Source organism: Salvelinus namaycush, chromosome 5, assembly GCF_016432855.1.
Source record: "Salvelinus namaycush isolate Seneca chromosome 5, SaNama_1.0, whole genome shotgun sequence".
Taxonomy (NCBI): Eukaryota; Metazoa; Chordata; class Actinopteri; order Salmoniformes; family Salmonidae; genus Salvelinus; species Salvelinus namaycush.
In genome coordinates, this window is record NC_052311.1 from 47,417,612 (window position 1) to 47,478,125 (window position 60,514).

The 60,514-nt window shown below is 42.0% G+C and overlaps 4 protein-coding genes and 1 pseudogene across 9 annotated transcripts; 1 reads left to right on the forward strand and 4 right to left on the reverse strand.

The window, feature by feature from the left end:
• The first annotated feature begins 917 nt into the window (after window positions 1-917).
• Window positions 918-15,425, forward strand: LOC120048359 (Friend leukemia integration 1 transcription factor-like). Of its 4 annotated transcripts, none has more exons than XM_038994269.1 (10): window positions 918-1,099; window positions 8,041-8,246; window positions 8,815-8,984; window positions 10,377-10,580; window positions 10,696-10,770; window positions 13,068-13,139; window positions 13,407-13,469; window positions 13,603-13,650; window positions 13,986-14,069; window positions 14,475-15,425. In XM_038994269.1, the coding sequence occupies exons 1-10, from the start codon at window positions 1,082-1,084 to the stop codon at window positions 14,996-14,998; spliced, it is 1,464 nt and encodes a 487-aa protein (XP_038850197.1). In that variant the 5' UTR covers window positions 918-1,081; the 3' UTR covers window positions 14,999-15,425. The 4 variants fall into 4 exon arrangements, with proteins under 4 accessions (XP_038850197.1, XP_038850198.1, XP_038850200.1 ...); XM_038994272.1 differs by lacking the exon at window positions 918-1,099 and adding an exon at window positions 1,316-1,454; XM_038994271.1 differs by lacking the exon at window positions 918-1,099 and adding an exon at window positions 1,465-1,656.
• A 3,494-nt stretch (window positions 15,426-18,919) lies between these two features.
• On the reverse strand, window positions 18,920-20,445 carry LOC120047577 (sperm acrosome membrane-associated protein 4-like). Its single transcript, XM_038993113.1, has 3 exons — window positions 20,080-20,445; window positions 19,626-19,745; window positions 18,920-19,504 (listed from the first exon to the last, which is right to left on the reverse strand). Exons 1-3 carry the CDS (start codon window positions 20,129-20,131, stop codon window positions 19,299-19,301), a joined length of 378 nt encoding a protein of 125 aa, XP_038849041.1. The 5' UTR covers window positions 20,132-20,445; the 3' UTR covers window positions 18,920-19,298.
• A 964-nt stretch (window positions 20,446-21,409) lies between these two features.
• On the reverse strand, window positions 21,410-22,059 carry LOC120047578 (coiled-coil domain-containing protein 105-like). The gene is made up of 2 exons (XM_038993114.1): window positions 21,826-22,059; window positions 21,410-21,625 (listed from the first exon to the last, which is right to left on the reverse strand). The coding sequence occupies exons 1-2, from the start codon at window positions 21,958-21,960 to the stop codon at window positions 21,458-21,460; spliced, it is 303 nt and encodes a 100-aa protein (XP_038849042.1). The 5' UTR covers window positions 21,961-22,059; the 3' UTR covers window positions 21,410-21,457.
• Window positions 22,060-29,943: 7,884 nt separating this feature from the next.
• On the reverse strand, window positions 29,944-47,057 carry LOC120048360. 3 transcript variants are annotated; one of them, XM_038994273.1, is made up of 11 exons: window positions 46,929-47,057; window positions 45,649-45,875; window positions 44,569-45,569; window positions 44,047-44,199; window positions 42,525-42,602; window positions 39,182-39,298; window positions 38,229-38,378; window positions 37,867-38,034; window positions 31,551-31,742; window positions 31,110-31,301; window positions 29,944-31,022 (listed from the first exon to the last, which is right to left on the reverse strand). In XM_038994273.1, exons 2-11 carry the CDS (start codon window positions 45,818-45,820, stop codon window positions 30,918-30,920), a joined length of 2,328 nt encoding a protein of 775 aa, XP_038850201.1. In that variant the 5' UTR covers window positions 45,821-45,875; window positions 46,929-47,057; the 3' UTR covers window positions 29,944-30,917. The 3 variants fall into 3 exon arrangements, with proteins under 3 accessions (XP_038850201.1, XP_038850202.1, XP_038850203.1); XM_038994274.1 differs by lacking the exon at window positions 46,929-47,057 and adding an exon at window positions 45,984-46,155; XM_038994275.1 differs by lacking the exon at window positions 39,182-39,298.
• A 683-nt stretch (window positions 47,058-47,740) lies between these two features.
• Window positions 47,741-60,133, reverse strand: LOC120048361 (annotated as a pseudogene).
• Window positions 60,134-60,514: the final 381 nt, after the last annotated feature.

Consider the following 60,514-nt stretch of genomic DNA (forward strand, 5'->3'; position numbering starts at 1 on the left):
ATGTTTTCTATGAAAATACAGAACTCACATTTTCTATCGTCTAACTTTGCACGCTATTAAATCATAAAACAATGTATTGTGAATTTGTTTAAAGTCACCTTTTACATTCAACCTCAAGGAAGTGCATTGGGCCTATCATAGTATAGCCATATCTATAGTCTCCATCTATATATAGATCAACTTGCAGACTTAAAAAGTAAAGGCCTTAAAATATGCACTTTCCTACATCGACGATAGATGGTTATTTGTCAGAGAACATTTAGTGATCTGTTTGCTAAGGGGAACATGGTCTTACTGTGTAACCTACTTTGGAAGGCGGTTCTTTTTATCACAGTGTGCAAGTTTGCGGTCAGAGATTTTTTTGACATAAGTTGCAATTTCCGGAGTCATATTTAGAAAAACTACAGGAAGGCTCTACAATGTTCATTACCACTATGGTTATTAAGATGTGGCTATTCAAGTTTAGAATGTTGCAAGCAACAGGCTTTTGAATGACAAACGAATGTATGTATCTCGACAATGTCCAAGAACAAATTAGAAATGGGCCTACATTCAGTTGTAAATGACATGTTGCTTGAAACACACATGATGCAATGTGTTTGTGCATGTCAAAATGCATGATGGCAATAAATATTTATCAAAGCATTGCTGGACGATAACAACACTCGGAGCAAAGCCTACAGAAGCCCAACAGCTCTGCACCTTAATTGCTCTATGTCCAATCATCAGCCTGATCAACTTTTAAGCACAGTCAGATTAGGAAGATTGTCATCGTTGGTTTGTAGGCTAATCAGCAGTTTTCTGTGTGCAATGTTGTAAGAAATTAAAAAGGACTTCGTTTCACCAGTAGGGACCCAGCCCTAATGCGTTGTTAGAGTGACTTCACTTCCCAATTTAGAGTGAGAGAGAGAAAAAAAGCTGCCATCCGGTTATGGACTAAGCAAGAATTGTTGCTGCAATGGTTTGCGCCAAAGGGTAAATGCGCTTGTGTATGGGTTGATGCGATTCAGTCAGGCTATCCAGACTAGTTATAACGTGTTTAAATGACTAAATGAGAATCAACGACTGAGTGACTGCTACAATGGACTGTACGATAAAGGTAGGCGATTGAACTGGTTTTAATGTCGCTTGTGAAAACGATACGCAGCCACCCACTGAGTCGGTTAGCACGTCTGTTTGCTGAGTGAGAGAGGCAAAGCGGTGATGCGAGGTCCCCACTCTTTCCTTCTTGTACAAAATTTCCTCTTCCTTCCCGTTCGTGGTTGTATGTCGGCTCTTTAATAACACAAGTAACCACTACATCTTTACACACCGATAAAAACGAAATGGTGTCCAGCACTGCACGCGTAAAAAGGGGAGCGCAAAACTCGCGATTTGAATTGTTTCATTTAATCAAGTTTTATGCACACGTTCCTGGTTTAAAAGCACATATGCTAGTCTAAAGAAAGTTAAAGGTAATTTAAAGAAGTGATGCACCTGTCACAATTTATGATAAAGACGACGCCTTTGAGGCACATTACACAGCATATAAGCAATCTTGATCAGTACAAGTTTATTGGAGCGCGCTCGCGGCAGGTGTCTTTGCGCCATGGAACGTATTTGGAGTATAAGGCCACTTTCCATAGAGTTGGAGGATCGAAATCCATGAGATGACTGGTATTTCATATTTTACATTTCTTTCAACATTAATCATCATTACCACAACATATGAATAACTGTTAGGATTATTTTATCCAATTAACAAAAGGACTTCAGTAAATTATTATTCTTTAATCGAATTATTAAAATGGAGTAATGTAAAGACGATCTAAAGCTTACCGAAATTGATGAGAATAACTAGGCTATTAGATGTAGCCTAACTGTTATTGGAATAGATAAAATATTGACTTATCGAATTGTTCTGAAACTCATTTTTCTCATGAAGGTGGGGCACAAACGCTGACCAAGACAACAGAACAGCATCAATTACAAATATAACGTATTGAGGTTTCCTTGTTATAGCAATGCTGATTATTATTTTCACATAATAGGGTGAATTTAACCAAACGGTTAACGAATAGTTCGACAAAAATATGTAGAACCGGATTAAATAGCGTGTCCTATAAAACAACAAGGACCTTCAATTTTGAGAAGAAAATGCACTAAAACAACGAATGGATTTTCTGCCAAGGTTATACATCTCACGATCAATTCAGTCTATTTGCAGAACGAAACATATCAATTTAGAGGCTAATAACGAAACGAAATAAACGATTTAACAGGTTTTGAAATTGGTTGAGGAACCATGTTGATTATATTTTGAAGTAGCTAAGGCATTGGAATAAACCACTTACATTAAAATGTTATTAAACTTGATTTAATTGATTAAAATGTATATGTTTTGAACCAACAACTTTAGCCTACTTTCACGCATTGCAGGTGTCCATCCTGTTTCTCGTCCACTGACGTCAAATCACTTCCAGAAACGTATAACGAAATGATCATTACTTTTCTTCATACCCTACAGCTATTACAACATATAGGCCTAACGTACTTGGGCTATTATATGGATAACCTGAGCGGGGGAAAAAATAGGCTACTTCTGGTTACTGAAAATGTATGTTATTACAGTGACATAGAGAGCGTAATTTAGAAGCGCGCGCGCACACACTTTGAAAACTTAAATATGAAGGCCCATCTACTGAAACATGGATATTTACTAAAACATCCAGATAAAGTCAGTTGTTTTTGTCAAAGTTATTTAAAGAATATAGTGGCCTAAACTGCAAACAGGAGCGCTTGTCAGGTGTCGTTATCTGAACTCTGCAGGCTTCCTGTCTTAAACCTCAGACTTTCCGCACACATTTCCGCTCCCTCCACACGAAAAAAGGCAACAGAGCCTTTGCAAAACAGAATCAAGTCACTGGATGTGTCGAGGTACTGCATTGTTTTAGATGTGAATAAATGAACTCTGAATATAGCCAAGACGACCGTGTATCCTTTATTATTGGCAGCTACAGTACATGTTTTATGTTTCTACTGTCTAAAAGCAATGTAAAAAAAAAAAAGCCATGATGTCGCCATATCAAAAGTTGTGAAAACCACATGTTTTTGCATGGTGAAGGAGCAGCTGCTGCAGGCCTTTGCAAAATCAGCTCGATTCAACCTCTACTTCTGCTTTCTTGGCCTCTACACCATATTGAGGACAGAGTTGGTCACATGTTACATGGATCACCGTAGTGAATTAGTGATCAACTGCATGCAATAAGGAAAACAAACAGTTTCTTGATATATGGCTCTGGTTTCAATAGGCAGATTTTTATTCATTTCAATTGTGATAAACAATAGCATTATTAACTTTTTTTTAGATGTACACTTTTTATCCATTGACTTTTTAATAATAGACGATTGAATATTTAGCGGAGTCAATCTTCTTGTTTGCAATGAGCGTTCCCCTTCGTAGACAAACTCTGCAATTTGAGGCCTCTGTAGAAAGGCACCATCAGCACAGACCAAAGCTAAAATAAATTCACAACATACAGTTGAAGGCGGAAGTTTACATGCACCTTAGCCAAATACATTTAAACTCAGTTTTTCACAATTCCTGACATTTAATCCAAGTAAAAAAACATTGTTTTAGGTCAGTTAGGATCACCACTTTATTTTAAGAATGGGAAATGTCAGAATAATAGTAGAGAGAATGATTTATTTCAGCTTTTATTTCTTTCATCACATTCCCAGTGGGTCAGACGTTTAAATGCTTCCAAATACTAATTGAGTGTATTGACTTTAAATTGTTTAACTTTGGTCAAACGTTTCGGATAGCCTTCCACAAGCTTCCCACAATAAGTTAGATGAATTTTGTCCCTTTCCTCCTGACAGAGCTGGTGTAAAGGAGTCAGGTTTGTAGGCCTCCTTGCTCGCACGCACTTTTTCAGTTCTGCCCACAAATCTTCTATGGGATTGAGGTCAGAGCTTTGTAATGGCCACTTCAATACCTTGACTTTGTTGTCCTTAAGCCATTTTGCCACAACTTTGGAAGTATGCTTGGAGTCATTGTCCATTTGGAAGACCCATTTGCGACCAAGCTTTAACTTCCTGAATGATGTCTTGAGATGTTGCTTCAATATATCCACATCATTTTCTTTCCTCATGATGCCATCTATTTTGTGAAGTGCACCAGATCCTCCTGCAGCAAAGCACCCCCACAACATGATGCTGCCACCCCCGTGCTTCACGGTTGGGATGGTGTTCTTCGGCTTGCAAACCTCGCCCTTTTCCCTCCAAACATAACGATGGTCATTATGGCCAAACAGTTCTAATTTTGTTTCATCGTACCAGAGGACATTTCTCCAAAAAGTACGATATTTGTCCCCATGTGCAGTTGCAAACCGTAGTCTGTCTTTTTAAAGACGGTTTTGGAGCAGTGGCTTCTTCCTTGCTGAGCAGCCTTTCAGGTTAAGTCGATATAGGACACGTTTTACTGTGGATATAGATACTTTTGTACCTGTTTCCTCCAGTATCTTCACAAGGTCCTTTGCTGTTGTTCTGGGATTGATTTGCACTTTTCGCACCAAAGTGCATTCATCTCTAGGAGACAGAACGCATCTCCTTCCCGAGCGGTATGACGGCTGCGTGGTCCCATGGTGTTTATACTTGTGTACTATTGTTTGTACAGATGAACATGGTACCTTCAGGCATTTGGAAATTGCACCCAAGGATGAACCAGACTTGTGGAGATTTACACATTTTTTTCTGGGGTCTTGGCTGATTTCTTTTGATTTTCCCATGATGTCAAGCAAAGAGGCACTGAGTTTGAAGGTAGGCCTTGAAATACATCCACAGGTACACCTCCAATTGACTCAAATGATGTCAATTAGCCTATCAGAAGCTTCTAAATCCATGACATTTTTCTGGAATTTTCCATGCTGTTTAAAGGCACAGTCAACTTAGTACATGTAAACGTATGACCCACTGGAATTGTGATACAGTGAATTATAAGTGAAATAATCTGTCTGTAAACAATTGTTGGAAAAATTACTTGTGTCATGCGAAAGTAGATGTCCTAACCGACTTGCCAAAACTATAGTTTGTTAACAAGAAATGTGTGGAGTGGTTGAAAAATGAGTTTTAATGACTCCAACCTAAGTGTATTTAAACTTCCAACTTCAACTGTATAGCCAACAGGCTTGAACATAGTGCACATTCCTTCACTATTAATTTAATTCATCATAACTTTAAAATATTAAACTCTCACCATTGTTGGAAAAATTACTTGTGTCATGTGTAACCGATGTGAAATGGCTATCTAGTTAGCGGTGGTGCGCGCTAGTAGACTTTCAATCGGTGACGTCACTTGCTCTGAGACCTTGAAGTAGTGGTTCCCCTTGCCCTGCAAGGGCCGCGGCTTTTGTGGAGCGATGGGTAACGATGCGTCGTGGGTGTCAGTTATTGATGTGTGCAGAGGGTCCCTTATTCGCGCCCGGGTCGGGGCGAGGGGATGGACTAAAGTTAAACTGTTACACATGCACAAAGTAGAAGCCCTAACCGACTTGCCAAAATTATAGTTTGTTAACAAGAAATTTGTGGAGTGGTTGAAAAACGAGTTAATGACTCCAACCTAAGTGTATGTAAACTTCCGACTTCAACTGTAAATCAACTTCAGCAACGATATGGAACAAAAGTTAATCCAACCATGATAGTTAGGCATATAGACTGCAAAGCATTTGGTTTGGACGAGTAATCAGTCTCCCTTGTGAATCAAGGATATATCTAGGAACTAAGAGAGAGCAGGTGGGAAGCAGGTGTTGGACAAGTAAATGTTTGTTTGCTTTTGCACTGTGTTTGAGTTCCAGTAGAGGTTATTAAGCTAGAGCTCTGTTGTGAATGCGAGGATGTTTCACAACAGTTGGTAGTACATGGTTGTGGTACAAGTTGGTGAACTGTGTGAGCACCACCCTTTGCGGCTGATTCATAAGATGATTATCTGATGTGCTGCTAACCATCAACCATTAAGCAGCTGAACCTGAGACAACAGACTTCTAACTTACAGTCCTACATGTTCTTCCTGTGTATGGTTTAGTTGGCTTTTCTATTTTGTTGAACCTTTTTCTAGTATTAGCCTTAGGTGGGCCTAGTACATTCAGCACAAACCTTTCAATAGATAAAAATGGCCTAAGTGTGATAATGCACAAATATGCTGAAAATAAAGATTTGAATTTTGACAGCAGAACTGACAGGAAATTGATCATGTGCGTTTGTACTGTGTATGCTTGAACTTTGACAGCAGAACTGACAGGACTTTAAAATGTGCGTTTGTACTGTGTATGCTATGGGTGTGTGCAGACAAAATTGTTTTCAAAACTATTTTGTGTTCCTCAGCAACAGGGCCTAGCTTCTACGAAACTCATTGAACAGGAAGTCAGTTGTGGCATTGGCGGTCAGGCCACATTCGGTATATTTGTGTCAGTTTGCAAGTTATAGAGGGAGAGGGAGGGGGGGGCGAGAGAGAAAGAGCAGGTGTATGAGCTTGTGGCTGTGAATGCACAAACACACCATTGAAACAATGAATGAACTTAATGAAAGATAAGAAGTTCAACAATTGATCAATTCACTCCAATGCATAACATTACAATATGAGAATGGCGCTCATGACCCTTTCCATGAATCGTTGCTGCTCAGCCTCAACCTCTTCCCAGCTCAGCCCTTAGTTTCACTTCTGCTGTCAGGGCCTCTGCACAACATGAGAGGAGGAGGGAGACAGACAGGGAGAAGAAAGAGAGTCGAAGAGAGAGCGAGAGGAAAGAGACAGAAAGAGAGGAGAGAGAGTGGGTAACGGTCAGGGAGGAAAGTGTGGTTGACCTGTGATGTGTTGTTCTTCTACCACTGAAAACAAACTTATCACGTGTGCTAACATTTCAGTATATGTACTGAAATAATATTATGTCTGTTTGATATATTAATGTCATTTATTTCAGCTACAATGTTGCTATAGCTAACAGTCCTGTCACTGTTAGTCTGAAGAAGGAAATGCCACTAAATGTGTACCATGCATAAAACACTTTACAATGCTCAGGTAACACAATGGAAGAGCGGGACTTTGAACTTCAATCAAGGCTGTGTATTCTTGCTGTCCGACGTACCCAATCCTCCCCTACCTTCATCAACCCTAGGTTGTTTTCCAGCTTTAAATGAGACACATCTTTACACTGTGGCCCCCCCTCTGTTTCCTTTCCCTTGGCCTGTGCCAAAAGGTTTCTCTGCACATGGGGGCCAGATTTCCTGTGGGCCACCGAAAAAGCCCGGCACTGACGTACGAGCCGCAAAGACAATAGTGAAGTCCTCTAAACACACACGCACTTACTCCCACTTAGACCTACACATATATACTTACCCACACAAAGACTCAAAAACAAGGCCTATCCTTACCCACTGTATAGACACAACACGCCCTCGCAGACACACACACAAACACACACACACAGAGACACACACAGACACACACACTCACACAGAAGAGTGCCATCTTGAGGAATGGTTTGGAGTTTGGGGGCCTTTGTCAGCGTTAAACAGGAAGCAGCACAAAGAAAGCGTCTCAAATCTTGATCTGACTCCACCATGCTCCCTCCCATCACCCCAATCCCAACGAATTAAAACTGTGACAAAGATCACAGAAGCTCTCATTTCTCCAAACGTCGATGCCAGTGTACAGCAAGTAACTGCAATCAACATTATGGTACAGCTAAATTGATCAAATAAAGACAGTGATTTATAAGCTTCATGCCCCAATCTCCTATTTTCCATGTAATGTTCCTCAAGTCACCAATCACAAATTCTAAAGACATGTGGACTATGACAAAGTTAGAAACAGGAATGAATAAATCCTTCATCAATAGAACAAGACTCATTAGGGTGTGGAATCTCATCATGCGTGTTCCATTCAACGTAGTGTGGAAAAACCTCACAGAGGTGTGGGCAGTTTCCTGGCTACCATCATTACATGACTAGTTGTGGCTCATACTTACCGTAACCGCTGACTCCACTGTTTGTCCGTGCCGGCAGGAAGCACTGTCCGTGGTGAGCGAGGACCAGTCCATTTTCGAGTCGCCCTTCCCTGCCGCCACGACCATGCACATGAAGGGCGAGATGACGTCACCGGGAAGCTTCAGCCAGGCCTCCGAAGAGAGCCAAGAACCCACCGAGCCGGAGTGGGCCGGGCCGGGACCACAGAACCCTGGGAAGAGAGGAGATCACATCAACGGAACCAGGTGAAGGAGGGCGCATCAGTATTAGCAGTCTTTGAGAGAAGTTATACCACTTAACCCTAACCCTAACCCTAACCCTAACCCTAACCCTAACCCTAACCCTAACCACATTCCCAATTATTTAGTGTTATATTTACCACAATCCCACTTATTTAGTGTTATATTTACCACATTCTCACTTATTTAGTGTTATATTTACCACATTCCCACTTATTTAGTGTTATATTTACCACATAGTGTTGTATTTACCACATTCCCAATTATTTAGTGTTATATTTACCACATTCTCACTTATTTAGTGTTATATTTACCACATTCCCACTTATTTAGTGTTATATTTACCACATTCTCACTTATTTAGTGTTGTATTTACCACATTCCCACTTATTTAGTGTTATATTTACCACATTCTCACTCATTTAGTGTTGTATTTTTCACATTCACACTTATTTAGTGTTATATTTTTTACATTCAAGAGAGTTGACCATCACCATAATAAATACTGCAACAGGATCACACAAAATCATACGAGAATATTACTCATCTCCCTACTCTCTCCCTCTCTCGACAGTCGTGAGTCCCCTGTGGACTGCAGTGTGACCAAACGCTCCCGACACATGAGCAGCAACGATGATGGTCAGCTGGCCTACCAGGCCTCATACCCCGAGCCCCGCTCCAGCCCCCAGACCGCCACCCCGCCCAACAGCGCCACAGAGGAGAAGAGAGTCATAGTGCCCGCAGGTGAGGTGCCAACACACTCAGCGGCGGGGTGACCAGATCCTATGGCACACAAGGATCTGCAAAGAAAATAGCCTGGGATGGTGTTCCCATCATATTGCCATCACCTGTTAAATGATCTTCCATCATTTGTGAGTTAGCCATTAAGAGCAGATTTTAGGAACTGGGAAGGGAGCACATTTTTGGAATGGAATCCAGCCAATGAGTCATTGTTGGGAGATTCCACCTAAGATGACATTCCAAACATTAGACATCATTAGGTGTATTACATCTTTACAATTAATAGACAAGACTACAAGGTTTGATTCTTAGCCTGAGTCACACAGGCCAAGTTATTCTAGTGGCCATGATAATACACGGATATTACATCACAGCTGTGTTAAACAAGGACAATGAAGACCCTAGGGCTGGGCCCCCCCCCCCCCCCCCAATTTCTGAGCACAAAAACATTTATAACAGTATTTTTTATTTTTGGACATAAAAAATTGTAAAAACACCAGCAAATCAGCTACAAGTTATTTACATTTTGGAAATCTGTTAAAAAGTATTCCCACACATAATATAAAGATAAGTGATCATATAAAAATGTAAGCAAGGTTTTTTAATCAAATATATCTGTTTGGGCATCTTGCGGTCAAATGATTTGTAATTATGTTCCAGCCCCCTGACCATCCTCTCAAGAAAAAAAAAGTTGATGATCTAGTTGATGATCCCTGCCCTAGGGCAGTGGTTCCCATACTCTGGGTCAGGACCCACTTCTGGGACACCGGATAAAAACACTTTCAGTGTAAACTTAAACGACTAAAACCAAATAGAAAGTATGTAGAAAATATAAAGGACCTACTTATTTTTCAATAGCAGCCTATAATCTTTGAAAATTAACAATCAACTGAATAAAAGCTAGACAATCAGCCCCCATTGATTTTGTAATGTTTGAGCATAAGAACACAGCAAAAGCCATGTAAAAATGTAATGTAGGAGATTAGCTTTGAAACTGCAACATTTTCTCTCCGCTGCTAAGATAATATGTTTTACTTATTATTTGGTTTGTGTCTGTTTTTTTTCACTGCTCACCCCTTTTGGTGGGTCGCGACTCAAAAGACACCTCAATTGGTGGGTCACAAAGCAAAACAGTTTGGGAACCCCTGCCCTAGGGTACAGACAGAGGCTAGGCATCTCCATACTACTGTCTGATATTTTGGGGTATTCATGACGTCCATACGTAATCTTTGGGTTCTTACTGTACATTTAAAAATACATTTAGTTTCATTTGAGGAGAAGAAAACAAAAGAGTAACTTCTCAACTTTATGAGATGCTGCATCTGTGTGAGTTACAACAACCTCCTGTTACCCCGACTTACCAATCTCTCTTCCTTCTCTTCCTCCTGGTCCCAGACCCTGAGGTGTGGACCCAGGACCATGTGCGCCAGTGGCTGGACTGGGCCATCAAGGAGTACAGCCTGGAGGAGGTGGACATCATGCACTTCCACACACTGGAGGGCAAGGCCCTCTGCAAGATGACCAAGGAGGATATGATGCGCCTCACGTCCGCCTACAACACAGACATCCTGCTCGGCCACCTCAATTACCTCCGGCAGAGTAAGGGTTACGGCCTGGGACTCATAGAAAGTTTTAATTTTACTATTTTTATACTACATGAGGACATAACTGATCTATGTATCCATTTTGTAACCTTCTTTGAATCTCTTTTTAGGCAGCCCTACTTTCTCCTACCCCACAACTCCAACCAACAACACACAGCAACAACCCAGACTACAGGTTAAATCAGGTAAGACAATTAACTTCACAACTCATTACCAAGAACATAGTGACTTAGTGCAAAATCCTTAAACTGCATGCATAAAGAACCTGGAGCTAGCAAGCATTGAGATAAACTGCCTTAAAATGAGAAGGGGAGTAAAATGGAGGGGTTTGTGGCAGGAATCATCTATTCAAACCTCTCTCAGAGGCAGATCAAATACTTCACTCATTTAATGGATTCAAAATGAAGTGTTGAGTTGCCATTTCAGATTACATAGTTTAGAGTGCTTTAACGTTTCTTGGCGGAGCGTTTCCCTGAGTTGATGACTCTATTACGAGTCCACGACTCAACAGTCAGTTTCAGACAGGAAACAGCTGCACCGGCAGAGGAAAATGGGGGAGTATGGGCCCCACTTTGGGACACAATTGACAATCTAATGGCAGCAGAGGTGGCCCGGACAAAAGGACACTCACCCCAAGGAATACTGGACCATCTTCAGCTCTCCTTTGTCTGTTTTCTTCTGGCTGCTTCAAATCACTCTTTTTGAGTCTCCATTTATGGGCTTCCTTCCATAGCATGTAAAAAAAATATGGACGAAGCCATCGATGACAATACCCCATTGTTTCCTATGGGAATGCTCAGTGGCGCATTTGATGATCAGGAAGTATCATTTCAGTGTCACCATCTTGCTACATGGAGGAGTTTTTGGAAACATTACATGTGCAGTTCGAGCTACTCTGGGAAGTGACCATGCATCCCACTGCTGGCTTGCTTCTGAAGCTAAGCAGGGTTGGTCCTGGTCAGTCCCTGGATGGGAGACCAGATGCTGCTGGAAGTGGTGTTGGAGGGCCAGTAGGAGGCACTCTTTCCTCTGGTCTTAAAAAATATACCAATTCTCCAGGGCAGTGATTGGGGACATTTCCCAGTGTAGGGTGCTGTCTTTTGGATGAGACATTAAAATGGGTGTCCTGACTCTCTGTGGTCACTAAAGATCCCATGGCACTTATTGTAAGAGTAGGGGTGTTAACCCCGGTGTTCTGGCTAAATTCCCAATCTGGCCTTCATACCATCATCCCCAGCTTACAATTGGCTCATTCATCCCCCTCCTCTCCCATGTAACTATTCCCCAGGTTGTTGCTGAAAATGAGAATGTGTTCTCAGTCAATTTACCTGGTAAAATAAAAAATAAATGTTGCAGGCTAGCTCTGTGTTGACCCCTCTCATGTAGTATGTCAAGTTGAAGGCCCTCTGGGGTACTGCAGGCTAACATTAGCAACTAAATGATCCTTATAACTTTGTCTGTCGAAGTAATCGGACATGCATCTGGTGAAATAGAAGCAATTATTGAGACCATGATTGTGTTTGTGAAAAAATGCAGGGTAAATCCATTTTAATTCAATCACTTTTTGACAGCCCCCCTTTTGATTTGAATGAAACATTCCATACACATTTGCACATTGTTTAAGTGCCCAGAAAGTTACTTTTTGGACCCAAATGCAAAAACATTCAAGAGATAAAGGTGCTCGAAGTTGATCTATTTTGCATACCCCACCATACCATGAGACAGCCATGTCTTAATCAATGGAACAGATAAACGGTTGAGATTGCTCTAATTTAAAAGCTTACAAATTGTGTTGTCAAACTATTTTATACTTTCTTGAAAATAAAAATGTAATTTAACCTTAAACATAAATTATCAAAAAATGCTGAAGCTCCAATTTGTTTCATGTTGAAATATAGGTCCATTCCATTTCTACGATTGAAATGACACCCACCCTGTATTAAAGAGCATGTTATGTCTCAACCAATGGCAGGCACAACACAAAAACCTAAGATGATATAAAGTAGGGTCTAAGCTACAAAATATGCATATATGAAGAAAATAACAGTTTGCGCATTTTTAGATAATTAACGTTAAAGGTAAAAAAAAGTCCATCATTATTTTTAAAACATTTTTTATGTTTTATAATTTATTTGAAAACAGTTTGAAAAACCTTTTTATAAGCTTTTGACTGATATCATACTCAACTGTTTATCCTTTCCAGTGATGAAGACATGGATGTCTCATGGTGGAGTATGCAAAATGGGTCAACTTTGAGCACCTTTATCTCCTAAATGTTTTGGCATTCAGGTCCAAAAAGACACTTTCTGACTACTTCTTCCATGTACAAAAATGTTATGGAAAGTTTTGTTTAAATCAAAAAAGAAGCTGTCAAAAAGTGATGGATTTACCCTGCCACCCTGTCTGTTCTCTATGCTTAAAAGCCCTCTCTGAACTTTCTTCCTGTGGATGCCTCCTCTCACCCTCCGTTCTTTTTGAGCAGAGAACAGTTATGAGGAGATAGGCAGAAGGAACAGCTGGCCATCGAACCCAATGCCACCTCCAGTACCCAAAGGTATAATAACCAACATCACATCTCATTCTCAGTGCTTTACATTTATTGTGTGCACTAAGGCAGATTCATACTAATAGTTGTATCAAGATATTAGTTCTAGAAATTATTACTACAGTGTTTCACAGTGGAGAGAAAAAATTCATTAAGTCAAGCATTTTGTAGTTCAAGATGGAATAATACTGATAGAGCAAACTAAGAGTAAACAGAGAAACTTTGTTGACATGTTTGCATTATGCTGATAAATACATCATGTTGTTTATGATTTAGGTTCTCCCATGGAGCACCAACACAGCACCAGAGTCACAGAGCCTCCACCGAGAAGTGTGCAAGGTGTGCATCTGTACTGCTTTCTCGTTTCCTGATCCTAGTTTGTTGAAACACTGGTATAACCTTTGTATCATAGTCAAGCCAACAATGTCTTAATAAAACAATCAAACTTTTCAAACCCTTAATTTCCTTGCAGACCCATACCAAGCATTAGGTCCCATCAGCAGTCGTCTAGCCAACCCAGGTGAGAGCATATCCCATAATGCACCATGTTAAACTGGTGAACCAAAAAGGTGGTGACAAATGTGGCCTTTACACTGTCTGCTTTGGTGTCATGAACTGTAACACTCCAAAAGAGATTGAATAGGAGAAAAGAGGAGGGCCAAGGTATTCCTTAAAAAGAGGACAATTAATGGTCATACATTCCCTGTCTGGGATGGCACATTGACAAAAATCTCCACCTAGATGAAAGCATTATACATTCGCCCTCAGCAAAACTAGGCTGAAACATTTGAATTATTGTCTCCCGTTGACCAGAATGACCCTGTTTGACAGAATTAATTCTGTATCTCCTCACAGAAGGGCAGGCCCTCCACTCCAAGAACCGAACAAGCAAACACAGTTCATACAGGCTGCCTGACCCCAGCGCTCACAGGCCTGTGGGTAGGTTTCTGCCTGGTCCACCCACGTTCTATCTCTCTCCATGACACACAGTGAAAAAGGTCACATTTGCAGGAGTAGTTCAAACTTACAGGATTAATTGACACAAACAAAAATGACAATGATTCACAGTGATAATTCTTCCGGTGTTCTGTGCAGTGTAAATCGCATAAAGAATGAAATGGAAATCAATACATAATAGTAGATAAGTATATTCAAGCAAAAAACATCTTAAAAATCTATACAAATACAGAAAAATTCAAATGTGTATATGGATAAAACTACACTAATCTACAAACAATCCTACTCTTAAGAGAAGCATTTCAGAAACAGATCTTGCTCGCTTTAACAGAACCCAGCCCTTTGATGCATCCATTCCCCTCACCCCTGTCCCGTTTCTCTTCCAAGGCTCTGGACAGATCCAGCTGTGGCAGTTCCTGCTGGAGCTGCTGTCGGACAGCAACAACTCCAGCATCATAACCTGGGAGGGCACCAACGGCGAGTTCAAGATGACCGACCCGGACGAGGTGGCCAAGCGTTGGGGCGAGCGCAAGAGCAAGCCCAACATGAACTACGACAAGCTGAGCCGCGCCCTTCGCTACTATTACGACAAGAACATCATGACCAAGGTGCACGGCAAGCGCTACGCCTACAAGTTTGACTTCCAGGGCATCTCACAGGCCCACCAGAGCCACGGCGGAGAGGGGGGCATTGTTAAGTATCAGACTGAGGTATCTTATGCCCAGCCCTACCACAGCCACCAGCCAAAAATGAACTTCATGAACACACATGCCGCCCCTATGCCCGTGTCCCCTGGGAACTTTTTCGGGCCGTCTACAACTTACTGGAACTCAACAACCAGCCCAATGTATCCGGGGTCTCCCATGCCAAGGCACCCGGGGACTCACTCCCACCTGAGCTCATACTATTGAGGCCTGGGTGTCTTGCACTAGACTGGATGGGCTGGCAGAGCTTTCTGAAACAGACTGATATCCAAGATACCATCCACAATGTATCTGGTCTTTAATGTCTAAATTACATTGTAACGCTATGCAAGTTTTTTAATTTCTCAATTATGGAGGTTGAGAATGTTCATTTCCTGTGATTCAGTGTTTTGAAAACCAAGTTTTTCAATTATGTAAGTATTTTGTTTAATATGTAATTGAGGTCATTGAAGGATTTAAGGGGAAAGTCATTGTGTGAGAAGTGGTAAAACTGTTATGAGGTCTTTATCTCAATTACTATATTCATTAAATCTAACATTTGTAAAAGTATAATTGTACAGAATGTTTCATACAATTGTAGCAATAAAACATGTACCCCTGTAGTAATGCTAATAAAAGGAACTTGTATATTTGAGTTGGTCTCCTCTCTTTTCTTCAAACCATTGATCATTTTAACCGACAAAAATATTAACAAGATGGTGTATCAGAATTTGTTTTATTTTTTTATTGCCAAGATGAATTATCGACATGAATATCAGGCAGTGACCACAGTTGCTGTCTATTTGTCCACACCAAAGAACTCCGCGAATGTTCTGTGTGGTTCAGAGACCTGCTCCACTTCCACGACAGCAAATCCCTTCACAGGTCTCTCTTTAAGTCTCTCCACCTGCCTCACACCTAACTGCCCCTCCACCACAGTCTCGGGCTGTGAGGTTGTCGTCACCTCCTGGGTCAGAGCAGGCTTTGTGTTGTATTCAACTGACCACAACTTGCTGGTGACCATCTTGGTGGTGGCTAGAGTACACAGAGCGAGTTAGATGCTAAACTTCCTCACCGACAGACTGAATAAATGGATACTCATTGATGGCGATAGGCTAAGCTTTGTGCATAAATGTTTGAAAATGGCTTTCCAAATAAAAATGATTAATATCATAATGAGGCCATCTTTACAAGTGTAAAAAAGTACTCTTGACCAAAACAACTTCACAAAACCAACAGTAAATAAACGCAAAGATACACTTGTACGCATGGTACTCAACAGAGGGGACAGCAGAGCTACATGTGGACTCAACAAGAGCAGACTGAAGAAGCTCCATACAGCTCCTTCCATCTGATAGGACCAGACCAAGATGTGTCAGAGCAACATGAGTCTTTTTTCTATTATTCATGGTTTTCTATCATCTTTTGCAGGGCCTATATGGATAAAGTATCAGACAGCTTCAGTATTATCAGGGCTTACCCTCCTGCTGCGGAATCGTAAGTGCAGGCCTTGGCAGTTGAAGAGGGGACAGACCTCCCTACAGACATAGCACAGTGCATGTAGAGCTGCTGTGGCTGAAGAGGAGAGGCTCAGGCTGATTCAAAAATGTGGTACAGTTTGCATACTTATGTACATACTACTTCCAATGCAATGTAGAGTCAGCAGACCTCAGTAAATCAATTGCACAGACAAGGGAAAGGAAAATATATTCAAGCTGAGTAGTTATGCTTGATGAAGGTCATTTATTGCATAGGAAATCTCAAGATGGCATAGCACTCAAGTTCAACTACTGGTCAGTTAACTATGGTTACTGTTGCATATTATGAATGGAGCGCATCTTCAGTATGTGCATCCTTAACATACCTGCCCTGCTGTCATTCCCTGAAACAGAAAAGCATCCATGGTAAACCTCACAACATTCCTTTTAGATGGGATGAATCTGGAGCCACTGTCGTTTCTGCTCTCAACTATGCACCTGAGCAGAAAATAGATTACCGTTAAATCCAAGAAGTTCCTTAAAAAGGGTCAATCTGCAATTGCTACATTCATTTTTGGACTTACAAAATGTACCCATTGATTCTTGAAGAACATAACTTCTAAATGCTGCATGAGCCTAGTTCAACTGTCGTACAACATCAGAACCCAAAACTATCATTTGGATATCATAGATGGTCAGCACTTGCATCTATTGCTCGGTCTATTCATTTGAGAGTGGTTCCATTTCTCCAGCCCCATCCCTCAGATTTAGGCCAAAACATGAGCTGGGATTTGTTTTGTTATTGTTTCAGCTACAGATTGCCTCTTTAAAAGCAAAGTACTGTGCAAATGATACTGATAGAAGTGATCTGTAGACATACTGTATGTCTACATTACTCAAAATTGTCAATGACAGTAAAGTGAGGCGTAGAGGAGTGTGACTGCTTAATGGTCACATTACACGAGAGGAAATAGAGACGTCCATCTTTAGACATGGAAGGCGCTTCAGCCTGAAAGTACATGGACTTTCCCATAGAGTACACATCGGATTGGGCAAGTCTCTCCCATTGAGCTAAGGGAGAGAGAATGAGTAGTCCGATCTTTCAATTACCTGAGGGCTCATTTAAGTATTCTATAACATGAGGACTATACTCATTTAATGTAGATCAATGACTCATCTATACCCTACCATTACGTGCAGTGAGCATGGAACGGGTTCTGTTCTTTATTGGTTTGGAGACCTTGTGTACCATGTTCAGCATGTAGCCTATTTTGTAGGAGTAATGATATCTGGAAAGAACTAAGCAAATCTAAATAGCCATGGACTATAAATCAACGTTTAAATGTTGTGCCAACCTGAATCATTTATGTACTTCTTGTGTATGCAATGATAACTCCTCCAGTGACATGAACTCAAGGTAAACATTAATCCATCATAAAATAGTGTAAATACTGTAGGTCACCTGTTGAAGTGACAGACAACTCGCAAGGTGAATGGTGCAGCACGCCTGATAGGCCCTTCGGAGGGTCATATCGAAGTTATGTTGGAGTAGACCACACGATTATTTACTAGCGGTTTTATTGACGATAAATATGCCTATGTCAATATCAACAAGAAGGTATTTCTGAGAAATGTAGGCCTATGAATGTTGACAAACACACTCACTGGAAAACCTTCTCGGCCTTGTGGGAGATAGCGCTCGGGGTCGTATTCGAAGAGGGAATATTTTGTAGATGTATTGGCTTGGCATGTTCCGAGCGTCAGTTGCAACGTTAAACCCCCTGAGCCTAAAATGTTTTGTTTTTTTACCTGCACGAACATCTTGTTGATGTTACAAAGTGTTATCATTTCGCGGGCTTGACTTTTTGGACCAGATATCTATTGTGTTGGGTACACCGGGGTCAGTATTTTCCTGACTTTATCCGGTAATTGTTCGTGTCCAGTTCCATGGACTGGAGAGAAATTTTCCATGTCTACAAGCGGCACCCTTGAGTTCAGGAACACACGTCGTTCGAGGGAAGATGGTGAATCTTCGGCGAGTAATACCTTCACAAAAGGTTTTATAAATGACTTGCGTTCATTTGAGCCTCCCTCTGCTCTTAGACAATGCAAAAGGCCAAGTTGAAAATATAAAACATCTATATTCCTGTACCAAAATGATACAATAACTCGAGCAAAATCAGGCCCTGCGTCAATTAATCCCCATAGGTATGCCGCGTTCAAATACTAGTCGGAACTGGGAAGCTTGGAAATTTCCGACTTGCAGATTCGTTGACAACCAGTTGACAATTCGAATATTTCCGAGTTTCCTAGTTCCAACTAGAGTGTGAACGTGGCAGTATGTGCCTGAATCAAAAACACCTGTTGGAGACCTAGTCGACTATTGGTGCGCACAACGCTCGTGCCACCGAGGCCATTTGAACTGCAGGAAAAGTATTAGATCAATTGGATTCAAATATTATAATATATGAGTATGCCTACCTATAAGTTTTGATAGGCTAGACAAAAATTGTCAGAGCCTATAAAAATTAAGATATACCCAAATATAGAAAATACAAATAGACAATTATAGATGATATCCAGACAATGTATTATCCATAGAGTGGATGCTTTATACGTTGTTAGCTCTCATTTTCAACTTTGATAACAGATAAATGTGGGATATTGTTAATTCTATGCCTATATGTAAAATAAAGTGTTAGGCACATTATTTTACATTACTTGAGCAAAACCATGTGCGTGCTTTGCTCATCTCTAGAAAATGGTCAGTTCAATGGAAATGATCTCCTCTGTCCATATTTCATGTACAGAAAGCACACATTTACTGTGTTAAACACCTGGGCCACGTTCAGCAGAATACAACGTTTTGGAACGAACAGATAGAAATATGGTATGTACATTATAACAAACATGCCTCCAACAATTACAACAAGGAATCATGTTCATCACATTTATATCTGAAAGGTTTCGACCAACGCTAGGCATCTGAATGTGGTCATGTTTTCCTTATGAATTTAGCAACAGTAGCATTATCTTTAAAGGTGGGTAAATCACAGTGAGAGAGTGAATGAGAGGAGAGAGAGAGCAGAGCCAGTCCAGTAGAGGGCAGAGGGGGCTGCAGCTCCATTACACAGGTGGGTAGAACAGCATTCATTGGTAAAGGTGAAGTTGAGGCCCATTGCGTACTTCTCACCAGTCAGGCCACACAGGGCGGAGAGGACACAGCTCTTCTCGTAGAGCGTCACACTGAACTCTCCTGTAGATTAAAGGTGTTTATGACCGAGTTAGCGTTACATTAATGGTGTTATTTGTACACACTCAATCACAAACATGCGGGCACACACACACACAATGTATGTAACTTAAGGAGCTCTCACCGCGCTTCCCCACAGCTTTGCTGGACAGACATAGCTGACCTGGAGGACACTTCTGAGGGAACTTGATACAGTCCAGTGGGGAGATGGCAGGGAAGACACAGGTGAAGCAAAACAGAGGAACTGAAAGAGAAAGATATTGATTACGCTAAGAACAAAGTAAAACTAAAGTTTGGCACAGGGACTGAAGGATAGTAGAGATTTTTAATAGGTAATATTGCCAGTGAACATTTTCAGAGGAAGAAGCTGAAGTCTTATGATGGACAGTTGAGGGAAATGGGTGGGAGGGGCTTAAACAATGCTGTTAATGTAATAATGCACAAGTCAATGTACAAAGCTAAACACCAATTAAGCAATTAGCTTCTCCCATAAACACACATGCACGCACACACAAACACAGTATATGATACATTGCAATATAAGCATTCCATTTCTAACTCCTTTCTCTTCCACTTACCCACAGATGGTACCAGACACAGTAAAAGCAGATGGCACAGAAGCTGCGACATCACTTGTTTTTTTGTCTCTCTCCAAACAAAGACAATATCCTGTATTCCCTTTGATTTGACTGCTTTCCCAGCTCCTCACGACCTTTCTGTCTTCTCGTTATCTAGTTAGTCTAGATAAATGATCATCTAAAAAAACAATTACTTGTTGCAACCTTCTCTTATCCAGTAAAATGTGTTGATATAGTTCTTTCTGGAGATGCGTCTGTACAAACTTATGGTATTATGCCAGTACCCTTAGTCTTCTCTCTCTTCATGCATCGTCTGCACAGATCTGAAGATAGCCTCTCGTTTTCCTTGATACTACCTTAAGTATCTCCAAACATCTCCCCACCCCAAAACATCTGATTCAATTAGGACATTAGCCGCCCAGTGATAAGACTGAAGTCACTCCTTCGCCATGGCTGATTGTAAAGTTTGCACTGGAATCTGCATAAATACTAAAGTAGAAACAAACTATTTGAGTATTCAGTTAAATAGTGTGTATTGCAAGGAAGATACACAAATATATTGCTGGTATCTACAGTACTGCTTTGCCGTGTATAGAGGGCCTTTATACAGTGATTCTGTAACCACTCAATAAAGAAGAGGCTTATTGAATCATCCCTTATTTCTTAATGACACACATGAAGTTTAGAGGGAGGACTGTCAAGTGACTTGCAGTCTTATGACTCGGACTGAAGAGGAGGGGGCGATGGAGACTGGACTTTATAACAGTATACATTTATTCACAGGTGAAGTTGAACATAAACAGTACACTGTTTGTGATTCTAATGCAGTCTATGCTGAACATATTCAATTCGCATTATAGATGCCAAGCTGTACAAAATGGCAGTATGACAAGGAGATCAAGTACAGGCCAATGAAACCCATGCACATTTCTGCTCTAAGGGACTCCCATACAATAAGCAATGGGGCTGAGTTTGCAGAGAAATACTGTTTATGTTTACTTCAAGTACACGTTAATGGTGTAATGCAGAAATGTGGTTAATTGAGAGTTGGGATGCTACACATGACTAGGTTAAACATACCTTCCTAATCATCTTGTTTAAATGGTCCCTTTTCAGCACATTGGTCCCTCTTTCACTTCATATCCAGGATAAAACACACACATGCCGTTTGTATACAACTATAGATAGGGGCTATTCTCTTTCCTTGATTCCTCTCCTCATCTACTTCTCAAAATGCATTGGAGGAGAAGATCAGAGGGGAGGAACCTTATATCTTTCTTCCCTCTGATCTTCTCCTCCAATGCATTTTTGAGAAGGAACCAAGGGAGAGAGGAAACATTGAAGAAAGATGAATTGAGTCATGCACTACATAATGAGTTTAGTACAATCCCTGTTGGAGGAAAGTGCGCAGCCTGAACACAGCAGAGTCCACCTGCTCTGCGGCCCTCTTGCCGTGCAGGTTGTCCACCAGCTGCAGACATGTGCCCTGCAGCCTGGAGAGCTCCTCTTTAGAGGACAGCAGGCAGCGTCTCAACACAGAACTACCCTGAGAGAAAAACACAAGACTCAGAGGGCTGAATTCTAACATGAGAACAAGCACTTAACTCAACAATGCATAAATCATGCATTGATGTCAATGGAAGACTTGCACAGAAATTTGAGTCTACTACAGTAAAATGGCCAAGTACATAATATAAGAGAAAGAGTGTCAATCATGTTCGGTTTTAGAGGAAGACCGTTAGTTACCTGTATGAGATGAGCAGCCTCAGGTGACTGGGTCCCAGGGTGTCTGTGGTAAACGTTTACTATAGGCCTGTTCAGTTTCTCTCTGGAAAGTATATCCCCACTGTACTCAGGGCCCTGGAAAACACATGACAACATAATAAGTTAGGGGTGGAGTAGTGAAGTCACCCACTACAACATTATTACACCAATATTAGTGGCTCTTTCTTTACCAAATAAGCACAGATACAGACACCATCTCCAATGCACACTCTTATCCATGACAAAGCCTACAGATGGTTCCACTCACATACTGACCAGTGCTCTGTCATGGCTGTGACGAATGCAGTTCAGCTGCCTCTGTTAGCGGAAAGTGGCCAGCCTGGAGGCTGCGGACATAATTGTGAGATTTTGCTGTGCGAGAGAATGAGAGTTTTACTATTTTGACTTTTAAATGTTAAATACTATCGTATGTCCCATGCTGCACCTTCAGAGTGACTGTCTCAGCTATTTTTTTCACCAGAGCTTCATTGACAGTACCGTGGGCAGCTTTTTGCCTGGTGATGGCATTGCCAATCATCTGCCTGATGTTCTCTCGTATCAGCTGTGATTGGTTCACAGCCAGAGTGGTAGACTCCAGAACCTACTTACATTCTGAGAGAAGGGAAAGATGTGGGTAATTCATAATTTTACAGACCTGTTTCAGCTGATATTTGCCTAGTATCCGCTAAGAGTGTATAGTAGAAATGGGCAATTTGTGGGACTAACTAGCAAATGGTAAGCCTACAGCTGCTGGTTTAAATAAATCCCAAATAAATAAATTAATGGCTATTATGTAACTACACTGTCACCATGTATTGTTTAAGACAAAAACTAGGTGAATCACTGACAAAAGAAAGTGTAACCACAATAGGCACTATATGGGACAAGGTGACGTCAATGCAGTGCCGTAAACTGTGTTACATTAGTACAGTATGCTATTGACATAGCACCTGGAGTGAAGGGGCCAATAGGCTCTGGTAGTTTTATGAGGCCTTGGGAGGGAGTTCCCTGTCTCCCTGCAGAGAGAGATAGAGCCAGAGTGAGTGTGTGGTAGAAGCTCCAGAACACACCCTCTCTCACTGGCACAGTCCAACAGCTGCCTACTGCACTGACCCAGGGTCTATACATGGCAAGAGAGAGAGAGAAATAAGGGCTTCTTTTACAGGTATATCAATAGCAAATCAAGGGATATCTTGACAACTTTCGTGAATAGGCATTAGCATAACTCTAGGCACCTGTATCCATTGAAAACCATGAAAAGAGAGAATGCAACCAATCACATTTATTTTATAAAGCCCTGCGTACATTAGCATTTGTCATAGGCTTTTACAGTAACCCGGCCTCTAGCAGTTAGATGTCATCACCTGTAGTTGTGCTAGTGTGCTCCTCAGAGTGCTCTCCAGCTCCTGTTTCAGCTCAGTGCGTTCTCTCTTTTCACACTCCAGCAAATGGTCTGCTCCGTCTCTGCCCTGGAAACAGAGAACAATCATATGTGTTTTTTTTCTAATAGCCATACATTAGATTAGAATACATATAGGCCTAATGTAGTCCAGCAAAGCAGTACTGGGCAGAATAACTTGGGGTCAGGTGGAAATATGAAATGAACTCATATAAATTCAGTTGTGACACACGCAAACACACACTGAACTCACAGTCTCAGTAGTAGCTGGTATTATGGTCCTTCCCTCCACTCTCTTCTTGTTGATCAGCATTTCACACCTCAGGCTCCTCAGCATCCTCTCCAAGAGCCCTCTCTCCCTCTCCAGTTTAATGCATTCCTGTGCCACCTGGCCAGCTTGTCTACGTATCTCGCCCTCCACTTCGCATGTACTCCCCTGCTACCCCAACACTGGCCTCTGCACACTGCTCTCGGAAGCAAGGAGGGGGAAACGGGACCACAAATGTGGTGGTGGTAGCATATGGGAACTAAACATGACATGAGAGAGAATGACATTGAAGTCTACAGATATACATTGTTGTAACTAAATTTCATTTCTGTGATTGCATTATTTTGCAAAACAGCAAATACCGCCAACATACATTTTATTTAGGCTAAAGCATTTACAGTTGAAGTCGGAAGTTTACATACACCTTAGCCAAATACATCCGGGCTAGACAATCTGGACCCTTTCTTTCTAAAATTATCTGCCGAAATTGTTGCAACCCCTATTACTAGACTGTTCAATCTCTCTTTCGTGTCGTCTGAGATTCCCAAAGATTGGAAAGCAGCTGCGGTCATCCCCCTCTTCAAAGGGGGGGACACTCTTGACCCAAACTGCCACAGACCTATATCTATCCTACCCTGCCTTTCTAAGGTCTTCGAAAGCCAAGTTAACAAACAGATCACAGACCATTTCGAATCCCACCATACCTTCTCCGCTATGCAATCTGGTTTCAGAGCTGGTCATGGGTGCACCTCAGCCACGCTCAAGGTTCTAAACGATGTCTTAACCGCCATCGATAAGAAACAATACTGTGCAGCCGTATTCATTGACCTGGCCAAGGCTTTCGACTCTCAATCACCACAACCTCATCGGCAGACTCAACAGCCTTGGTTTCTCAAATGATTGCCCTGCCTGGTTCACCAACTACTTCTCTGACAGAGTTCAGTGTGTCAAATCTGAGGGCCTGTTGTCCGGGCCTCTGGCAGTCTCTATGGGGGTGCCACAGGGTTCAATTCTTGGGCCGAGTCTCTTCTCTGTATATATCAATGATGTCGCTCTTGCTGCTGGTGAGTCTCTGATCCACCTCTACGCAGACGACACCATTCTGTATACTTCTGGCCCTTCTTTGGACACTGTGTTAACAACCCTCCAGACGAGCTTCAATGCCATACATCTCTCCTTCCGTGGCCTCCAACTGCTCTTAAATACAAGTAAAACTAAATGCATGCTCTTCAACCGATCGTTGCCTGCACCTGCCCGCCCGTCCAGCATCACTACTCTGGACGGTTCTGACTTAGAATATGTGGACAACTATAAATACCTAGGTGTCTGGTTAGACTGTAAACTCTCCTTCCAGACTCACATAAAACATCTCCAATCCAAAGTTAAATCTAGAATAGTCTTCTTATTTCGCAACAAAGCATCCTTCACTCATGCTGCCAAACATACCCTCGTAAAACTGACCATCTTACCGATCCTCGACTTTGGCGATGTCATTTACAAAATAGCCTCCAACACCCTACTCAATAAATTGGATGCAGTCTATCACAGTGCCATCCGTTTTGTCACCAAAGCCCCATATACTACCCACCACTGCGACCTGTACGGTCTCGTTGGCTGGCCCTCGCTTCATACTCGTCGCCAAACCCACTGGCCCCAGGTCATCTACAAGACCCTGCTAGGTAAAGTCCCGCCTTATCTCTGCTCACCATCGCTGGTCACTTATCTCTGCTCGCTGGTCACCATGCACCCACCAGTAGCATGCGTTCCAGCAGGTATATCTCACTTGTCACCCCCAAAGCCAATTCCTCCTTTGGCCACCTCTCCTTCCAGTTCTCTGCTGCCAATGACTGGAACGAACTACAAAAATCTCTGAAACTGGAAACACTTATCTCCCTCACTAGCTTTAAACACCAGCTGTCAGAGCAGCTCACAGATCACTGCACCTGTACATAGCCCATCTATAAATAGCCCAAACAACTACCTTTTCCCCTACTGTATTTATTTATTTATTTTGCTCCTTTGCACCCCAGTATTTCTATTTCTACTTTGCACACTCATCTACTGTCAAATCTACCATTCCAGTGTTTTAATTGCTATATTGTATTTACTTCGCCACCATGGCCAATTTATTGCCTTTTACCTCCCTTATCTCACCTCATTTGCTCACATTGTATACAGACTTATTTTTCTACTGTGTTATTGACTGTATGTTTGTTTTACTCCATGTGTAACTCTGTGTTGTTATATGTGTCGAACTGCTTTGCTTTATCTTGGCCAGGTCGCAGTTGTAAATGAGAACTTGTTCTCAACTTGCCTACCTGGTTAAATAAAGGTGAAATTAATTAATTAATTAAAAAAACATTTCAACTCAGTTTTTCACAATTCCTGACATTTAATCCTAGTAAAACTTCCCTGTCTTAGGTCAGTTAGGATCACCACTTTATTTTAAGAATGTGAAATGTCATAATAATAGTAGAGAGAATGATTTATTTCAGCTTTTATTTATTTCATAACATTCCCAGTGGGTCAGAAGTTTACATACACTCAATTAGTATTTGGTAGCACTGCCTTTAAATTGTTTAACTTTGGTCAAATGTTTCGGGTAGCCTTCCACAAGCTTCCCAAAATTATTTGGATGAATTTTGGCCCATTCCTCCTGACGGAGCTGGTGTAAAGGAGTCAGGTTTGTAGGCCTCCTTGCTCGCATACGCTTTTTCAGTTCTGCCCACAAATGTTCTATGGAATTGAGGTCAGAACTTTGTGATGGCCTCTCCAATACCTTGACTTTGTTGTCCTTAAGCCATTTTGCCACAACTTTGGAAGTATGCTTGGTGTCATTGTCCATTTGGAAGACCCATTTGCGACCAAGCTTTAACTTCCTGACTGATGTCTTGAGATGTTGCTTTAATATATCCACATAATTTTCCTTCTGCATGATGCCATCTATTTTGTGAAGTACACCAGTCCCTCCTGCAGCAAAGCACTCCTACAACATGATGCTGCCACCCCCGTGCTTCACAGTTAGGATGGTGTTCTTCAGCTTGCAAGCATCCCACTTCGTTGGAGGTTCCGGACTGTGGCCCGTCGTAGGAGGTTCCCGGACTGTGAAACGTTGCCGGAAGCTCTGGACTGGGAACTGTTGTCGGAAGCTCTGGACTGGGAACTGTCGCCGGAAGCTCTGGACTGGGAACTGTCGCCGGAAGCTCTGGACTGGGAACTGTCGCCGGAAGCTCCAAACATAACGATGGTCATTATGGATAAACAGTTCTATTTTTGTTACATCAGAACAGATGACATTTCTCCAAAAAGTACAATCTTTGTCCCCATGTGCAGTTTCAGACCGTAGTCTGGCTTTTTTATGGCGGTTTTGGAGCAGTGGCTTCTTCCGTGCTGAGCGGCCTTTCAAGTTAAGTCGATATAGGACTCATTTTACTGTGGATATAGACTCTTTTGTACCTGTTTCCTCCAGCATCTTCACAAAGTAATTTGCTGTTGTTCTGGGATTGATTTGCACTTTTCACACCAAAGTACGTTCTCCTTCCTGAGCGGTATGACGGCTGCGTGGTCCCATGGTGTTTATATTTGCGTACTATAGTTTGTACAGATGAACGTGGTACCTTCAGGCGTTTGGAAATTGCTCCCAAGGATAAACCAGACCTGTGGAGGTCTACAATTATTTTTCTGAGGTCTTGGCTGATTTCTTTAGATTTTCCCATGATGTCAAGCAAAGAGGCACTGAGTTTGAAGGTAGGCCTTGAAATACATCCACAGGTACACCTCCAATTGACTCAAATGATGTCAATTAGCCTATCAGAAGCTTCTAAAGCTATGGCATAATTTTCTGGAATTTTCCAAGCTGTTTAAAGGCACAGTCAACTTAGTTCATGTAAACTTCTGACCCACTGGAATTGTGATACAGTGAATTATAAGTGAAATAATCTGTCTGTAAACAACTGTTGGAAAAATTACTTGTGTCATGCACAAAGTAGATGTCCTAACCGACTTGCCAAAACTATAGTTTGTTAACAAGAAATGTGTGGAGTGGTTGAAAAACCGAGTTTTAATGACTCCAACCTAAGTGTATGTAAACTTCCAACTTCAACTGTATAGCCAACAGGCTTGAACATAGTGCACATTCCTTCACTATTAATTTAATTCATCATAACTTTAAAATATTAAACTCTCACCATTGTCCCTGTGGTTTGGGATCTGAGTTTATTCTTACACAAAGCATCATGAGCACCACCACTTCAATTGTGTCTGTGTGCCTCGGGGTAAACGCGGCGGCGCTACTGCGCCGCGCACGTCTGATAGACCCTGACCGTCCTGCGTCGGTTTGCCACACCAAGTGTTCCGCTCGTCGTATAGAGTGCACCGTATCATCTCGCCAAGACTGCGGTCCTATCGCCACAGAGGCGAGGGGAACTGACTGAACAGGCATTTATTTACTTAAGCCTCTTTTTTTTTAACATTTAAACTCAGCAAAAAAAGAAACGTCCTCTCACTGTCAACTGCGTTTATTTTCAGCAAACTTAACATTAGTAAATATTTGTATGAACATAAGATTCAACATCTGAGACATAAACTGAACAAATTCCACAGACACGTGACTGACAGAATTGGAATAATGTGTCTCTGAAGGGGGGCGGGGTCAAATTCAAAGGTAACAGTCAGTATCTGGTGTGGCCACCAGCTGCATTAAGTACTGCAGTGCATCTCCTCCTCATGGACTGCACCAGATTTGCCAGTTCTTGCTGTGAGATGTTACCCCACTCTTCCACCAAGGCACCTGTGAGTTCCCTGACATTTCTGGGGGGAATGGCCCTAGCCCTCACCCTCCGATCCAACAGGTCCCAGACGTGCTCAATGGGATTGAGATCCGGGCTCTTCGCTGGCCATGGCAGAACACTGACATTCCTGTCTTGCAGGAAATCACGCACAGAACGAGCAGTATGGCTGGTGGCATTGGCATGCTGCAGTGTCATGTCAGGATGAGCCTGCAGGAAGGGTACCACATGAGGGAGGAGGATGTCTTCCCTGTAACGCACAGCATTGAGATTGCCTGCAATGACAACAAGCTCAGTCCGATGATGCTGTGACACACCGCCCCAGACCATGACGGACCCTCCACCTCCAAATCGAACCCGCTCCAGAGTACAGGCCTTGGTGTAACACTCATTCCTTCGACGATAAACGCAAATCCGATCATCACCCCTGGTGAGACAACCGCGACTCGTCAGTGAAGGACACTTTTTGCCAGTCCTGTCTGGTCCAGCGACGGTGGGTTTGTGCCCATAGGCAACGTTGTTGCTGGTGATGTCTGGTGAGGACCTGCCTTACAACAGGCCTATAAGCTCTCAGTCCAGCCTCTCTCAGCCTATTGCGCACATTCTGAGCACTGATGGAGGGATTGTGCGTTCCTGGTGGAACTCGGACAGTTGTTGTTGCCATCCTCTACCTGTCCCACAGGTGTGATGTTCGGATGTACCAATCCTGTGCAGGTGTTGTTACACATGGTCTGCCACTGCGAGGACGATCCGCTGTCCGCCCTGTCTCCCTGTAGCGCTGTCTTAGGCGTCTCACAGTACGGACATTGCAATTTATTGCCCTGGCCACATCTGCAGTCCTCATGCCCCATTGCAAGCATGCCTAAGGCTCGTTCATACAGATGAGCAGGGACCCTGGGCATCTTTCTTTTGGTGTTTTTCAGAGTCAGTAGAAAGGCCTCTTTAGTGTCCTAAGTTTTCATAACTGTGACCTTCATTGCCTACCGTCTGTAAGCTGTTAGTGTCTTAACCTTTCCACAGGTGCATGTTCATTAATTGTTTATGGTTCATTTAACAAGCATGGAAAACTGCGTTTAAACCATTTACAATGAAGATCTGTGAAGTTATTTGGATTTTTACCGAATTATCTTTTAAAGACAGGGTCCTGAAAAAGGGACGCTTCTTTTTTTGAGTTTATTAATTACCAGGTCTCTTTAGATTAGGTTACTAAATTACAAGTTCACCTCAAACCTCAGAGGGTCAAATAAACTAGTGTTGAAATATTATCTCCAAAACAACAGTTCCCAAGTAACCAGAAACCATGGTCCTGCTTGTGATTGGACAAGAGGTCAGTCAGTTGTGGGGTTGACTGAGGTCATGTCGAGATGGGATCCAGCTTTTGTCAAATTTACATCCCCCAAAATATTTATTGCTAACACTAACTGCCACGTTAATTCTCCTAACCTGCTGCGCAAGTTCTCCTAAATCGCCTACAAAAAGTACATCCTGACAAAAGCTGGATCCCTTCTAGCCATAACCGTTTACTGGGGATCATATTCTGAGTGTAAAGTACAGAGCAAATGAGATACCCACGGGTCATGAAAGTCCCTTTGATCATCCATGACATAAGCAGCAAAGTACATGCAATGAAAACAGACTAGATTCAATAATTTCGATCATGTAGAGAGTTTTATTTCTCAATCTCACAAAGACTTTAAAAAATGGCAGACATAAAATTATAAACCTTTTCCCAAAATAAATGTATCAAACCATTCGGTAGTAAAATTAAACCTGCCAAAAAGTACAAATAAATATTTTGGGGTAAAAAATGTAAACCCCTTTATGACAATCACAATACCAAGCAGAATGATGTAGCTAATGTGTAAAGAAAAATGGTAGTATGAACAGAAATAGCCCATTCGGACAAAAAGACACTGAGGGGGAAAAAATTAATTCACAGAACTTACAGTATGACACCAATAAAGAAAGCTTTTGGGGAACTGCAACATCAAACTCTCCAAATTCAACACAATAATCATCCCCCTTCTGATAGCACGTATCAAGGCGGCTGCATTACACTATGCCCTGAAGGACACATTAACAAATCTCATCATACATTTCCCCATGTCCCATGCTACTAGTTAATCAATGTCTGACATGGCCCAAAAGTGTATTTTGAATTTGCATAAATAGAACTCTCGGGAAGTGAAATTATTTGAACTGTCTGTATTGATACATTCCATTGACAGAGTACCATTTAAGCAAATTCAAAATATACTTTGGTCCATGTCAGACATGAACTACTAGCATACTTCATCAATTAAATCAGTCAATATGAATATACAAATATGAATGATGCCAAAACGGAGTAATAACATCATTATTGACAAATATCCAGTCAAGAGTTTTGTGAAGGCAATAAATTGTTTTAACACAAAAACCAAGTCTTGCCTGCCAAGGCAAGATGCAACTAGTGCAAATGTGCAAAACACAACCTTTTCAATGGGCCTACATACAATTGTAATTAGTAGTAAACTACCTGGGGAGCAAGTGTTGGTTCATGCAACTCTTCTATATAAAATGTGCATTGTAACTTCATGGTTCTATGTTTTTTGCTCTTTCACTATCTTGTTTGTCTCTTTCATAATGTGTGTTTGACAGCAATCATGGGTTCAAATTTGTTCAGCAGGTTCTGTTGAAGTTCTTTGAGTAGATGATCCCGTTCTTCGGAATCCAGGAGAACTTGCTAAATAAAACAAGTTTACAAATCAAAATAGTCAGTGTTAATTTGGTCCGACCTTTAGTGCTTTTCTAAGGTCATGTACGGACATACCTCAATGAGTTTGTCTCTCTTCTCCAGGCTCTCCCTCAACTTCCTCTCCTCCCTCTCTTTGTCATCCTTTTCGCTCCGCCAGGCTCGCTGTGCCTCCTTGTTCTCCTTCCCTCTCTCCCTCAGGTCGTTGAGTGTGTCTTTGAGTTGCTTTGACAGTGAAGACACCGTCTGACTATGATTCTGCTGTTGCTCCTTGAGAAGGCAGGGGAAGATGGGAAGAGAGGAAAGGTATGGGTTCTAATGACCAAACTATATTATAGGCTTTGGTATTTTAGATACCTCACTGAAGATGACCTGAATTGTGTAAAAGACAATGGAAGACACAGCACATCTCAGTATATAGAGGGAGCCTCTTACTAGTCTCACATGGCTTCCCCTTCACTGATATGAAAGACAGGGATTGGTGAAAGCATCCACTCTCCCATTGTCATTTGCACGCACCTGCACTATACCCTGATAGACCTGCAGGGCGGTGGCGAGCTTGGACAACTCCTGGCACATGGTGGCACTGTGCTCCTCTCTGTCCTGTAGCCAGGCTATCACTAGGCTCTCCTTCTCCTTCAGCTGAGAGGCCAGAGCCCCCTCAGCCCCACCTCCTGACACCCCTTGGCTAATCACAGAGTCCGACAGTGCCTGGGGGAAAAGAAAACAAGTTATGAGGAGGAAAGTCTCCCTGAAGCGAGTCAAAAGAGCTACATGTAGAATTTTTGCATTGTAATTCCAAAAAAAGTCCATATAATAGCTGCAGTAGTAGGGGAATGATAGTGTTTCACAATATTTTTTCACCCCAAAATTATTTTGGGCCAATACAAAAATCGCATTCTAAAATGCAGACTTTCTATTTGACAACAAAAGCGTACGTTGGGAATACTCTATGATTTTGCTATACAACATTCCTGTAGATTGTTCTAAAACTTATTTGGTTAACAGTAATAGCCTATATATTATGTTGATTCCCGCTTTAAAAGTATCTGCCTGTCCCTGTTTCGCGGTCGGCTGCTGTGTGAGTGAGCCACTCACTCCCTCTCCCCACATTGTGCAAAGACAAATGGAACAATACAGAAATTTCACATTTGGAACAACTTTGACATTTGGAGAAATGTGGATAAACAGAATCTGATGTCAAAATTGGTAAAACAGATATTGTTGTACAATGAACAAAAATATAAACGCAATATATAAAGTGTTGGTTCCATGTTTCATGAGCTGAAATAATAGATCCCATATGCACAAAAAGCTTATTTCTCTCAAATTGTGTGCACAAATTTGTTTATATCACTGTTAGTGAGAAGTACTACTTTGCCAAGATAATCCATCCACCTGACAGGTGTAGCATATCAAGAAGCCTATTAAACAACATGATCATTACACTGGTGCACCTTGGGCTGGAGACAATTAAAGGCAACACTAAAATGTGCAGTTGTCACAACACAATGCCACAGATGTCAAGTTGAGGGAGTGTGCAATTGGCATGCTGACTGCACCAGAACTGTTGCCAGAGAATTTAATATTAATTTCTCTACCATAAGCCGCCTCCGTCGTTTTAGGGAATTTTGCAGTACGTCCAACTGGCCTCACAACCGCACACCACCTGTTTGGCGACGTGTTGGCGAGTGGTTTGCTTATGTCAATGTTGTGAACACAGTGCCCCATGGTGGCGGTGGGGTTATGGTATGGGCAGGAATGAGCTATGGACAATGAACACAACTGCATTTTATAGATGGCAAATTGAAAGCACAAAGATACCGTGATGAGATCCTGAGGGCCATTGTCGTGCCATTTATCCGCAGCCATCACCACATGTTTCAGCATGATACCGCCAGGGCTCAGGTCACAAGGATCTGTACACAATTCCTGGAAGCAGCAAATGTCTCAGTTCTTCATGTCTGGTGAGTACACAGGCCATTGTCACCCATTGAGCATGTTTGGGATGCTCTGGATTAACATGTACAACAGCCTGTTCCAGTTCCCGCCAATATCCAGCAACTTCGCACAGCCATTGAAGAGGAGTGGGACAACATTCCACAGGCCACAATAAACAGCCTGATCAGCTCTATGCATAGGAGATGTGTCACTCTGCATGAGGTAAATGGTGGTCACACTAGATACTGACTGGTTTTCTGATCCACGCCCTTACCTTTGTTTTAAAGGTATCTGGGACAAACATATGCATATCTGTATTCCCAGTCATGTGAAATCCATACATAAAGCCTAATGAATTTATTAATCTTTGAAATTGCTGCATTTATATTTTTGTTCAGTATACATAAAATAATAGAGGCCCATCAATTAGCCCACATGGCTATATAGCAACAATATCATAATTAGAATTGGCAATCTAGCTAAGTGTTTTGAGTTCCGACTTCATCAAGTAGTGAATAATATAGCCTATAGGCCAATATGCTGGCATTTAAAAAAAAAATCTCAGCAAAAAAAGAAACGTCCCTTTCAGGACCCTATCTTAATAATTTGTAAAAATCCAAATAACTTCACAGATCTTCATTGTAAACGGTTTAAACGCCGTTTCCCATGCTTGTTCAATGAACCATAAACAATTAATGAACATGCACCTCTGGAACGGTCGTTAAGACACTAACAGCTTACAGACGGTAGGCAATTAAGGTCACAGTTATGAAAACTTAGGACACTAAAGAGGCCTTTCTACCGACTCTGAAAAACACCAAAAGAAAGATGCCCAGGGTCCCTGCTCATCTGTGTGAACGTGCCTTAGGCATGCTTGCAATGAGGCATGAGGACTGCAGATGTGGCCGGGGCAATAAATTGCAATGTCCGTATTGTGAGACGCCTAAGACAGCGCTACAGGGAGACAGGACGGACAGCGGATCGTCCTCGCAGTGGCAGACCACGTGTAACAACACCTGCACAGTATCGGTACATCCGAACATCACACCTGCGGGACCGGTAAAGGATGGCAACAACAACTGCCCGAGTTACACCAGGAACGCACAATCCCTCCATCAGTGCTCAGACTCTCAGCCTATTGCGAACAGAGGCTGGACTGAGGGCTTGTAGGCCTGTTGTAAGGCAGGTCCTCACCAGACATCAACAACGTCACCTATGGGCACAAACCCACTGTCGCTGGACCAGACAGGACTGGCAAAAAGTGTCCTTCACTGAAGAGTCGCGGTTGTCTCCCCAGGGGCGATGGTAGGATTCACGTTTATCGTTGAAGGAATGAGTGTTACAACAAGGCCTGTACTCTGGAGCGGGATCGATTTGGAGGTGGAGGGTCCATCATGGTCTGGGGCGGTGTGTCACAGCATCATCGTACTGAGCTTGTTGTCATTGCAGGCAATCTCAATGCTGTGCGTTGCAGGGAAGACATCCTCCTCCCTCATGTGGTACCCTTCCTGCAGGCTCATCCTGACATGACACTGCAGCATGCCAATGCCACCAGCCATACTGCTCGTTCTGTGCGTGATTTCCTGCAAGACAGGAATGTCAGTGTTCTGCCATGGCCAGCGAAGAGCCCGGATCTCAATCCCATTGAGCACGTCTGGGACCTGTTGGATCGGAGGGTGAGGGCTAGGGCCATTCCCCCCAGAAATATCAGGGAACTCGCAGGTGCCTTGGTGGAAGAGTGGGGTAACATCTCACAGCAAGAACTGGCAAATCTGGTGCAGTCCATGAGGAGGTACTGCAGTACTTAATGCAGCTGGTGGCCACACCAGATCTTGACTGTTACTTTTGAATTTGACCCCCCCCTTTGTTCAGGGAGACATTATTCCAATTCTGTCAGTCACATGTCTGTGGAACTTGTTCAGTTTATGTTTCAGTTGTTGAATCTTGTTATGTTCATACAAATATTTACACATGTTAAGTTTGCTGAAAATAAACGCAGTTGACAGTGAGAGGACGTTTCTTTTTTTTGCTGAGATATATATATATATTACCAATGAAAAGTTGACATACCTACAATGGTTTTTCTTTATTTTTACTATTTCTACATTGTTGAATAATCATGTAGTAACCAAAAAAGTGAAACAAATCAAGATTCTTCAAAGTAGCCATCCTTTGCCTTGATGACAGGTTTGCACACGCTTGGCATTATCTCAACCAGCTCCATGAGGTAGTCTCCTGGAATGCATTTCAATTAACAGGTGTGCCTTGTTAAAAGTGAATTTGTGGAATTTCTTTCCTTCTTAATGCGTTTGAGCCAATCAGTTGTGTTGTGACAAGGTAGGGGGGAGTATAGAGAAGATAGCCCTATTTGGTAAAAGACCAAGTCCATATTATGGTAAGAACAACTCAAATAAGCAAAGAGAAACTACAGTCCATCATTACTTTAAGACATGAAGGTCAGTCATTATGGAACATTTCAAGAACTTTGAAAGTTTCTTCAAGTACAGTCACAAAAACCATCAAGCGGTATGATGAAACTGGCTCTTATGAAGACCCAGAGTTACGTTCATTAGAGTTACCAGCCTCATAAATGCAGCCCAAATAAATGCTTCACAGAGTTCAAGTAACAGACATCTCAACATCAAATGTTCAGAGGAGACTGCGTGAATCAGGCCTTCATGGTCAAATTGCTGCAAAGAAACCACCATAGTTTTGATGTCTTCGCTATTATTCTGCAATGTAGAAAATAGTAAAAAGAAAAGAAAAACCCTGGAATGAGTAAGTGTGTCCAAACTTTTGACTGGTACTGTAGATGCACAAAGAGACAAAAATAAATCTGATAATTCTGGATCCTATTTTGACAGGTTGCACATCAAAATATCAATCATGCATTCCCTGGATATGTTAGACCAATAGGTTACTTTTTAAATATTAGTCTACCATCTCAGTTGACTTAGATGGCACTGTACAAATGTGTCTAGAGCCCTGACGCTAATGCAAAGTAACTGTCCATGAAAACATCGTTTTTTGTTGTAGCAACGTTCCCTCTCATTTTTTGGGGCACTGAGCAAATGTTTGGTATTGTGAGCGGTGACTTCAACTTTGTGCAACTTTTGGCGTGCGTCTACTGTGAACACTGAGGGTGTACCCTTACAGTTTTAGATAGTAGCCAATAGGCTATTGTGGCTATTTCAGCATAATGTTGGCCTACCAACAAAACAGTGCAAATCCCATAACATTTTCACATGGAAATAGCTTATGATTTCAATGATATAGCCTACAGTAGCCTATATGTGGTGTTCAATGCAGGCCTACATTGCATACGACTTTTAACACATTATGATGGGCTTGACATGAAGTCATGATTTTTTTACCGGGTCTGTAACATGGGCCAAATAGGTGACTGTAAATTGTATTTTATTGTGTTGTATGATGCAAGAAAACACTTTACAAAATACAATGAATTATTACCATACAGAGAACTAGACAATGTAGGCTACCCCTCTCTATTGGCTTATTTGCATATTCAAGCCCGTCTCAAAATACAACAACGCACCTTTAGACATAAGCTTTTTACCAAGACAGCTTGAAATGTAGCCTACATGTTTTGTGTTCTTGTAGGAAGCACTAACTCCCCATTGCTGACCTATACTTATCTATAACTGGGCTAATAAACTTGCTATCTAGCAAAGAATATCAACAAATGTGCAGATGCAAGTCTGAACTGAAAAGCTCAAGACCGCTGATGGGCTACACCTTCCAATAGAATTCTACTCTGTTGCCCTCTGTCTCTGCCTACAACAAAATCAGACTCAATTTTGCAGTCAGATTTGTTTTAATTTGTTGCATTGAAAAGGGGCTGATATAATGTTGATTCGATCACAGAAGAAAAAAAAAACTTTGATCTATATAGTGCAAACCAAAGGGGCGAACTCAGTGTAGTTCAATCTCTTGCGTCTCTGTGTGGCTGCACACATGCGCAACTTAGAGGGAACATTGCATTGTAATCTATTTATTGTTATCAAGCAAAATAGTTATTCATCTCAATGTGACTCTTTGTCCATATCGCCCAGCTCTAGTACCTACCCCCAAAAATTATTTATTGCCGATTTATCACATTTTATTCTGCATTTTTTTTATACATTTATCGTGATATGGATTTTTGTCCATATTGCCCAGGTCTAGAAAACTGCACCCCTCTCTTACATCGGTATCAATAAAAGGCGTGGTCATGTCCTACTCAAGCACAAGGAACAACGGCAAACTGTGGCAAGCAGCCAACGTAGAAATCCCTCGGACATTTCCTAGATGAAAAAAAATCTACACTCTTCAAACTATTTCAGTTTATGTGAGAAAACATGCACTGAATAGTGTAGGGAATCATTGTACCATCAAAATCGCAGTGAAATATCTACGACTGCTTGAAGTTGGTGGACGAAACTGAAAGTAAAATAGCCTCCATCATGGTCCATGCTATCCGGGATCCTTGGATGTCGGATAGCACTAACCTCTCCACCGTATTGCAGGGGAATGGGATGCATGGGAGTGGGAAAGAGTTGTTTATATTCAGCCTAAGTGTTGTCGAAATTCACCTAGGTTCCACATGGGTGAGAATCGACATGTAGCACCTTTAACTTGAATAACAGAGGTCAGTGCATGCAGCACTGGTTACTGAACCTGACAAACAATCGTGGGCACACTAAAAAGAGATGTCCCTGGAATCAATTCTATTTAGATCAGGAACGGTCAAACGAATAGATAATCAAATTAATCAAAGCACTATCTTTCAAGACATCTGGGTCTGTATTCACAAAGCGTCTCAGAGTAGGAGTCCCACAGCACACCTAATTTAATTCATCCTATGGAGACACTATGTTGAGGTGATCCCCCTCACCTGCATGTCTTTCTGAGAGCTCTCTAGCGCCTCCTTCAGGCAGAGGAGAAGTGACTCTTTCTCCTGTAGGACTGCTGTGAGGGCCTGGTCCCGCTGTCTCCACACTTCCCTCTCCTTCTGCACCTCCCGCTGCACTCGCTCCTTCTCAACCAGCTCCACTCTCAGTTCCTGGGGGGTTAGAAGAAAAACAGGGCCCTTATGTGAGAAATTACTAGTAACACCTTTGACTGACCTTTGACTGATTAATGAATGTGAGTTAATACATCTAAGTGAAAGAGCGTGAGTGTGTTTGTGTTCTACAGCAACTGCCGTACACTGGTAGCACAGCAATCACACGTGTGTGCTTTCAACATTAGACTCACATTGATGATGTCCTGGTTACATTGGAGCACAGCGTTGAGTGTGGAGAGGTCTTTCTCCCGGTCTCTCCCAGCCTTCTTCAGTGCCTCCAGCTCGCTCTCCATCCTCTTCTCCCTCTCACTCACCTCAGAAAGCAGAGCCTCCAGGGCTAGCTAAAGAAGTGGTAGAACACAAGGCATCAGCAAAATCACCTTGTACAGAAATGTTCTATATCCCATACAACGGGTGGGTCTAATTCCGAATGCTGATTGGTTAAATCCGCATTCCAGCCGGTGTCTATTCCACAAGTTGCCACCGGCTAAATCTATGACATTAAAATGCCTATTTACTCTGTTCCATCTGACTGCGCAAGCCACTGTCATCAGCCCAGTCAAGCAACTTATGAACTTGATTTCCACTATAAAAAGCATCTAGACATTCTCAGATTTCTTTTAGACTAACATTTTGCTGTGTTGTTGTCTAGCTCCTGACAAGTGAGCACATTTTCTATGCCAAGCGAAATCACGTCTCATTAGCTCATTGTTTTGGATGTATCAAAATAAGTGTCACTAGAAAACAGAGTAAACAAATGCAAATACTTTGCTGTTATTCTAGCTGCACTTTTTAACGCGACTAAGTTAGCCGTAGTTGGCTAGCTAGCAAGCAAGCAAGGGATAAGAACGTTGCCAGCCAGTATGGCAATGGAACATTTAGAACGAAGGACTGGGTCACGTCTAGATACAGAAGAGAACAAACTTAGTCTCGGGCCCAACAACACCCATGCCAATATATCCTCCAAACACCAGCTTCTCTGGCAATATCACTTAAGTAATGTCATATTTAAAAAGGAAATATTCACACATTTTATTGTCCATGCTTTGACAGTCTACACAAGTTTATTTGGAGTTAAAATATATAATTCTAAACCAATAGCTTATTCAAATCATAATCAAATGGGATCAATCTTAGCCCTCACCTTATTGTCGGAGAGAGTTTGTTTCAGATTGTCAGTGAGTGCCTGTGTTAGTCTGTCAGCCACATCTGTCCCTGTCCCCACCTCAACACACATCTTCCTGATCAGACACATGCACTCCTGAGACAGACAGGGAGACATGAAATGATTGTCTGATCATGGAATAACGCATGGCTTGTCCCAGAGATGGCATCAGAAAATGACTTGATGTGATAGGGGGGAAAAAAAGACATTTCAATGATATCAATTACACCAGAATACAAAAACTGCATCTAAACAAATGTCTCAATGGTAAATATTGAGACAATGATAGTTAAGAAAACAAGGTTTGCCCCAACCACCCACGGTTGGAGGAATTTGGGTTGATAATTGGAATTGTTCCGACATTTCTTGATTTCTTGTTTTTCTAATGGATTATTTGTGTACCTGCTTGACATTTTACTGCATTGTTAGGAGCTAGTAATATAAGCATTTCATTGCACCCGCTATAACATCTGCTAAACTGTGTACACGACCAATAAATGTGACAAAAATACACACAGAACCGGTCAAAAAGTTTGAACACACCTACTCATTCAAGGGTTTTTGATTATTTTTTACCATATTCTACATTGTAGAGTAATAGTGAAGACATCAAAACTATGAAATAACATATGGAATCATGTAGTAACCAAAAAAGTGTTAAACAAATCAAAATATATTTTATATTTGAGGTTCTTCAAAGTAGCCAACCTTTGCCTTGATGACAGCTTTGCACACGCTCAACCAGCTTCATGAGGTAGCCACCTGGAATTATTTTCCAAAAGTCTTGAAGTTTAGTACATATTCTGAGCACTTGTTGGTTGCTTTTCCTTCACTCTGTTTAAATACACTTAAGTTGTAGTCATTAAAACTCGTTTTTCAACAACTCCACAAATTTCTTGTTAACAAACTATAGTTTTGGCAAGTCGGTTAGGACATCTACTTTGTGCATGACACAAGTAATTTTTCCAACAATTGTTTACAGACAGATTATTTCACTGTATCACAATTCCAGTGGGTCAGAAGTTTATATACACGAAGTTGACTGTCCCTATAAACAGCTTGGAAAATTCCAGAAAAGGATGTCATGGCTTTAGAAGCTTCTGATAGGCTAATTGACATCATTTGAGTCAATTGGAGGTGTACCTGTGGACGTATTTCAAGGCCTACCTTCAAACTCAGTGCCTCTTTGCTTGACATCATGGGAAAATCTAAAGAAATCAGCCAAGACCTCAGAATAAAATTGTAGACCTCCACAAGTCTGGTTCATCCTTGGGAGCAATTTCCAAATGCCTGAAGGTACCACGTTCATCTGTACAAACAATAGTATAAACACCATGGGACCATGCAGCCGTCATACCGCTCAGGAAGGAGAAGCGTTCCGTCTCCTAGAGATTAATATAATTTGGTGCGAAAAGTGCAAATCAATCCCAGAACAGCAGCAAAGGACCTTGTGAAGATGCCGGAGGAAACAGGTACAAAAGTATCTATATCCACAGTAAAACGAGTCCTATATCGACATAACCTGAAAGGCCGCTCAGCAAGGAAGAAGCCACTGCGGTTCTCTGGTCTGATGAAACGAAAATAGAACTGTTTGGCCATAATGACCATCGTTCTGTTTGGAGGGAAAAGGGGGAGGCTTGCAAGCTGTAGAACACCATCCCAACCGTGAAGCACGGGAGTGGCAGCATCATGTTGTGGGGGTGCTTTGCTGCAGGAGGAACTGGTGCACTTCACAAAATAGGTGGCATCATGAGGGAGGAAATTTATGTGGATATATTGAAGCAACATCTCAAAACATCAGTCAGAAAGTTAAAGCTTGGTCGCAATTGGGTCTTCCAAATGGACAATGACCCCAAGCATACTTCCAAAGTTGTTGCAAAATGGCTTAAAGACAACAAAGTTAAGGTATTGGCGTGGCCATCAGAAAGCCCTGACCTCAATCCCATAGAAAATTTGTGGACAGAACTGAAAAAGCATGTGCGAGCAAAGAGGCCTTACAAACCTGACTCCGTTACATCAGCTCTGTCAGGAGGAATGGGCCAAAATTTACCCAACTTATTGTGGGAAGCTTGTGGAAGGCTACCCAAACGTTTGACCCAAGTTAAACAATTTAAAAGGCAATGCTACCAAATACTAATTGAGTGTATGTAAACTTCTGACCCACTGGGAATGTGATTAAAGACATAAGTTTAAATAAATCACTCTACTATTATTCTGACATTTCACATTCTTAAAATAAAGAGGTGATCCTAACTGACTTAAGACAAGGATTTCTTTCTAGGATTAAATGTCAGGAATTGTGAAAAACTGAGTTTAAATGTATTTGGCTGAGTTGTATGTAAACTTCGACTTCTACTGTATATGTAAAACCAAATACTTTTACCCAAGTACAATTTTACTGGGTGACTTTCACTTGAGTAACTTTCTATTAAGGTATCTATACTTTTACTCAAGTATGGCAATTGGGTACTTTTTCCACCACTGACCACATATGCGGAGATCATCCGTTCACCTACTCTGCATCTCACAAAGACACAGCGTTTGGAACCAAAAATCTCAAATTTGGACTCATCAGTCCAAAGGACAGATTTCCACCGGTCAAATATCAATTGCCCGTGTTTCTTGGCCCAGGCAAGTCTTCGTATTATTATTGATGTCCTTTAGTATTGGTTTCTTTGCAGCAATTCGACCATGAAGGCCTGATTCACAGTCTCCTCTGAACAGTTGATGTTGAGATGTGTCTTACTCGAACTCTGAAGCATTTATTTGGGCTGCAATCTGAGGTGCAGTTAATTGCCTATTTCTGAGGCTGGTAACTCTAATGAACTTATCCTCTGCAGCAGAGGTAACTCTGGGTCTTCCTTTCCTGTGGCGGTCTTCATGAGAGCCAGTCATCATAACGCTTGCTGGTTTTTGTGACTGCACTTGAAGAAACTTAAAGTTCTTGAAATTTAACAAGGCACAATTGTTAATTTAAATGCATTCCAGGTGACTACACCATGAAGCTGGTTGAGAGAATTCCAAGAGTGTACAAAGCTGTCATCAAGGCAAAGGATGACTACACTTTTTTGGTTACTACATGATTCCATATGTGTTATTTCATACCCATATAAACTTTAGTAGAGATAAAGACATTTTGTTTGGGTTTTGTGATGAAAATTGATTCCAATCTGCTAAAACCACTACATCTTATGTTAGGGATGTCCATGTTGTGATGGTAACATTCCACTAGCTCAGCCACTGTCTCACGAGTGAAGTGGATCCCTGTGTTTTCGGCATGACTGCATTGTCTCCACTCATAGAATCAGTATGAATCACTCACCTGGATAACTCGGTCTCTGCCGTGCAACGAATGCCCCAAACTCTGCAGTAGCAAGTTTCCCCCGTCCTTCTGCGGAAACTGAAAAAGCCATAATCACAGCACTTAGATGAAGGATGTCAAGTCAACACGGGGCTAGCATTGTTGCAGCGATAGAAGAGCAGACTAGCCTGGTACTAGATCAGTTTGTGTTTTCTTTCAAACTGATGACAATGTCCACAGGCATTGCCAAGACAGCACAAACATATCTGGGACCAGGCTAGAGCAGCAGACCTGTCCATTTTGAAGCCCGTGTCTTGTGGGTGATATGCCACTATATTACAGTTGATGCTTTCATAGAATGCAGGCAATCAGTTTGCATTATTGTAATACATTTAGAACATAGTATAAGCCTATAAATTTTCTCTGCAAGTGCCAAGTGTGAAAGTTCCCCACCACAAAAGCTTGATATACTGTGAAACCTCACACAGAGCACACAAATAATCCCAAAGATTGATTTATTTGAATTTTTCTAGGATTGGGTGGAGCTAATGCCAGATTCCAGGCAAATTAAAATATTTCCTTGTGTAGAGCTTTCTGTGGTGCTCTTAATCATCAAAGCTCTTCGTGGATTTACAGCTCCCATTCCCAGACTGAACTTGCTAATAGGGCTTCCTAAAATATCCCAAAAACTGGAACTCAAGCCAGACCTGAATCTCAGACATGAATCTCATGAAATGAGAATCAGTTTAGGTAAGATGCCTTAACAGCTGGGGGTGAGGCCTAGACATGCTAGAACCATAGGTAGGTGCATGGTTGGATAACTTGAGTCTACTGTAAGGAGATAAGGACAAGAGACGCCACTCAGCAGCTGAGTAGCATGTTAATGATCTCGTTATGAAAAGCCATTCTGAGCTGCAGGGCAAACTCCACTAGTTGGGGAAGATTCCAGGGAGATGTGTGTGTGGTTATATGAGTGCACCTGCATTAAGGAGACTCACCTCGTCCAAAAACCAAACTCTAACACACCCATCATTCCTTGCACAATGCTTTATTTGTGCTTAGTCAACACAAGCATGGCTTAAAGACATCGCTATCCAAGAGATTCTGTAGACGTGCGTGCGCACGCAACTACATGAAGAGGAAGCATGTTAGGGACACTATGTTCAGGCCATTATATTGCTGTGCACCGGCTGACTAGGCCTATACCTGTTAATCTTGTATAAAATGTCAGCAGTCAATTACCATGACAGGGAGTGTCAACCTCAGTTGTACTTGTGTGTGCGCAACCAAATTATCATGACCCTTCAATTCCGCTCACCAATTTATACTGTTTTCTTTCTCAATTGAGATACTATAAATACTATGGACCGGTTTCCCAGACACAGCCTAGTCCTGGTAAAAAAAAAAAATGCTTTCATTGGAGAATCTCCATTGAGAATGCTTTTTAGTCCATGACTAGTCTTCATTTGTGTCTAGGAATCCAGCTGAAAATGTCTAAACTTGGGGGAATCAATGTCAAATCAATAAACTACTCAGTGCTTACCTTAAGCCAATCCTCTGGTCCACTGACATTAGTTTCTGGTTTGGTTTTGGTCCCGTGTTTAAGCTCAGTTTCTAGGGTCTTGATGCGTGTCATGGCTTGATCAAGCTGTTCTCTCAACTGTCTGACTGCAAGGTGCACTCGACCTGTATTGCTCTGAAATGAAATAAGAAAACGGTATTTCGCGAAAGACATAAGTTGTCACTTAATTCTGTTGAAGTCCTACTCCTGTATTTATAAGTAAGAGAATATTCAGAATTGGACATTAGATACTAGATTACATATTACAGACCACCAAGTAAATATTTACACTCCATGATAGACGGAGTGATCCACAGACAAGGCAACTAGTCGGAAAATCCTCATTTAGGGCAGAGATATTTTCCTGGCCAGGGAAAGGGCTCATTTATAGGCTATGGGAATCCAAAGTGTTGTCATCAGGAAAAAAATTCTCGCCCTACTCGTAATCACTTCCTATCATTATTTGGCATGCTGGATTTTGATAGAACGTAAGCAAAAACTCACTTCTCTGTGTAGTGGAATAAACTCGTCCCTCAATTCAGTCAGAACATCATTGGTCTCTCCATCCGCTTCCTCTCCTCCATTCTGCTCTCCAAAATTCAGCACCCTTGTTACCTCAGGGGAGGATGTCTCGCCTACCTCTCCTGAATATCGTCCTTCCCGCTTTCCCAAAACGGGAATCTTACTCCCCAAAGGTGAACTGACAGGCTTTCCTTCAATACCTTTCAACTCTCTGAGGACCAGGAGTGACAAATCATCCGGAAAATCAAATGGATCACGGCAACCCAGCGAATCCAGCGATTGGATGGACTCAGTGCGAGAAGACGCTCGTAAGGAGAGCGCCGATCCAGTCAATGACGCTGGGCTAGAGCTTAGCGACGGCACTCTCGACCAATGAAGAGGCATGCTCTGCGACTTATCCCGCGATAGGGCCAGGGGGGAAAAGGGTTGGAAGGGTAGGCGGCGGGGAACCCCACAAACTGACTCATAGGCGGAGTCGGACACCCTCAGAGAATCACATCCCTCACAATTTTTCCCCATCGTGCATCTTTTCCCCGTTCTCCTGAAGTATGGACATGCATCCCATTTCTCAGACCAGCACTCATACTCTGACAGGGCCATGTTCTCCTTCAACATTTCAATGTAACCCTCTCTGTCTCCCATTCCCTCCCCATCCTCCTCCCTAGTGCTGCTCCTCATCCGGAAATCCTGAGGGTGTCGCTGGCAGTAAGCGCTGCGTACCCACTGCCTGACCTTGTCCCTCTCCTGGATCAACTTCTGAAGCCTCTCAGAGGATAAGACCCTCACTCTGGAAATGACAGAGTCAAACTTGAAAACCCGCTCTAGAACTGAAACACATTTGCCACACAAGAACTCCCCCCGCCCACTGCCCCGTGGTACGGACTGGCCTAGTATGTGTGTCAGCACAGAGAGAAGGTCCATGGCTTTAGAAGGTGAGGAAAGGGACGAGAGAGAAACCGTGGAGCCAAGAGACATGGTGCTACCTGCAAAGTGGGAAAAGAAAACATTAGAACAGATACACGCACATACACGCAGAGAAGTGCACACACACACACACCTCACCCCAGGGGCTGCTTTGAGAAGACCTGGAGAGACTTCCTCTGCCCAGCGAGTCTGATGGGGTCTGAGGCTGACCATCTTTCTTGTTCTGACGCCCAAAGAGCCATCGCCGTTGGTTACCGTGCAGGTCACCCCCACACACCAGACATTCCTCACCTTTGCCTCTGGAGGACATAGTAGACGGAAGGGCTAGAAAATCCCCTTATGTCCACAGAATGATCTTCAATATTCTGTTGGAATAAGGCAGAACAGATTATTTGCTGCAGCTTTAACTAAATGTATTCTAAACTTTTTGATCATGGTGTAGAGAATGGTTGGATATCTAATCTTAGAATTACATTCTGTATAATTGCACTTGCTGGCTGTGACATTCAAATATGTTTTTCCAAGTTAGAACTGGCTTCACTTTTGGCCCACTTATATAAAAAAATGATTATACTTGGCTGTTTAGCCTAATTCAGTTATCTGCTCTCACTAACTTGCCGCTTAAGAGCCTCGATTTTTTGCTTTGCCTCAGTGCGCTTTAATATTATAGTGTGGATGTTTTGCTCAACGTGTTGGCTCTTTTAGCACAGAGCTGAGTGTTTACAGTTGCAACCCACAGCCGCCTACACGTCGACCTTGAACCACGCTGTCAGTACATTTCGCAAACAGTCAAAGCAAAAAAACAAGTCTCGCAAACGCTCTCCCCGCCATTCGTTTCACTGCTCGCTTGTACCTATCATTATGAACTTTAGACAACAGCAGGCTATTCTATTCCTATACAATATCGAAATATGTATCTTACACCAGCAGCTGTCGTCTCTTTCTGTTGCCCGCGGTACACAACCTATAACCAAAACCAATGACCTGTCTATGCAGTCCTATTTTAAGCAGCTGAGGTGTGTAAATAAGTTTCATTCCGACAACGCGGAAAGTTCTAGGCTACGTGTTCACCGTCTGAATCAAGTTAAGCAGTATGACTTCACCAAATTAATTATCCTTCCTTTAGAGATTGCCAAAATCACAGATTTGTTTTCTATACATTCACTTTTAGTCCATCTGCATGCATAAAGCGTTTGGATGAGTATTGTTTATCTGTCTCGATAAATTAAATCTGGTTTCGCGCTCTGAACACGATAAAATTGGGAAATCTTGAACGCAAACATTAATCTCGGTGGCGTCCTCGGTGAAGTTAACCGGGTCCCATCTACATTTTCTAAAAACATGAATGACTTTACCAATGACCACATAGTAAAAAAATTAATAAAAATACAATAATAAAAAATTAAAAAGTGTCTTACAATGTCAACCAGGAACTCGAGCGCACTGCAGTTGCCTACACCGGAAAGGAGCTGTGAGTATGCACTACCTTGCTGACGTCATTAGTCATACCTGGGGTGTATTCATTACGCCAATTCTGTTGCAAAACGTTTCGTAAACGGAACGAAACGGGGAGGGACCTACCTGAATTTGTCCAATATAACATCTCTGTTTGGTTAATGATTACACCCCTGTTTTGAGAAGTGAATGGCCGTAAATCAGCAGTCGATTGGATTATTTTCATAGGCACACTTTTCATTGGTAATGTACAGAGCTCCTCCCTCAACTAATAGCTACAATGGAATGGAATTCAAGTTTATCCAACATTTTACATTACATGTGATTCTGGTGGCAATCATTCCCATAATATAGCCCCCCGGAAAAACATTTAGCCTACTGTTTTTAATTTCTGCTCAGATCATTGTGATCTATGGAAATCTATGGAACTAGGACATTTGCATGTTTGGGCGATTGTGTGCCAACATGGTAGTCCAATGTTCAGTAATTATTTTGAAGATTCAGTCAAATATAAAGATTATACACTATCACACAGATTTATTCAAAGAGAGAAACAATTCTGATTCACCAGGAGAAGAGTGAAAGCATTGTGCAAGCACACACCATGTGAAATTGAGTTAAATTCAGTGTATTTCCTTTTATTGTACAAAAACACTTGATTTCGCTGTTTCATAGTCACAGACAAACAATACTGTATAAAAAAATATAAAATAGGCACTACATACAACTATGATATGTCAATCAAAGACAATTTGCCATAACCTTTTATGTCTGTTTCTGTGAACATTATATTCAGTGTGTATGTGTGCATGTTCATGTCAGCCACTCCTCTATGCAGCCTCTGAACACCGTCTCATTAGAATGCCAATAGCTGTGCTTCACTCCTGAGAGCACATACACAGCCAGGTCTCCACGAGCATGCAGTGTCTTCAGCCCAAACGAATCCCTAACCTACCACTATTCAAATGAGAGAGACAGAGAAGCACATAGTTACCCATCACATTATGACATGAACATTATCAATGATGGTAAATGATACCATTAAACTAACTTACTTCCTGGTTCTTCATCTCAACAATGGTTTCGTTAAAGTCATAAAATCCAAACTGACTGATTGAAGAGAACAGAAATGGTTAGTCCAATAGGTATAGAGTGTCACTAGTGTCAAGCCCACGTCTCAGAAATGCAACCAATGTGTGTGTAAGAATGCAGGATATACAACAGGGCAATTAATTTAGTGTAAAATAATGGTGATGATGGTGACCATGGATACCTGGACTCCCATGGTGTAATCACGCCATCATCTGGTCCTCCAATCAACACCAGCTTGTTGATATGCAGGAAGTTCTTCCTCCACTCTGATGATTAGAGAGAGAGATACATTTATTTGTTTTGAGAGTGAGAGTAACTAGGTCTCTCCACATTTTATAGAATTTAAAACTACTTAGGCCAACAGTGTCAGTAGGGCCAGACTGAATCTGCAGTTTTATCAAATATATATATTCTGGGAAAGTAATTTAAGCCAAACTAAATTTGTTGCTACAAAATGTGTAGTTCTGTTCATTATGCTGACAAGGCAGTGTTATTAAAGGAGAAGTAAGGAACTTTGCTGGAGATTTTGTCTCTCCCTTATCAGTCAATGATGACTAATCTAATCTAGGTTTCCAGTTTTGGATATTGAGATATCTGCAGTAGGAATGAATTTCACTACCTGTCATTTCCCTGTGTGGTCTCTCTCCATTCAGTAGGGCCAGATAATTGCTGCTCTACAGGAAGCGTTCTCTTTGGTGTGGGTCTGGTAGGACAAAACATTTTGGTGCAAGCACAAAGGAACAGTTGTGAGCCTCTTTACTGTACTCAGATACACATCTACAAACGAAAGTTCTGGTTCTCTATTTGTTCGACACCGAAGTTCCCCTTTAACTACCCAATTCTCTCTTACCATTCCAGAAGTTGCAGATGGACCATTTCTGTCCTACTGAAGAGTAGCACACGTGAAAAACACGGGCCTTTAGATAGTGGGGAAAAAAACATTTCAGAATTTCTGTGTCTGTGCGAGAAGCACAACGAAAAGGCTCGTGTGGTGTGTGGAACATATAATGTGTTTAAAGTTTACATTCGGCTTGCAAAGTTTCACTTTTTATTTGAAATGTGAGACATTAATAGATTTTAGTTTTACTTTGTGGTATGACAAAAAGCTAAACTTCAATGTGTTAGAATTTGTTGGAGGAAATCATTTTTTAAAAAGACCTATACATAGGCCTTGCCTGATAGAAAATGACTTATGAGAAGAAAGTGACCATCACTGACCTCCATACTGGCCAGCCTGTGGTGATGAGAGGGAGATGGAGGACTGGACATTATGGTCAGGAAGTGTAGAAAGAAGTCCTCGACATATCAGACCACCTAGGAGAAGCAGGGGAAGACAACAGTAAGCGGACAGAGCTATATCTCTATGTCTTGTTCCAAAAATGCTAAATAACTGAGATAGAGAGACCTTGTGAGAAGCAGATAAGATGGACGCCATGCTCTGCCTCCTGCATGATTGGATAGAGCGTATTTTTGAAGCCCTGCACCTGCACCCACAGTGGCATCAGGCTGGCCATGTTATCATACAGATATATCACTGACACTTTGGTACCTGGATGGGCCTGTGAAAATAATACTTCAGCTTATATTGCAAGTTACAAGAAAAAATGATGTACTTGTGTAACGTCCTGACCAGAGTTCTTATGTGTTTTGCTTGTTTAGTGTTGGTCAGGACGTGAACTGGGTGGGAATTCTATGTTGTGTGTCTAGTTCGTCTGTTTCTGTGTTCAGCCTAATATGGTTCTCAATCAGAGACAGCTGTCAATCGTTGTCCCTGATTGAGAATCATATATAGGTGGCTTGTTTTGTGTTGGGGATTGTGGGTGGTTGTTTCCTGTCTCTGTGTTTGTGGTCTTGTAAGGAATTGTATTAGATATTGGTAACTTGTTTTAACAACTTCTCAACATTAGCTATGGTTGACACAATATACACACTCCCTTTTATATTGGACATATGCTGGACTCATTGGACACATGCACGACACCCACAACTCCCCTCCCCCATGACAATCACTCACACACACACAACTCAGGGTTGGAGCTCCAGACAAAGAACTACCTCAGGAACCAATGGAACGTGGACACCAGGCCTGTACAGGACTACCCAAGACCCAGATCGACCAATCGGAAGGCCAGACTCGCAGATCAACCTACTTTGCTTGTTGTCTATATATAAAACTGTACAACTGTGGAAACTCCCCTTTTCCTGACGACCCCATACGGATCAGATAGAAAGAGCCGTGCTGCACGCTTTGCATAATATATTTACACTTGAATAAACCTGCCTTATTATAAAATTATCCACCTCGTCCTATGTCTCCACTTGGTCTCCTGTCTCAAGTAAAACGAATTATCAACAAACTTGGTAAGCAGAGGATGGTCAAAACATATTTGAATTCGGCCCAATAGAAAATTCATCGGACAGGAGACGAGAGGGAGAAAGATTCAAGAAGGAGAGGTGACCCGCTCGAGGGAGACGTCGGCGATTCAACTCACCCAGGAAACTGATCAAAGAGCTCGAAAATATTAAGGTAAGCAGAGCCGGTTTAATCAAAATCTGCATATTGTATTATAGCCAATATCTAAATTCAATGATCAGAAGTACTGAGGTGAGTGTGAATTGTTGCTAAATTTATGTGGAATTGTTTAGAATCTAAGGCATTGTGTAAAGATATTTGCGAAGTATAAAATCAAGTCGAATTAGTAATCTGGAACTAGTTGAATTATTCTTCAACTAGGAGTATCGGGGATAAATCTAAGCTTGAGGCTGTTCAAGTCGAATTAGTAATCTGGAACTAGTTGAATTATTCTTCAACTAGGAGTATCGGGGATAAATCTAAGCTTGACGCCGTTCAAGTCGTATTAGTAATCTGGGACTAGTGGACATGGCACCCCACTAGGAGCATCGGTGATAAACCTAAGCTTGATATAGGAGTAATGGTATTAAACTTGAAACTCAAATGTATTTGAAATGTAATGTAGCCTGTTCAAGTCGTATTAGTAATCTGAGGCTAGTGGACATGGCACCCCACTAGGAGCATCGGTGATAAATCTAAGCTTGGCGTATTGGGATTCAAGTCGCATTAGTAATCTGGGACTAGTCGAAATATTCTTCAACTAGGAGCATCGGTGATAAATCTAAGCTTGAAATAGGAGTAATGGTATTAAACCTGAAACTCTCCAAATTAATGTGAGTGATTGAACGTTCCACGAGACCGATTGCTACTAATTAGCCATATGCTAGGTTGAGGCTGTGTTTAAGTGACCGCCGAGTCAGATTGTGGGAGCTGCTGTGAAGCAGCTATTTTTCTGCTGATAAATTGACCTGGTTTTTCCCTCTGGTGCTGTTGGTAAATCCTTAAGGGTTAGAATTAATTTGATAATTATTCTAGAAGCGCTAGGATACACCATATATTGTCCTAAAAGGACACGTTTGAAATACTTTGGGAAAGTATTTAATTAATTAAGTTAGTTTTTGAGTTTTCAGTTTTTTAATTAGTTTTTGAGAAAAATGAGTCCTAGAATTAATTAAATATTTATTCTAGAAACGCTTGAATATACTAATATAATGTCACGAAAGGACATTTCTGAAATGTTTTGGCAAAGTATTTAAATAATTGAAAAAGTGAAAACGAATAATAACTGTTTGAAAATAGTTCCTAAAATTATTATTATATTTAAAATAGAAGCGCTAGATAATACTAGTAGAGTGTTCCAAAAGGATATTGCCGAAATACTTTGGGAAAGTATTTAATTAATTCGCCAAACATAAAGCAATAACATTCTTTGTACACAAGGGGGAGACAGACACCAGAGATAAGACTGTGTCAGCACCAGAGATACATTGTTAGTTTTGGCCAGTGATGGGCTAAGTGCACCAAGATAATAATAGACCCAGACATAGCTCAACGACAAAATGACCACGACTATCGTCCCCAAACACAAATTCAACGAATATTTAACCTGATATGATGGGAGTGGTCACTGGAGCACCAACTGACACCAAAGAGGGCAGGCCCAACAATAATGACGCCCCACCTACCACCACAGCAGCCCCATCGGCCCCAACCCATCTCAGGGGCACTGTGGGGTTAATGGCAATTCCCCAGGCTCAGTTCAACTCCCATGTGCATCACCACATTACCCAATACAATAAGGGTAAGGGAGGGGCTGAAACACAAATCCAGTCCCTACAGGTACAACTTTTGAAACTACAATTGAAAGAGGCCCAGAAAGGAGAGAAACCCAAGAAACAGATGGTGGCTGAAGACCAACAAGAAATCTCACAAATCATTAAAAAAACTGTTTCCCGAATGATACAGCAACAACAACTACCCATCTTCACCCAGCAGGGACCACCTATACACCCACCCCAGGAGCAGCCATTCCAACTGCCGTATGCCTACCCGCTTCAGCCATACCCTTCGTCGGAACCACCACTACAACCCTACTACCCACTACCACAATCAAACTATTCACCCACATGGGGACAGCCCCAGAGGTACTCTGGATCTTATGGAAGCTGTCATAATTGTAAACAAGCTGGGCATATGGTGCGACAGTGTCCGCACCCAATAACCCCGGCCCAAAGCCAGTTTCTGGCCAAAAGGGGACGAGGATACGCCCCTAGACCAAGGGGGAGTCAGGCCAATGATGTATCAACCACGTGCGGCCCTTCAACCCGCATACAATCACCCCAATCCAGACCCGAATCAGCAATCACCTCCCCCTTTTCAGGGCATGGCTGACGAATATGCCCCATGGCCCTGAAGCTGCTCACCACTAACCTACACTCATCATTGACCTGGACTACTGAAGCATCAAAGGCTTTTGCACTCTTGAAAACAGATCTCTAAGTGGCAGTAGCCCTAACAGCACCTGAAAAAAACAAGTTCCATCTGGATGTTTCTGAAAAGGAAGGATTTACATCATCCATCCTTTTCCAGAACCTAGAGGGGGAGAGAAGAGTGTTGAGGTATCACTCCTCCAAACTGGACTACATTGAAGAAGGACAAACCACATGCTCCAGGTATGTGGCTGCAGTGGCAAAAGCTATTGGAAAAACAGCCCACATGATAATGTGCCATCCATTGGAAATCCACACCCACCATGGGGTTGCAGCATATCTGATGAGCAAAGAATTCACGTTCAGCGCTGAAAGGAAAACGGAAATCCAGAATAAATGCACACAATCACACATCACATTTGTCAACACTGACAAAAACATGGCAGACGCACTCAATGCTGAAGGTCTACCCCACTCCTGTGCAGAAAGAGCTGCACAGGAACTGAAACGGAGACCTGACCTGGGGAACGAACCACTCACCAACACACACAGATATGGGGAAAGACAATGTGACAAATGGAAAAAGGTACCTGTTAGTTATGGTAGACAGGTTCTCTAAATGGGTTGAGGCAATACCAACGGCAAGGGAGGATGCAAAATAGGTCATTGGGTGGCTGCAAACCGAACTCATGTGTATTGTTTAATGACAAACGCTCCATGTACCAATAGGGTCGGATGTGTAAATGTCAACTGATTAATGGATGTTGTTTAATGATGGGGTTAGTGTACAGGCCACAATCTCATAAGTCTCGTGGAACGCGCCAATCAAATGTATGTGCAGGTTTGAAGTTGATTTGGGTTAAAGTCCTGCCCCTGGCGTTGCTGGCCATGATAGCCTCTCCAGGTGCAGGCACCCATCTCTCTCCTCATGAGACAATGGCTGGAGGAGTCATGCTGGGTTCACCAAGGAAGGGAGGTCATATGCCCGCCCTTGATGTACAACAAATTGTAATGTTTGATAATTGACGGAACTTTCTGCAGCTCTCTCCACACAGATTCACAAGGTCCAACGGGGAAGCAGAAGGGAGATCTGGCACAAGGAAGGTAAAAAATTGGTGACTGGGTGGGGTTAATGTCCACAAGAGAAAGTGGCTAGAACCCAGGTGGACTGGACTGTACGAAGTGGGGGAGGTTACTTCACACTCAGTCCAGGTCAAAGGTAAATCAGGCGCACCTTGGCACCACCTCACACATTGCACTCCAGCCCCAATCCCTTCTAGAACACTGACAGAAGTCAGAGCTGATTTAAACAGCTTAAATTCGATTCCAAAGGAAGACATTCCTGACTCAGGTGATGCGGAATCAAACTCCGCCTCCCCTGATAAAGGAACCTCGCCCAGTTAGAGGGATATTTCTCCCTCCCTGGGCAAGGCTAGGGATATCTGGCCCCTTATTTGTGATATTCCTACTGATATTTGGGGTGTCCCTGGGCACTTTCACATGGTTAATAGAATAACTATAACCGGATCCCCATGGATGTATGTCACGGACACTCTAGTCTAACTAGGTAATAATAGATTAAAAAATTAAAAAAAATTAAAAAATTTAGAAAACAATAGTTAAAATAAGAAACTAAAATGGCTCAAATTGAGAAGGTTGAATAAGAGTGGGTGGAGAGCTGTGCAGAGAATGGACAGAAGATGGCAGTATTGCAGCACCCAATGGTCTCCCAGCCGACTGGTTGAATGCTGGTGACATAATTTTGTTTTTTGGAGTAAACATTAAGGTTAAGGGTTTCCGTGTACCCAGAGATAAGATATCTTAAAAGAATACACTCATATGGGAATAGGAGTTTTACTTTCTGAGTTTTATTTAGGCAAGGGACTTTGAGAAGATAAAGGGTTCTTTTGGTATGTTTAGATATGGAACACGAATGTAGGTGTAACATTTTGACCTGTTTTCTGTTTCCATTGCATTTTCCGGCGACTTGATCACTCGCGGGGAAATGTGGTGAGAATAATGAGATTGTGTCATTTGGGATACAAGTTTTGAGGTAAATTGATTATAATAGAGTTTATAACTCTTGACCATAAGGTAAGCATTTGTATTGGCCATTAGAAGATAAAGATAGGTTAATTAAGGTTATGTTAGGACTTTAAAGATTGACACTATAAGACCTGTTGTTATTTTTAAATCCATGCAGATAAAGTCAAAACAGTGAGACACTTAGTTAATATTGTAAAGGAACACATAGAAAAAGGCAGACAGATGGGTCTACCCCGCACTGTTGAGACCTTGAAGGTTTGAGAGCAGAGTGGGGAGGGTGGACCAGGAAATGAGCAAGGTGGGCTGTGAAATAAGATAGGAGGGAAATGGGTTAACATATATAAGCAGCACAGATACATTTCAAAGTAGATAGGTCACTTGACAGAGAATTGGAAAAGAATAGATATGGATGTGCGCCCAGGGGAGAATTGGATATGCGGGGAATAGAAGGGACGTTCCTATAATATGATGTACAAGGTTATTATTTAGAGTAGGTAAGGTTGATACCTGGCCAGAGCCAGGTATCAAACGAAGGAGGGTACATTGTGGACTGGGAAAGGATGGGGCCCATTGGATAATAAACTTATTTAAAATTAAACATTTATAGCTAAAAAATTAGGCATAGAAGTTAAATATATAATCAGAAAGAACAAATGAGGAACTGTTTGTTAACCAAACCTGTATGTCCAAGAGTTTATACATTGCAGGTGAATCAAGGGAGAAGGTGAATCACTCGACCTGGGGGCATATCGCACTTGGAGGGTGAGACACACTGACACTGCCGAATGATCACAGAGTTAAGGAGAAGAACCGTTGCTAATAGAGCTCGGGGATCAACTCCTTAATGAAGAATCCCTGACCCTGACCTCTCAACCCTGTGTACGTTCATAGAAGTGAAAGTGTTGCTTGATCTCTGGCTGATGATGTGTTCTCTGGGAGAGGGTGGGGTTTTACAGGACTGCTTGTAGTCCTGAGCTGTTTGATCAGGATACGATGGGGATGTTACCATCGCGGTGCTGCCAGAACCACCACCAGTTCCAACGGACCAGGGTTCAGCCGGTCTCCTCCACCACTTCAAGACCAAGTCCCACGCCATCACCTAAGCTCTCCAATCTGGTACAGATAATAAATATAAAAGACATCTCAGATAGTGAACATTTGGGGACTGAAACTGGTTATGAGGAAAGGGAGAATATGTGGTTGGCCTACAAAACACTTAATAGAAAGGACTGTGTCGTATGTGGACATGCCAGACCTATTCTGGCTGCTCACCCATTTGTCCTAAGTAATGGGGAAGGTTGGATGTGCATATTGGAAAAGTTCAAGCCAAATTCAACCCTGTGTAAGACTCTGAGTCTTGTGTTCCCAGTGGTCCCTCCCCAGAAGGTACCGTGGGGAGTTAAGGCATATGGGGGACATAACAGCTGTATCACTGGTACAGGTAGAGGTATAGACTATGGAGGGCTCCCTGCTTCTACCTGCATCACTAATACCACTATTAACTAGAGGTGTTGCTGATGTATGGTGGATGTGTGGACCTGCCAGGCGGTTGACCCTATTTTTGAAAGGAAATTGTCGTTGCTCATGTGCTTTGGCCAGTCTGATACCACCATTGCCTATTATTATAGCTAATCAACTTCTGGGAGCTACACAGGACACAGAGGCTTGGGACCAACCCAGGAGACGGCAGAAACGTGACGCTCCTTGGTCCGAGGGTACAGATAACATGCACACCAACCTGTTGGGGGTCCCAATAGGGGTCCCCCACGAATTCCAGACATTAACCAGGAATGATGGCCTGTGGCATCTGATGCCCATCATTGGCCCAGCTATTGTTGATGCTAAAACAAAAGGTCTGGATCAATTATATCTACTATAATTAATGATGATTTGTCAAACACACCCACACAGGACTTACAGGGATGGCTGAACAATTGGATGCTACCTCACAAACCAGTAGACACAATAGACTAACACTGGACATAAGTCTGGCCAACAAGGGAGGTGTAACAGTGTTGCACGTTTGTTCCTAACAATACTAGTCCGGATGGGAGCATTTCAAAAGCTCTGAGTGGGTTGGCAAGGTTATCAGTGGAGATGAAGGGTCTTGCAGGTGTGGAGGAGAGTGGACTGTTCCCCTGGCTGGGTGGTTGTTTTGGTAAGTACACTGCAATGATGATTACTGGATTTCTGACACTAGTTGTTGTTTTTCATTTCTGTGTAGCCTGTATCGTACCTTGTTTGAAGAAGTTTGTTACAGATGTGTAAGGGGCCTCTGGTATGATGCCGCTGCTTGATGCTCCAGTTGGAGAGGCTGATACGAAAACGAGCTTCCGCAGGAGAGTGGACTGACAGAGGAGGACCCTTGGTTTGCTGTAGATGATGTTGTTGAATGAATAAAAAGTGATGTTTGTCCTCCCTGTGGTGAAGGTTTGAAGTTCCCGGGTGGCGACGAGCCCACCTGGTACAGGTTGTATAGAGGGATGGACCGGAGGGTTTAACATATTCTCGTTTTTTGGTTTACTAATGTGTGGTTGGCCACTCCAGGAGTAGTTATTGGAGTGGTCTCCTTTTTGGTCCTTGCTCATTTACGACTCAACTTACATTGATGCTATTGGTGTCCCTAGGGGGTGCCAGATGAATATAAACTGGTGGACCAAGTGAAAGCTGGGTTTGAATCTTCTGTCTGTTGGTGGTGAACAGTTAATAAAAATGTGGACAGAATTAACTACATTCATTTTAATGTCCAGAAACTGGGCAATTGGACTCAACAAGGCTTCGAGGCGGTCCATGGACAATTGGCAGCTACGTCCCTGATGGCATTTCAAAATAGAATCGCGGTTGATATGTTATTGGCTGAACGGGGGGGGGGTCTGTGCAAATGTTTGGTGAACAGTGTTGTACTTTCATTCCCAATAACACAGCTACGGATGGGAGTCTGACTGTAGCATTGGAGGGACTTCGTACCCTTAATGGTAAGATGAAACAGCATTCTGGAGTGGACACTACTATGTGGGACTCATGGATGGATGCTTTTGGTAAATATAAGACGCTGGTTTCCTCCATCCTAGTATCAATTTCTGTTTTTGCGGCCATTCTTGTACTTTGTGGATGCTGTTGCATTCCATGTGCGCGCACGCTTGCTAGCCGTGTTATAACTGCAGCCATAGACCCTAATCAGGAAAGGGCCCAAATGTTCCCATTGCTTGAGGATGGGGAAGCTGGACCTGTCTATCTATTTGAGGACTAAGATACTTTTATGTCACGTCTCTTGTGAGACGTGAAGAGAGGGAATTAAAAAATTTGTCTTCTGACAAATTTTATCCCTTAGCTTTGTCTTTTTATATACTTTTATGTCACGTCTCTTGTGAGACGTGAAGAGAGGGAATTAAAAAATTTGTCTTCTGACAAATTTTATCCCTTAGCTTTGTCTTTTTATATACTTTTATGTCACGTCTCTTGTGAGACGTGAAGAGAGGGAATCAAAAATTTGTCTTCTGACAAATTTTATCCTTTAGTTTTGTCTTTTTATATACTTTATGTCACGTCTCTTGTGAGACGTGAAGAGGGGGATTTGTAAGGAATTGTATTAGATATTGGTAACTTGTTTTAACAACTTCTCAACATTAGCTATGGTTGACACAATATACACACTCCCTTTTATATTGGACATATGCTGGACTCATTGGACACATGCACGACACCCACAACTCCCCTCCCCCATGACAATCACTCACACACACACAACTCAGGGTTGGAGCTCCAGACAAAGAACTACCTCAGGAACCAATGGAACGTGGACACCAGGCCTGTACAGGACTACCCAAGACCCAGATCGACCAATCGGAAGGCCAGACTCGCAGATCAACCTACTTTGCTTGTTGTCTATATATAAAACTGTACAACTGTGGAAACTCCCCTTTTCCTGACGACCCCATACGGATCAGATAGAAAGAGCCGTGCTGCACGCTTTGCATAATATATTTACACTTGAATAAACCTGCCTTATTATAAAATTATCCACCTCGTCCTATGTCTCCACTTGGTCTCCTGTCTCAAGTAAAACGAATTATCAACAGTCTGCACCAGATAGGACTGTCTCGGTTTTCACGTTTGTTGTTTTGTATTGTTGTAAATGTTCACAGTTCGTCAAATTAAACATGTTGAACACTAACTGCGCTGCATTTTGGTCCTCTCCTTCATCCCAGGAAGAAAGCCGTTACAACTTGAAACATGTTATCCTATCATATTATAACATACATCATAAACTGGGTGGTTCGAGCCCTGAATGCTGATTGGCTGAAAGCCACGGTATATCAGACCGTATACCATGGGTATGAATTAAAAATGTATTTTTACTGCTCTAATTACATTGGTAACCAGTTTATAATAGCAATAAGGCACCTCAGGGGTTTTGGTATATGACCAATATACCACGGGTAAGGGCTGTATCCAGGCACTCCACGTTGCTGTATCCAGGCACTCCACATTGCGTTGTTCATGAGAACAGCCCTTAGCCATGGTATATTGGCCATATACCACACCCTCTCGGACCTTATTGCTAAAGTATAATGATATGATGGGCCAATATTATAGGATGAAAACGTTGTGTTTGCTCCTGGTATTGGGGAAATTATGGATGGGTTACTTTTTTCTCTCTGGAGAATGGACAACAGCCACATGTTTTTAGAGGAATATGTTGTGTTAAATTTGTATCACAGGTGCACTAAAACAGGATCTTATAAAACTCTCTCTTCATGTGAAACTATTTCCATTAATACTTTTTTGCCTTTTTAGTGCTTTTATTTATGGAAACACGTTTTAATATTTATATTTATTATTTGAGTTTTGGTGGCCCAAAATCCATCTTTTATCATTCATAGACTGTATAAAGTACCCTCACTTTCTTTTTTCCCCCTCCTCTACTCAATAACCTAATAAGTCTCAAATTACATAATAGTTTTATTTTCTGTTTAATAAGTATATAATTACGGTTAAATATGTGTTGTAGAGGATTGGGCTCTCTGCATTGGGCTCTCTTGCCTAGTTAATTAAATAAAGGTTAAATACATGTTTGCTTTTTTAAATTGAAACGTACCTCTTGTATCAAACGACTCATCATAAGGTATTGTTCAGGGCCGTCAAAGAGGCGGTGAACAATGATGACCGGTTTGTACCCAAGCGTGTCGGCCAGGTTAACTCCACATAAGAGCAGCAGAAGTCCCTTGATGTCCAACGATGCTCTCATTTCGAATTAAACCACCGAAAAATAAAGTTTGATTCCTTCAGCGTGCAGGAGATAACAATTGGTTACATAACCCAGCATAATTGCATTACCCTAGAAATGTAAGTTCCAGTCTACTATGTTTACCTACTTTCATTATTACACATCTGTGTGGTGGGGTTCACGGAAGAACACACCCCTTTTTCTTCTATCATCTTATTTCATTGTCAGGCGCATGCTAACCTCACTTGACTTTGAGTGTTTGGTGCCATCAATTTAATTCACTGTAATTCAATGGTCACGACACGCACTTGGAAGGATGTTTACACTTTCCAGTTTGTGCCTAAATTCCACTCACAAAAGGATTAGACGGGAAATAATGTAAATGGGTATAGATTTCACAGG

Coding starts and splice junctions, on each gene's coding strand:
- LOC120048360 (XM_038994273.1), bottom strand. CDS start 45,820: ATGTCCTCCAGAGGCAAAGGTGAGGAATGTCTGGTGTGTGGGGGTGAC. Junction 38,035..38,228: donor GTAACCAGGACATCATCAAT/GTGAGTCTAATG, acceptor CTAACCCCCCAG/GAACTGAGAGTGGAGCTGGT. Junction 31,743..37,866: donor GCTCTCAGAAAGACATGCAG/GTGAGGGGGATC, acceptor CTTTTCCCCCAG/GCACTGTCGGACTCTGTGAT.
- LOC120047577 (XM_038993113.1), bottom strand. CDS start 20,131: ATGTCGCAGCTTCTGTGCCATCTGCTTTTACTGTGTCTGGTACCATCT. Junction 19,746..20,079: donor GTGTCTGGTACCATCTGTGG/GTAAGTGGAAGA, acceptor TTTCTCTTTCAG/TTCCTCTGTTTTGCTTCACC. Junction 19,505..19,625: donor CAAAGCTGTGGGGAAGCGCG/GTGAGAGCTCCT, acceptor TTTAATCTACAG/GAGAGTTCAGTGTGACGCTC.
- LOC120048359 (XM_038994269.1), top strand. Junction 13,470..13,602: donor TCCACCGAGAAGTGTGCAAG/GTGTGCATCTGT, acceptor ATTTCCTTGCAG/ACCCATACCAAGCATTAGGT. Junction 14,070..14,474: donor CAGCGCTCACAGGCCTGTGG/GTAGGTTTCTGC, acceptor TTCTCTTCCAAG/GCTCTGGACAGATCCAGCTG.
- LOC120047578 (XM_038993114.1), bottom strand. CDS start 21,960: ATGTTGTCATGTGTTTTCCAGGGCCCTGAGTACAGTGGGGATATACTT. Junction 21,626..21,825: donor AGGCTGCTCATCTCATACAG/GTAACTAACGGT, acceptor TTTTTCTCTCAG/GGTAGTTCTGTGTTGAGACG.